This window comes from Petromyzon marinus, unplaced genomic scaffold (assembly GCF_048934315.1).
Source record: "Petromyzon marinus isolate PM22_M1 ecotype Great Lakes invasive population unplaced genomic scaffold, UKy_Petmar_22M1.pri1.0 PM_G_Scaffold_54, whole genome shotgun sequence".
Lineage (NCBI taxonomy): Eukaryota > Metazoa > Chordata > Hyperoartia > Petromyzontiformes > Petromyzontidae > Petromyzon > Petromyzon marinus.
The window spans coordinates 534872-606628 of NW_027423007.1; the positions used below are offsets into that span (position 1 = coordinate 534872).

Genomic DNA, 71757 nt, shown 5'->3' on the forward strand with positions numbered 1-71757 from the left:
TCTATCGGGCTGTCTGTCTATTGGGCTGTCTGTCTATCGGGCTGTCTAACTGTCTGGCTGTCTGTCAGGCTGTCTGTCTGTCGGGCTGTCTGTCTATCGGGCTGTCTGTCTATCGGGTTGTCTAACTGCCTGGCTGTCTGTCAGGCTGTCTGTCTGTCGGGCTGTCTGTCTATCGGGCTGTCTGTCTATCGGGCTGTCTGTCAGGCTGTCTGTCTATCGGGCTGTCTGTCTATCGGGCTGTCTAACTGTCTGGCTGTCTGTCAGGCTGTCTGTCTGTCGGGCTGTCTGTCTATCGGGCTGTCTGTCTATTGGGCTGTCTGTCTATCGGGCTGTCTAACTGTCTGGCTGTCTGTCAGGCTGTCTGTCTGCCGGGCTGTCTGTCTATCGGGCTGTCTGTCTATCGGGCTGTCTGTCTATCAGGCTGTCTGTCAGGCAGTCTGTCTATCGGGCTGTCTGTCTATCGGGCTGTCTAACTGTCTGGCTGTCTGTCAGGCTGTCTGTCTGTCGGGCTGTCTGTCTATCGGGCTGTCTGTCTATCGGGCTGTCTGTCTATCGGGCTGTTTGACTGTCTGGCTGTCTTTCCCTATGGTCTCGCAGTGCACGCAGACGCTGGATAGGAGGCCCACACCGTTCATGGTGCACACGTCCACCCCGCAGTCCACCCCGCAGTCCACCCCGCCCAGCCTGCAGGGCCGCACGGTGAGACACACGCCGCTCACCCCCACGCTCACCCTCGCCGCTCACCCCCGCGCTCACCCCCACGCTCACCCTCCCCACTCACCCTCCCCACTCACCCTCCCCGCTCACCCCCACGCTCACCCTCCCCACTTACCCTCCCCGCTCACCCCCACGCTCACCCCCACGCTCACCCTCGCCGCTCACCCTCGCCGCTCACCCCCACGCTCACCCCCGCGCTCACCCCCATGCTCACCCTCGCCGCTCACCCCCACCCTCACCCTTCCCGCTCACCCCCACGCCCCCCCACCCTTCGCAAAAGAAGTTCAACGAACATTTACCTCTTGACCTCTTGACCTTTCCTTCCGACGGCGAGTCAAACCGCTCTCGCCCCGCCCGACTGCTGCGCCACCCGGTGGCCGTCTGGTCGGTGCGTCCACGGCAATCCCGCTATCGGGGTGGACAACGCCGGTGCAATGGTAATGGGGTGGTGGCCGATGTTGCTCCGTTTGTGCGGCGATGGCGGTGTTGATAATGCTGACGCGACGACGACGATGATGATGATGATAGCAGCGACGACGGTGATGGCGGTGGTTACGCACAGCCAGAGGAGCTGACCCTGCTGCTCATCCAGCTGCAGAGAAACCAGTCACAGGTCCGGCACGGGGGGGGAGGGGTCACGAGGTCACGCGGGAGGTCACGGGGCCACCGGGGGGGTCACACGGGGGTCACACACAGTCACGGAGGGTCACAGGCGGGTCTCCAGGTCACACGATGGGGTCACAGGGTCACACGGGGGTCTTGGGGGATCGGAGGTCACGGGGGGCGTGGGGATGGGGCGCCACATCGGAACGAGGACGGCTGACACGGTAGCGGCACGCTAGCCACGTGCTCGACACGCACACGAGGTGCAAGATCGATTCACTGCCTCTGCGCTAGACACATGCTTAATACTTTATATATTATAGACACGTGCCCGATTCCCTGTACTCTAGACACACGCTTAATACTTTATATATTATAGACACGTGCCCAATTCTCTGTACTCTAAGACACATGCTTAATACGTTATATATTATAGACACGTGCCCAATTCTCTGTACTCTAGACACATGCTTAGCACTATATACTCAAGACTCACGCTACCTACACATAATACATGCCCCACTCACAACACATGCTCTACCCCTTATATCGTATTTCACACACACACACACTACCCAAAACACACACACACACCACCCTGCCATCCTCCCACACACCACCACCCACCACTCTCACCACACTCCCTGGCCACGCTCACCGCGCTCGCCATCCCGTGTCTTTGCTGTGCCACCCACGACTCCCCCGTGCCCCGCTGCCTGCTCAGTCGTTGGCACCACCACTGCACCTGCAAAGGAACCTGCGCTTGATTGAGAGCCAGGTGAGGCAGTATGGCATCATCCTCACCAGCATCCTCACCAGCATCCTCACCACCACCACCATCCTCACCACCACCACCAGCATCAACCTCACCACCATCCTCACCACCACCATCATCACCACCACCAGCATCATCCTCACCACCAGCATCATCCTCACCACCATCCTCACCACGACCATCATCCTCACCACCACCACCATCATCATCTCTCACCTGCATGGCCCCCACCGTCCCCACGGTTGCAGCCAGTACCCCCCCCAGCCCCCCATCCATCGCCCCCCAGCCCCATCGTCACCTCGTTACCCGCACGGTGCCCCCTCGTCCCGTGCCTCGTCACGGACCTCGTCACGTACCTCTTCAAGTGCCGTCACACCAACCCCCCTCCGCCCCCCCCCCCCCCCCGTTCCCCCTGCCCGTTAGCTACCCAGTAGCCCAGCGGCGTAGCTGCCGGTGGCGTGTGCGGGGCGGGCCGACCGCGGGGGGGGGGGGGGGAGCCCCAAGTGGTCACACAGCGGGAGCAAACGTCGCGAGTGCTGCAGGCGGTGCAGTCGTACCGTTGGTGAGGCCCAGGTGCCAGGCTGACGAAGGGAGGAAGAGAAGGGGTTGGTGGAGGGGGGTCCACGCCACCTGCGCCGCTACGCCACTCGGGGGCCCATCGCATGCCTGACGTCGCGTTGCTGAGGCCGCGTTATCCCTTTACCCCGTCGTTTAGTTACCCCCCCGCCCCACGTCACGAGAGGGTCACGAACGGCGGGGTCGCGCAAGCTCGATCGCGCCGCCGCCCCCCGCCGGGTCTGGCTGGGTTGGAAAATAATTTCACTGGAGGGGTAGGGGGAGAGACAAAGGCGGCCGGGCATGGTGGCGGTGGTAGTGCCGGCCACCCACCCACCCGGCTCGTGCGCCACAGTGCCGGCCTTCGCAGGCGCCGCTGCAGCGAGCAGCTGCAGCGGCGCTCGCCCCAGCGCCCTCGTTGAGGCTGCGTGCCGCCGAAATCGCGGTGTTATCGGCAAGCGCGGAAAAATATTCGGCGACAAATGAAACCTCCCCCACCAATCCCCTGGGGGATGGGAAATCCCTCAGCCATGAAAACATCGTGGCACGAAGTGGGGATGACCCTGCTGAGGCTGCGGTGCCTCAAATATTGGAAGAAGTCACCCCTTGTGAGTGGCTGGCTGAGGTGCCATCTGTTGAGGAAGTACAGAAGGCGATCCGGAGTCTGAGACCAGGAAAGACAGCGGGCAGAGATGATCTCCCAAGCGAAATGCTGAGGGAGGGTGGCGTTTGTGCACAGACGGCCCAATATGACATCATAACAACAGTCTGGACCACTGTACGGGTTCCGCAAGATTGGAAGGATGCCCTGGTGGTCCCCCTCTTTAAGAAGGGGGACCGCACAGATTGTAACAACTACAGGGGCATCTCACTCCTCAGTGTGCCAGAAAAGGTCCTGGCAAGGATTATTCAACATCGCCTTGCCAGGCACGCTGAGGAGAGGCTTGCGGAGCCCCAATGCGGTTTCAGGAAAGGGCGGTCCTGCACAGATGCCATATTTTCTGTCCGTCTGCTACATCAGAGGTGTAGGGAATTCCAACAAGACCTACATCTCTGCTTTATTGACCTGGTCAAGGCCTATGATACCATCAGTAGACCTGGGCTCTGGGTTGTTCTTCGTGCTATTGGAGTCCCTGACCCTCTGCTCACGATCATTAAGGACCTTCATGATGGTGAGCGGGCGCGGGTAAAACTACGTAGCCGGGAGTCAGAGCCATTCTCTGTACACCTTGGGGTGCGACAGGGATGTCCTCTGGCTCCCATATTATTTAACATCTATTTTGACCACGTAGTTCATGAAGCCTTCAATAGCTGTACCGGGGGAATTTCCATTTGGTACAGATATAATGGGAGGCTGATCGATGCCCGGGTGCGGTCAAGGGATGGCTCCCTATTGCTCAACCACGTTATGTATGCCGATGATTTGGTAATAGCTGCTCATTCAGAGGAGGAGTTGGAGACGCTGCTGCTGAATCTGGAGTGTGCCACTATAAGAGGTGGGGCCTTACCATCAGCCCAACCAAAACTTCCTGGGTATTTTGTACCATCGGACACTCCACCCCCACAACTCCCAATCGGTGATGGGGCAGTTGTGGAGAGAGTGGAGAGTTTCCCATACCTGGGCTGTGTGCTTATGACCGGCTCCAGTTTAACAGCAGAGGTCTCACTCCGAATCAGTGGAGCGGCAATATCTTTTCATCGGTTGCGTAATGCTGTGTGGAAGCTACCTGGTCTGTCGCTCCGCACTAAGCTTCAGGTCTTCTCGGCCACAGTCATTCCTTCCCTTCTCTATGCTTGCGAAACGTGGACCCCCCTAATGGCACATTTTCGCCGGTTAAAAACATTTAGGCTTGCCTGCCTACGATCCATCCTGGGTTTAACCAGGCTGGATTGTGTGAGGAGCTCACAAATCCTTGAAAGATCTGGACAAGGTCCCATTGGTGAGCTCCTCCAGCAGGCAAGGCTGCGTTGGCTGGGTCATGTAGCCCGCATGCCCAGCCACCGCTTGCCTAAACAGCTTTTGTTCGGCCGGATCGAGGGGGCTAAACGGGCGCGGCACGGGCTAGAGAAGACATGGAGTGATGTGGTACAGGAGGACGTGGAGCTGAGTGGACTTGCCGATTACTGGTACCAGCGGTGTCAAGATCGGCCTCTGTGGAGGAGGCTCGTGAAGGACGCTACTGGGCAGTTGGAGGCAGTCGCCCTCCAACAACAACGGAGGGCGGAGGAGCAACGCTCACAACAACGAGCGGAGCGCCGGGTGGCTAAAGCACAGCAGTTTGGCTAGTAGGGGGCACAGGTGGTGCATCAGCCAGTCATCTCAGTCATCTCAGTAAGTCGACCCATGGCCCTTGGGTGTGCCCCGTGACCTCCTGCCAGCGGGCGTTCGACACTTCACGTGGCCTCAAGGTGCACATGGCCTGGCACAAGTGTCGTGGTGACGTCACCGCCAATTAGTGGTGAATGGCGGTTGTTGTTGTGTGTCTGCGTGTGTCTGTCTGCATCTTTCTGTGTGGGTCTGTGTGTATCTGTGTGGGTCTGCGATAGCGCTAACCGCTACACTATCGCTCCCCACACACATCTTTGTCTTTGTGTGTGGGGAGCGATAGTGTAGCGGTTAGCGTGCTGCACTATGAACCTGGCGACCTGGGTTCGATTCCCGCTCACGGCCAACACCAGTGACGATTATCTGAACCGGTCCCGGGCCTCCCCTAGGCCGACTCAGCCTCAAGTGAGTACCTGGTGTGGTTTGTAAACATTGCCACTAGGGAGACAAAGGCGGTCGGGCGTGGTGCTGGCCACCCACCCCCTCGTGTACCGTTCCGGCCTTCATAGGTGCTCGCTAACAGCACTTGCCCCTACAGTCTGTTAAGGCTATATGGGGGATCTTTGTCTTTGTGTGTTTCTGTGTGTCTCTGTGGGTCTGGTTGTGTCTGTGTGTCTGTGTGTGTGCCTGTGGCTGCGAGACGCGCTTGCCCCAGCGGTCTCTTCAAGGCCTCCACTGGGCAGGGGGTGATCTTTGTCTGTTGTGGCTGCGACAGATGAAGCTGACGCGGCTGTGTGACCTCAACAAAACACTTCACGAGCAGGAGACCAGGCTGAGGCATCTGCGCAACGAGAAGGTAAGTTCACGATGGTGAGGAGGTGAGTTCACGATGGTGAAGAGGTGAGTTCACGATGGTGAAGAGGTGAGTTCACGATGGTGAGGAGGTGAGTTCACGATGGTGAGGTGAGTTCACGATGGTGAGGAGGTGAGTTCACGATGGTGAGGAGGTGAGTTCACGATGGTGAGGAGGTGAGGTCACGATGGTGAGGAGGTGAGTTCACGATGGTGAGGAGGTGAGTTCACGATGGTGAGGAGGGGAGGTCACAATGGTGAGGTCACGATAGTAAGGAGGTGAGTTCACGATTCCCGCTCACGGCCAACACTGGTGACGATTATCTGAACCGGGTACTGGGCCTCCCCTAGGTCGACTCGGCCTCAAATGAGTACCTGGTACGCTTGTGCTGGCCTTCATAGCTGCTGCTGCAACTCGCTAACAGCACTTGCCCCATCAGTCTTGTCAAGGCTATACGGGGGGTCTTTGTCTCATTCATACGCACTGCTGCTGCTACTCGCTGACAGCACTTGCCCCAACAGTCTGTTAAGGCTATATGGGGGATCTTTGTCTCATTCATAGGCACTGCTGCTGCTACTCACTGACAGCACTTGCCCCAAAAGTCTGTCAAGGCACTTTTATTTGATTTTGGAGAGCGATGGTGCAGTGATTAGGGCCACGCTTGCGCTGAAACCCCATCTACCCGAGTTCAATTCCCGCTCAAGGCCTGCATCGGTGACGGCAATTATCTGAACCAGTCCTGGTCCTCACCGAGGTCGACTCGGACTTAAATGAGTGCTCTGTGCGAAGTGGAATCATCGGCAGTGGGGGGACGTGGCGACGCTACTCGCCGTGACGGCACTTGCCCCGACAGCTTGCAAAGGCTACCCGGGTGGATGGAAGGCATCTTTATCTTTGTGCGTGTGTGTGTGCGTGTGTGCGTGCGTGCGTGTGTGTGTGCATGGGTACGTGGGTACGTGGGTGCGTGCGTGGGTGCGTGGGTGCGTGCGTGCGTGTGTATGTGGGTGCGTGCGTGTGTGGGTACGTGTGTGGGTGCATGTGTGGGTACGTGGTTGCGTACGTGTGTGGGTACGTGCGTGTGTGCGTGGCGGCGCAGGCGTGCATCGAGTCGTCCCTGGAGGTGCTGCACCTGCAGATCGCTCAGCAACGCTCGCACGAGCAGCAGCAGCAGCGGCTGCTGCTGCAGGCCGACCTTGTGCACCTCCGTGCAGACGGTGCCCGGCTCAGCTGGGTGAGAGGGACCCCCATGCCCCATCCCCTCACCCTCCCATCCCCTCAACCTCCCATCCTCCCACCCACCCATCCCCCACCCGATCACCCCCCCCCCCCCATCCCTCTCATCCCCCACCCAATCAGAGGCGACCTGGCCACAAATGTTGTGACCGTCACTCGTTGTTGTGACCGTTTGCTCGTTGTTGCGAGCGTCGCCCATTGTTTGTCACCGCCGTCGTCATCATCGTCACCATCGTCGCCGCCATCATCATCGTGGCCATCGTTTTTGTCATTGCTAGGAGCGGCCCAAGAGCGCGATGGACGCGCTGTACCCGGCGGGCGGTCCCGCGGGCGGTGCCGCCCGGGGCAAGATGACCGCGGAGGAGCAACTGGAGCGGCTCAAGCTTAATCAAAAGGCGGCGGCGGCGGCGGCCGGGAGCGGCGTCGGGGGAGACGCGGCGACGACGGTGACCCCGGGGGGATCGGGCCGACGCGACCACGCGATGACGCTCGACCGCCGGACCGTCCTGGCGGCGCGGTCGCCCACACGGCCCGCGTCCGTGGACGTCTCGCGGGTGTGTGAGTGTGTTGGGGTTGGCACGTGCCCTGTATGTGTGGGTTGAAGGTGGCACGTGCCCTGTGTGTGTGTTGGCACGACCGTGGTGCTGGCCAGCCCACCCCCTCGTGTGCTGTGCCGGCCTTCATAGGTGCTGCTACTCGCTAGCAGCGTTTGCCCCGACGGTTTGTTTGTTGGCACCAGTAGGGGGGCACAGGTGGTGCATCTGCCAGTCTATCTCAGTCAGTCAACCCATGGCACGTACAAAGTAGCACAGAGAGGACGGCCATCCCAGTCAGTCGACACGTTCCACGAGCCGTGGCTTTTCGCGCCGTTGCTACGTTGAGGTGCCGCCATTTCCGCGTCATTACCACTCGGTGGGCCTGGCGTCAACCGATGTGGCGCATTTTATCGCGGGGGAGACACCGTGGCGAGACGGTGGGCGATGCCTTGGGCCATGAGGTTTTGGGCCACGAGGCCATGGGCCATGAGGCCGTGGTGGTGTGGTGTCCGCCTGCCTTATCCAACACCGCCGCCGCGTCATTGCAGCTCACAAAGTTGAGGCAGCGCCAAGACGACCTGGACATCGCCGAGATGGAGCGCGCTGTGCAGGACGCGCCGGCGCCCGAGACGCCGGCGCAGGAGATCGCGCGGCTCCGCACTGCATGCACGGAGCTCGACGGCAGCTACGATCCGGGGTCAGAGGTGAGATGCAGCCGGGGGTTCGGGGTGAGAGACGGTGAGGGTCAGAGGTGAGACACAGCCAAATCCTGGGTGAAAGTGGGAGGTGAGATGGCAGGGTCATAGGGGTGGGACACAGCCTGGGTCAGAGTTGAGACACAGCCGGGGTCAGGAGTGAGACACACTAGGGCCAGGGGTGAGAGATGGCCAAGGTCAGAGGTGAGACACAGCCAAGGTCAGAGGTGATCCAGGGTTAGAGATCAGTGGGTAGAGATCCGGGTCTGGTTTGAGAGCTATATCCGGTTGATGAGTGAGAGGTGGGGGGGGTGTTGGGATGGTGAGAGATGTGGCGCTTGGCGGTGATGTTTCAAATGCTGCTGAGAGTTCTGGGATTTTGGGCATACGTGGCCTGGGTTCCAATCAGGAGTCGGAGGTCAGGAGCGAAAACAGCTGGACCCGGGCAGGAGGTCACGGAGAGAGAGATCCAAATCTGAGCATTGTTCTGTGTCTGTTGTTAGGTGCTGGTGATCACAGCCATAAAGGCAATGGTAGCGTTGTGATGTAGAAAATGATTTTGATTATAGCAATGCTAATTATGTATATGATGATGGCAAAGGCAGCAATGATAACCGTAGTTACGACGACGATTGTCATGACGATGACAGTGGTAAAGAGAGCCATGACGATGTCAGTATTCATGACCATGGTTACGATGTTTGCAACGGCATTTGATGGTGACGATGACAGCGAGCGATGACGACAATGTTTACCGATGATAACGGGAGCGATGATGTTGATGACGAGCCGGTCACGGTTATGCCCCCTCCCCCCGGCCCGCAGGTGCCCCCCCCTCGTCGCCACGTGACGGTGCCCGAGCGCCACGTGGACGAGGACCCCGAGGAGCCGCCGATCCCCCTGGGAATGGAGGCGTGGCAGAAGAACACGGAGCGGATCAAGGCGATGCTCGCCAAGTCCAGGTACAGCGTCGTCACGCTCGCGTCGTCACGCACGCGTCACGGTGCGTCGCGGTATTCCGTTTCGCACCGCCGCGACCGCCCGCCGTCACATTTCCCCGTCCCCTCCGCGTTGCCAGCGTGCAGAACGCGGTGCCGCCGCCGTCGCCGGCGAGCTGCGAGGCGACGCGGGGCAAGGCGGAGGTGTACGTGCAGGAGCTGGAGCGCATCGTCAGCATGTCGTGCGCCGTCGCTGCGGAGGCGTGCCAGCGCAGCAAAGCCGGTACGGCGCCACTGCCGCGGGCGGCTCGGCCGCGCGTCGGTGGCACCCGGCACGCGGTATTCCAGGGGTCCCCCTCACGGGGTTTGGCGCCTCGCCATTTGTTCACTGGGTCGCCGGTAAACTGCGGTAGGTGGCGCTCGACTCCGTGGTATACCGGACGCGGTGTGCCAGAGCGGGGATATATTTTCCGGGTGACCAACCCGGCCGAAGCGAGTCTCCGCGTTCCTCACGCCCGTCGCTCCGCTCTCTGGTTTTGTTTCCTGCCGCCCGCCCGACAGCCAAAGTCGCTTCCCCGACGAAGGAGGCGTCCCCTTCCCAGGATGCATCGGCGCCCGGCGGCGGCAGCTATTCTACGCTTGTTTAAAACGCCAAGGTTTCCGCTCAGCTCAGCGGTGAGAGACTCACTCGCTCACCCACTGGCTCATCCGCTCGCTCACCCACTGGCTCATCTGCTCGCTCACCCGCTCGTTCGCTTGCTCACTCACCCACTCGATAACCTGCTTGCACGCTCACCCAATCGCTCAACCTGCTCGCTCATGGACTTTCTCACCCACTCGCTCGCTTGCTCAGGCACTCGCTCACTCACTCGCTCACCCACTCGGAACAATCTCGGGCTCACGGCCACCGCTGTGGTTGACATCTCGGCATGAGTACTCGTGTTGCCGGTGGTACCCTCAGTTTCACCGTTGCTCTTGAAATCCCCTACCCCCCCCCCCCCCAGGTGTCATCCACCTGGCGGAAGAGGTGAAGGAAGAGGACGACGACGATTAAGGGAACAAGAAGAGGTGTCCGCGAGAACGCGGCCGCACGGGGAGGAGGGGGCGGGGGGAGAATGCAGGACGCCGCCGCGAACGGCCGTGCGTCTGTCGCCGTCGTCATCCCGACGATCGTTACAGAGCCCCAACGATGAGCGGCGTCGTTACCGGATGAAGAAGTGGCGGTGCGGGTGGTGCAGGTGGTGTGGGCGGTGCCCCTTCTCCGCTCACAAAGAGTTTCTTCAAGTGTTCGATTCTCGTAGAAGGGAGAGGCAAAGTTGTATCGGCATTCTTAGCAGATTTTATAAAAGTGTACAGTAGATTTAGCGACCCTAGGGAGCTACTGTTTGTATGCCCACGTTAAATGGTGATAACTTTATAACCACACTTGCGTTTGGAATATTAGAAACATGCTTTAATAATGAGGATGACGACGATGCTCAACCGTCAAAGACAGGATAACAACACGTGACGATTTCCAGACGCACGCATTTTGTTCAAATGCTCTCGCTGCGGGGAGAAAATGGCCTTTGATTGTATTCTTACCCCCAGGTATCCTTTTTTGCAAGAGACTTTAGCCCCCCCCAACGCCCATATCGATGTCTGGGTTTTAATGTGGAGGTCGGCGAAGGTAACTCTCTCTATGGCCGTCCTGGGTGCTCTGGGTGAGTCGACCCACGCACGCGGCACCTGGGTCTGTCCCCTTCGTCACGGCCTCAGGAGGGCCGCCACCTCGTCTGGCGCACAACGCCGTGGCGGACGTCGCCGCCACCTCGACAACGAGCAGCGGTTGTTGTTTGTTTGTTGTTTGTTTGTTGGGCCAGCGACGCGCGCCCTCTCCCAACACGCGCGTGCCGCACCCCGACCTCAAGCGCGCCCGTGTCCGTTGTGACGTGGCCCGTTGTGACGTGGTCCATTGTGATGACGAATGGCGTCAGCCAATCAAATCCATCGTCGCACGCACGCGCCTTGAGTCACCCCCCTCTCTCCCCCCCCCCAAGGTTGCGTTTTTAGACTTTGAGCGACAGCATCTCGGTGCCTATATATCGACTTGCCGCAGTTGGCAAAGCAATGCACCCCCTTTTACCCGATGGGTGGCATTTGCACCCAAAAGTTGCTGCAAAAAAAATAAAAAAACTACTAGCGGTGTAATAAAAGTTAATTTAAAAAAAACTAAGTGATGCAACAATATATAAAACACGCAAAAAAACATGACACTTCAATACAGCACGTTGATAAATTATCCCGTTACATTTGTGGTGGTTATAAATTGACGAATAAAACTTCTGATCAGGCAACACATGTATCGTCTTTTATACAAGGTCCCTAACACAAAGGGTTTATCGGTGTTGAGTGTGTGTATCGGTCCCTTAACCCGATGCCTGGGGAGGTATGGCCTCTATGAGCCCTATCACTGGGCAACTCGCTCTCTATCACTGGGCAACTCGCTCCCTATCACTGAGCACAAAGGGTTTATCGGTGTTGAGTGTGTGTATCGGTCCCTTAACCCGATGCCTGGGGAGGTATGGCCTCTATGAGCCCTATCACTGGGCAACTCGCTCTCTATCACTGGGCAACTCGCTCCCTATCACTGAGCAACTCGCTCCCTATCACTGGGCAACTCGCTCCCTATCACTGGGCAACTCGCTCCCTATCACTGGGCAACTCGCTCCCTATCACTGGGCAACTCGCTCTCTATCACTGGGCAACTCGCTCTCTATCACTGGGCAACTCGCTCCCTATCACTGGGCAACTCGCTCTCTATCACTGGGCAACTCGCTCTCTATCACTGGGCAACTCGCTCCCTATCGTCCTCCGGCTGGGACCTAGGGGAGGCTATCTGACCCCACCGTCCCGGTCCGTGGGTTCTAACCACTGGCCTCACTGAGCTCCGGCCCTTAGAAGGACATCGGAGCTTGGGGTCCAGGGTCCTCTCTTCAGCCCAGGTCTTCGTTCTTCAGCTTTCAGATGACTGAGCCAGACCTCTGAGAGGTCCGGCTTATATACTGGTTCGTGGCTTGCTCCGTCCTAGCCACGCCTTCCTTCTGGAACATTCTGGAAGGTTACGTCATCCCCCGGTTCCCCCCTCCCGGGGCCCTGGGGAATGTGTCCCAGGATCCGTTTGCTGGGTTTTGTCGTTGGTCCCTTTTTGGGCCCATGGACATTTGCCTTGTCGTGGTTTATTTCAGTTTTTTTTATTTTGGTATAGCCCTGTGAGCCATTCGGCTCTTGAATTGGGTGCAACCACAACAAACAAAAAAACATTGCTCAACCTCTATCATCTGACCTAATAATTAAGAGTAATCAAATTAATAAACAGTAAATCTATGTTTTAACGGAGCTGTGAATATAAGCGTTTTGCGCATGCGCAAATGTGTGCTGTCGCGCGCTGAGCGGTAAAATAATAAGTAAAAATCTCACTAAATCGTTAATTAAACTACCTTAAAGTTTAGAAATGGGAAAATGGAATAGCCTATGCCAAGCAGGGGGCTTAGGGCTTGCCGCCCAGCAATGTTATTTTTCTACGCGAACCCCGCGGTTAGAAAGCCAAATCCCTCGCAAGCGAGCGTCGTCGCTTCAAGACGATTCTAAAGGAATCTACAACCTTTGATTCCTTTGCGCGATTGAAATAATCGATTCTTGGCGCACTCGGATTTTATTTTAAATTAATGAGTTATCTTTTGATTTGTATGTTATGTTTTAAAGTTTTTCAGACGTTTTAAAATGTTTCCCCGCTAGTAGCAGTATATATCGACTCTATAGCACAAAGTACTCACCTGACAGATTGCCGTGACGAGGCCTAGTCCCGTGCAAAGCCTCCGGCCTCGCCTAGATTGCCCGGCCGGCCGTGGCTGTGGGTTGGGCCGCTACCCCCCCCCCCCACAATAATCCTATTTAATCGCTATATTTTTAGTATCTACGACCCTATAATAGTAAGTGCACACATTGGGGTGGAGGGGGAGAGAAGAGGACGTGACACTTTGATGAATTTACCTCAGCGTCGCGTGTAAAATTTTTGCATTTTGAATGAGAAATGGCGTCCCCCCTGCGGCGACGGCGTCTGTTTGTTGCCAGGGGCAATGGCGTTTCGCGCATGCGCAGCAGTGAGCCGGTCGGCAAAAGTAAATAAATAAAGATAAATCGCACCAAAACGTTAATTAAAACACTTTAAAGGCGACGGACGGGAAAACGAAATAGCCTATACCAAGCGGGGGGCCCGGGGCGTGCCATCTGGCAAAAAAATTTCCACGCGAACCCCGCGGTCCGAGAGCCAAATCCCTCGCAAGCGAGCGTACACAGACAGACAAACAAAAAAATGAGTTTTATAGGTTAGATAAAACAAAGTCAGTACAGTCTAAACTTGCACCTTTTAGTCCAAATCAAACTCAAGATCACCAATTTTTATACTTCCGACTGTATGTCGCTGTTAAATCCTCTAAACTTGAAGCAGTTTCTAAGACATTGCCGGGTGAATATTAGCAAATTAACACGAAGCACTGAATCATGCAGGGCGATGTACATCCTTATTCATTGGGGTGAAAGCAACTGCCTATCCAGCTGGGTGGTGCTGAAGGTTGGAGCGTTGAGCTAAGCATGGGAATGTTGCGAGTTCGAGCCTAAGCTGAGGTTCAACTCAGCCCATTAACCATCCTTCATCGGTAAAATGAGTTTGACTTCATGGGAAATCAGCAGTGGTTATGTAATAAAAATGCTTGCTCCTTCCATAAGAATGTGGAATGTGTGTACCACTTTTTCAGAGCTTCCAACATAATATGAGCTTGTTTGGGGGGGAGGAATGCTGCCATCATCATTATCGTCATTATCATCAGTTGGCAAGACTTTATTGCATTACATCTCTCAGTTCATTAAGCTTTGCTCATTGTGTGATTAGCTTTCAAAGTAAGGTGGAATATCACAACTATGAGACTTAATACATGGACATGGCCGATATATAGTAATAATAGATATATGATGGTTCTGTTGTTGGTGGCGTTTTAGACATATAATATTTGGACATGGCCCATATATAGTAATAATAGATAAATGATGGTTCTGTTGTTGGCGGCGTTTTAGACAGATATAATATATGGACATGGCCGATATATAGTAATAATAGATATATGGTTCTGTTGTTGGCGGCGTTTTAGACATATAATACAAGGACATGGCCGATATATCGTAACAATGGAGAGATGATGGTTCTGTTGTTGGCGGCGTTTTAGACAGATATAATACATGGACATGGCCGATATATAGTAAAATAGCATTATATCTGTCTAAAACGCCGCCAACAACATAACCATCATCTCTCTATTATTACTATATATCGGCCATGACCATGTATTATATCTGTCTACAACGCTGAAAACAACATATATAATACATGGACATGGCCGATATATAGTAATAATAGATATATGATGGTTCTGTTGTTGGCGGCGTTTTAGACAGATATAATATTTGGACATGGCCGACATATAGAAATAATAGATATATGATGGTTCTGTTGTTGGCGGCGTTTTTAACAGATATAATATATGGACATGGCCGATATATAGTAATAATGGAGAGATGATGGTTCTGTTGTTGGCGGCGTTTTAGACAGATATAACACATGGACATGGCCGATATATAGTAATATAGTATTATATCTGCCTAAAACACCGCCAACAACATAACCATCATCTCTCTATTATTACTATATATCGGCAATGTCCATGTATTATATCTGTCTGAAACGCCACAAACAACAGATATAATACATGGACATGGCCGATATATAGTAATAATAGATATATGATTGTTATATTGTTGGCTGCGTTTTAGACAGATATAATACATGGACATGGCCGATATATAGTAATATAGTATTATATCTGTCTAACACGCCGCCAACAACATAACCATCATCTCTCTATTATTACTATATATCAGCAATATCCATGGATTATATCTGTCTAAAACGCCGTAAACAACAGATATAATACATGGACTTGGCCGATATATAGTAATAATAGAGAGATGATGGTTCTGTTGGTGGCGGCGTTTTAGACAGATATAATATATGGACATGGCCGATATATATTATAATAGATCGATGATGGTTCTATTGTTGGCGGCGTTTTAGACAGATATAATACATGGACATGGCCGATATCTAGTAATATAGCATTATATCTGTCTAAAACGCCGTCAATAACAGAACCATCATATATCTATTATTACTATATATCGTCCATGTCCATGTATTATATCTGTCTTAAACGCCGCAAACAACAGAACCATCATCTCTCTATTATTACTATATTTCGGCCATGTCCATGTATTATATCTGTCTAAGACGCAGCAAACACCAGATATAATACATGGACTTGGCCGATATATAGTAATAATAGAGAGATGATTGTTCTGTTGTTGCCGGCGTTTTAGACAGATATAATACAAGGACATGGCCGATATATAATAATTATAATAGATATATGATGGTTCTGTTGTTGGCGGCGTTTTAGACAGATATAATTCATGGACATGGCCGATATATAGTATAGTATTCTGTCTAAAACCCCACCAACAACAGAACCATCATCTATCTATTATTACTATATATCGGCCATGTCCATGTATCTGTCTAAAACGCTGTCAACAACAGAACCATTATATATCTAATATTACTATATATCGGCCACGTCCATGCATTATATCTGCCTAAAACTCCCCCAACAACAGAACCATCATATATCTATTATTATTATATATCGGCCATGTCCATATATTATATCTGTCTAAAACGCCGCCAACAACAGAACCATCATCTATCTATTATTACTATATAATCGGCCACTTCCATGTATTATATTGTCTAAAACGCCGCCAACAACAGAACCATCATATAAGTATTATTACCATATATCGGCCACGTCCATGTATTATATTGTCTAAAACGCTGCCAACAACAGAACCATCATCTATCTATTATTACTTTATTTCGGCCATGTCCATGTATTATAGCTGTCTAAAACGCCGCCAACAACGGAACCATCATCTATATATTATAACTATATATCGACCATGTCCATGTATTATATCTGTCTAAAATGCCGCCAACAAGAGATCCATCATATATCTATTTTTACTATATATATGCGATGTCCATGTATTATGTCTTTCTAAAACGCCGCCAACAACAGAACCATCATCTATATATTATGTCTATATATCGGCCATGTACAAGTATTATATCTGTCTAAAACGCCACCAACAACACAACCATCATCTATATATTATTACTATATATCGGCCATGTCCATGTATTATATGTCTAAAACGCCGCCAACAACAGAACCATTATATATCTATTATTACTATATATCGGCCAGGTCCATGCATTATATCTGTTCAAAACGCCCCCAACAACAGAACCATCATATATCTATTATTACTATATATCGGCCATGTTCATATATTATATTTGTCAAAAACGCCGCCAACAACAGAACCATCACCTATCTATTATTACTATATATCGGCCACTTCCATGTATTATCTGTCTAAAACGCCGCCAACAACAGAACCATCATCCATATATTATGTCTATATATCGGCCATGTACAAGTATTATACATGTCAAAAACGCCGCCAACAACAGAACCATCACCTATCTATTATTACTATATATCGGCCACTTCCATGTATTATCTGTCTAAAACGCCGCCAACAACAGAACCATCATCCATATATTATGTCTATATATCGGCCATGTACAAGTATTATACATGTCAAAAACGCCGCCAACAACAGAACCATCACCTATCTATTATTACTATATATCGGCCACTTCCATGTATTATCTGTCTAAAACGCCGCCAACAACAGAACCATCATCTATATATTATGTCTATATATCGGCCATGTACAAGTATTAAATCTGTCTAAAACGCCGCCAACAACAGAACCATCATCTATCTATTAGTACTATATATCGGCCACGTCCATGTATTATATTGTCTAAAACGCCGCCACAACAGAACCATCATCTATCTATTATTACTATATTTCGGCCACTTTCATGTATTATATTGTCTAAAACACCGCCAACAACAGAACCATCATATATCTAATATTACTATATATCGACCATATCCATGTATTATATCTGTCTAAAACGCCGCCAACAACGGAACCATCATCTTTCTATTATTACTATATATCGGCCATGTCCGTGAATCATATCTGTCTAAAACGCCGCCCATCATCTGTCTATTATTACTATATTTCAGCATCCTCCATGTATTATATGTCTAAAACGCCGCCAACAACAGAACCATTATCTGTCTAAAACGCCGCCAACAACAGATACATCATATATCTATTATTACTATATATTGGCCATGTCATGTATTGTCTGTCTAAAACGCCGCCAACAACAGAACCATCATATATCTATTATTACTATATATCGGCCATGTCCATGTATTAAATTGTCTAAAACGCCGCCAACAACGGAACCATCATATATATTACTATATATCGGCCATGTCCATGTATTAAATCTGTCTAAAACGCCGCCAACAACAGAACAATCATCTATCTATTATTACTATATATCGGCTACTTCCATGTATTATATTGTCTAAAACGCCGCCAACAATAAAACCATCATATATCTATTATTACTATATATCGGCCACGTCCATGTATTATATTGTCTAAAACGCCGCCAACAACAGAACCATCATCTATATATTATGTCTATATATCGGCCATGTCCATGTATTATAGCTTTCGTGACTGCAGGAATTCATATTCTTTTGTTATTTCGGTAAAGTCACGTAGGTAGAAAAAAAACAATAGATCACGACGTTTCGATCGCAACACAAGCGACCATCTTCAGGTGTGAAACAAACACAGGAGGACTGCTGACGTAGGAGAAAGAGCCGCTGCAACAAGAGGTTATATAGGATATTGGTGGGCCCAACCCACTGATAAGTGGGTGGAGCTAGAGAAGGAATTTGTACATAAATGTAAATGTGGGAGATTAGCATGTCAATGTGAGACGGCCCAATGTCAGAGAGCCGGGCAACAGGAACAAAAACCCCTAAGAGCAAGAGGTACACATGATGAGAGACACACAGAGAGTCGGAATAACAGCTGACATAGGCTGGTAGGAGGGAAACATCACAGTCAGTTAAGAATTTACTTGGTTAATAACGTTCTTCCAATGATTGCTCAGTTTGCACCCATCTCGGTTGAAGTTGTCTGTGTTTATATATCTGGATGGCTTCATGAGCAAATCTCTGAAGGTAGCCGGTAGGTTTGCAGAGTAACTCCGTCTTGGAAAAATCAATTTCGTGAGCCCACAGCGTTAAAACAATGATCGGCAATGGCAGAGGTATTGGTCCTACCGTGTTTCAGATCTGCCTTGTGTTCACGAACACGGTCCGAGACATGTCATTTCGTTTCCCCAATGTAACTGCTGCCACAACCATGACTCCGTTTCTAGACAACAGGGTATTGCATGTCAGGAATCACATCCTTTACAGATGGGATTAAATCACACACACAAACTGACACACACTGACACACAGAGGATTCATAATGGTTCTCTATCTCTCAGGGGATTCATAATAGCTCTCTCTTTCTCAGTGGATTCATAATGGCTGTGTCTCTCTGGGGATTCGCAATGGTTAAGACGGAGACATCGAGATGCTGGGTTTCCAGCTCTGGGTCCATGTGTATCAGCATCTCCTTTGGCCGCGCGTCTCTTCAAGGAGAGTCCTGGCGGCATGGCCTCGCAGGGACAATCAGAACACCCAAGGCAACGAAATCAACAGGACGTAGCAACCAAAGACAGCCCGGTCAAGACGGGGAAACGTTTTAATGTTTGCATTCACGCTCACGAGCATCCCGGCGGAAGCGGCGAGAAGAAGCGATTCACGGACCGCCCTTAAAAGCTGGGGGCTATGATCAAGCGCTTGGAGCCAACGGAGAAAAACAAAAAACGGGGGGTCCAAATTGGTCAACGGTGGCTTCCCCTAATACAGGTTTTGTATTTATTTTGGTGTTAGATCCCTTATCAGTGACTACACTCAGACCTGTCAACCCCTTATCAGTGACTACACTCAGACCTGTCAACCCCCTATCAATGCCTACACCCAGACCGGTCAATCTCTAATCAATGGCTACACCCAGACCTGTCAACCCCTTATCAGTGCCTACACCCAGACCTGTCAATCTCTAATCAATGCCTACACCCAGACCTGTCAATCTCTAATCAATGCCTACACCCAGACCTGTCAATCTCTAATCAATGCCTACACCCAGACCTGTCAACCCCTTATCAGTGCCTACACCCAGACCTGTCAATCTATAATCAATGCCTACACCCAGACCGTCAATCTCTAATCAATGCCTACACCCAGATCTGTCAATCTCTAATCAATGCCTAAACCCAGACCTGTCAACCCCTTATCAGTGCCTACACCCAGACCTGTCAATCCCTATTCAGTGCCTACACCCAGACCTGTCAACCCCTAATCATACAAACTCCACTCACTCTCACTGTAGAATAGGGGGAGATATAACAGGGGGAGATTATACAAATTATCAGACAAGCTACTTCACGTGACTTTCAGCCACGGATTATTCAATGCGCATAACTGTAGTTTGCGGCTACATGAACCAACTGTTCGATCAATAAAACACAGACACAAGACCGTGTATTATTAGGCCCGCCCTAGACTCACTGGACGTGTGCGACCCACTCGGCCCAAACTCAGTCCGGTGGTCGTCTGGACCTTCATTGGTGTCTACGCCTTGGTAATTGAGACGTTAACTACCTTACCTAATATACAGGAGGTCGTGGTTGTAATTACTGGTAAAAGCATCTCAGTGTCTTGGGGTTCCCTCCCAGTTTCTTGCGTTTCTCTCCCGGCTTCCAGAGGGGCTCTGCGTCGTTCTGCTGGGCTCGCCCCGCATCGCCTCCTTCACCCGCGCGGGCAGCGACTCAAAGAGCTCTTCCTCCACCACCAGCCCCCCGCGCCTCAGCTCCGCGCACTCCCCCAGCTCGGCCGGCAGCTCCGTCAGCCGGTTCCCCACCAGCTCCAACCTGCGCAGCCTCCTCAGTCTCCCCACCAGGCCGCTGAGTTCGCACAGCTCGTTGTTGGCGAGCGCCAGCGTCCGCAATCCCTCGCACCGGAACAACTCATCGGGCAGACGCCGCAGGGCGTTGCCCGACAGAAGGAGGGTGCTCAGCTGAGTCAGCAGCCACACGTCGGGCGGCAGGGCAGCGATGGCGTTGCGGCTCAGGTCGAGGACGCGCAGGCCGTGCAGGCGGAGCAGCCCCGCGGGCAGCTCGCCCTCGATGAGATTCCCGTCGAGGAAGAGCGAGCGCAGGGCCGGCGACCCCGCCCCCGCCGCGAACCGTGGGACGCTCACGAGGGCGTTGTCCGAAAGGCGCAGGACGGCGAGGCGCTCCCAGGCGGCCGCCGGCAGCGACGCGTCATCGCCGTCGCCCAGCGAGCGGAGGCCGTTGCGGGACAGGTCGAGGTCGCTCAAGCGTCCCAGCGCCAGCAGGGGCCGCGGAAGCTCGGCGGGCTCCAGGCCGCAGCGCGTCAGCCGCAGCGTCTCCAAGCCGCGCAGCTTGCTCAGGGGCGCCGGCGACTCGAGGCGCACGCCGCCGTTGTCGAGGGCGAACGCGCGCAGGCCGCCGCCAGCGACGGCGGCCAGGCCGGGCGGGAGGCGGGCGACGCTTGTCGTCAGGCGCAGGCTTCGCAGGCGCCTGAGGCCGCCCAGCGGCTTAAGGAGCGCGGGCGTCAGGGGCCCCTCCAGGGACAGCTCCTCCAGGTGGCGCATTTCACGCAGCCAGCCCGGGACCTCCGCCTTGACCGCAAACTTCACCTGCAAGAGGGCGCGGAGGGGGCGGACGCCGCGAACGGCAACGGTGAATATCGGTCCACGACACTGCGACTTAAATACATTTGGTGGGGGAGGTGACTTTTTGGTGATGTCACGGCCGGGTCAGTGGAGCCGAATGGACCGCTCCGACCGACCGACCCTCGCGCCCGCCCGCCCATCCACCCACCCACGCACCTCCAACTGGTGCAGCTCCTCGCTGAGGAAGGCGAGTGCGCGATTGTCGACGCTCACGGTGCAGTTCAGCAGCCGGAGTTGGTGCAGGTTCACCAACTGCACCACCGCCGCCCCCAGCGTCACCCCGTGCATCGAGTTCAGCGTCAACACCTTCGGTGGGGGATTGGGTATGAGGGTGAGTGAGTTGGTGGGTGAGTGGGTGTGTGGGTCAGTGGATATGTGGGTGAGTTGGTTGGGCAAGTGGGTGAGTTGGTAGACGAGTGGATGTGTGGGTGAGTGAGTTGGTGGGTGAGTGGGTGTGTGAGTTGGTGGGTGTATGGGTGAGTGGGTGGGTGTGTGGGTAAGTGGGTTAGTGAGTAAGTGGGTGTGTGGGTGGGTGTGTGCGTGGGTGGGTGTGTTGGTGAGTGAGTGGGTGAGTGAGCAAGTGGGTGGGTGTGTGCGCGAGTGGTTGGGTGGGTGTGTGGGTGAGTTGGTCGGTAAGTGGGTGTCTGGGTGAGTGGGTGGGTGTGTGGGTGAGTTGGTGGGTCAGTGGGTGTGTGAGTTGGTGGGTGTATGGGTGAGTGGGTGGGTGTGTGGGTTGGTGAGTGAGTGAGTGGGTGTGTGGGTGGGTGTGTGCGTGGGTGGGTGTGTTGGCAAGCGAGTGGGTGAGTGAGCAAGTGGGTGGGTGTGTGCGAGAGTGCTTGGGTGGGTGTGTGGGCGAGTTGGTGGGTAAGTGGGTGTCTGGGTGAGTGAATTGGTGGGTGAGTGAGCAGGTGGGTGGGTGGGTGGTTGGGTGCATGGGTGTGTCCACAGGCACCTGTATCTGAGTGAGGCGGTATGTGTCCACTGGCACCGCTGCCAGCTTGCAGAGGCGTAGCTCGCTCTCGCCCTGCGCGTTGATCTCCAGCAGCCCCGTCAGATGCGACAGGGTCCACGCTTGATCCACGTTGACCTGCCTCAGCTTATTTTCGCTCACCTGCAGCAGCAGCAGCAGCAACAGCACCAGCAGCCAAGCGTGGATGGATTTTATTTGTTTCAGCAGCGAGGGCCCAATGAGCCGTACCGCGCCATGTCATACATATGTAGTGAGCAACTTCCGAGACACATCGCCTTCTTATTTATTCTCACACTGGACAATACGTATATGTAAACGTCTCTACGTGGCTACACAACCCCATCGTCGGCGTCCAACTACACAGTTACTTGACTTAGCGCAGCGACGGCGACGATGAGAGCCCTGCAGAAGATCGACCACGTGGCAGGACGGCAAAGAGAGATGACGGCGAGCGGCGACGCAGCCAGGACTCAGGACCCCCTCATGTACACCCCGGTGCGGCCAAGCCCCGCCTCCGGCCACGCCCCCTTCCAGAATCTTCAAGCAGGTTCCCGGTGCTTGCGGTCTGACTCAGCCTTTGACCTTTACTACCGATATGCCCCCCCCACCTTATAATTAGTCATTACATAACTTGCCTATAACTGCGATTACCCCTCCAGGCCGACAGGTGACACCCTGTAATTACACATAGACTAACACGACTCAGACAGAGACCCAAAGACTCAACATCCCCCCTATAGCCTCGATGGACTGTTGGGGCAAGTGCTGTTAGCGAGCACTGATGCAGGCCAGGCCAGAACGGCACACGAGGGGGTGGGTGGCCAGCACCACGCTCACCACACAGAGACCCACAGTTTGTTGTCCTAACACCGCATCTCTGATCAGCGCGGTCGGCTCCGTCCAGTGTACGGCGTGCGTGCAGCGCACAGCGTGCTCTGCGAGCGGCTTCTCCTCACCTCGGACAGGAAGACGGAGAACTTGGATGCGTAGCAAGGGTCGTACTTGTCCACTAGGTGCAGGAGGAAGGCGAAGTCGTTGCGCACGTCCGGAATGTCGTCCACCCCCGTCTCCTGGCGCGTCTCCGCGAAGCTGTACTCCTTGAGCCTGCAGTGTCAGCGCCCCCCCCCACCCCCCAGCACAGAGAACTCAGCGCCCGTCGACCCTCGTCCTGACGCGGAAGATCTCCCACGAAGCCACTAGTAAAACGTTACGTTTAGATCTTCGTAGCAGTGTCGCCGTCCGCGCTAACCGCGTCTCCACGATCGCCGAAAAGCCCGTAGGCCAAAGCCAGAAGGCTGCCGGACGGCAATCCGGTGCCACACAACCGCTCTGCGGCAGCACCGCCGCCCCCCCCCTCTCACCTGCAGGTCACCACCCAGTAGACGACGTAGGCACAGGTGAGCGCGTAAACGCACATCGTGGTCGCGTAGGCCATCCACATCATGCGGAAGATGCGCCACAGCCCGTGGACGCAGTAGAAGTTCCCGTAGCCCGTGATGTACTCGCCTTCCACGCAGTGGATGTGGTAGCGCATATTGGGGCAGGCGTAGCCGGTGTACGCGAGCACCACCAGCGCCTGCAGCAAGCGGGCCGCCGTCTGCAACACGTATATCCTGTGGAGCCCACCGCCCGCCTCCGTGTGAGCGCGGAGTTTCTTCACCTTCTCGAAGAGAGCCTTAGCCTGCTCGCCCTCCTTCTTGTCCAGGATGCGATCATCCGATGGCGTCCGCCGGTCCTCGCTCTGCCCCGGGGGGGACCGGTCGGGTGGTGCGGCCTCGCCGGGGTCGACAAACTGGACGGAGGGCCGGGGTGGTCCCGGCGGAGACTCAGGAGGCAGCTTCTCCATGGGGATTTCGCCGGATCTCGGGTCGCTGCGTACGTGGGATTGCGTGGACATCGGGCAACGCGTCATGACGCAGAGAAGCACAGAGACCCATAGAGACTCACAGAGACCCTTAGAGACTCAGAGACCCATAGAGACTCACAGAGACCCGCAGAGACCCACAGAGACCCATAGAGACTCACAGAGACCCATGGAGACTCACCGAGATCCTTAGAGACTCAGAGACCCATAGAGACTCACAGAGACCCACAGAGACCCACAGAGACCCATAGAGACCCACAGAGACCCATAGAGACTCACAGATACCCGCAGAGACCCATCGAGACTCACAGAGACCCGTAGAGACCCACAAAGACCCATACAGACTCACAGACACCCACATCATTACACACATACACACGCACACAAAGATCCCCTGTATAGCCTTAACAGACTGTAGGGGCAAGTGCTGTTAGCGAGCACTTATGAAGGCTGGAATTGTACAAGAGGGGGTGGGTGGCCAGCACCACGCCTGGTCGCCTTTGTCTCCCCAGTGGCGATGTTTACCAGGTACTCATTTGAGACCGAGTCGACCTAGGGGAGGCCCAGAACTGGTTCATATAATCGTCGCTGGTCTTGGCCGTGAGCGGGAATCGAACCTGTGTCGCCGGGTTCATAGCGCAGGTCGCTAACCGCTTCACTACCGCTCCCCACAAAAACAAAACAAAGATCCCCCGTATAGCCTTAACAGACTGTAGGGGCAAGTGCTGTTAGCGAGCACCTATGAAGGCTGGAACGGTATACGAGGGGGTGGGCAGCCAGCACGACGCCCGACCGCCTTTGTCTCCGCAGTGGCAATGTTTTTATTCACCACACCAGGTACTCATTTGAGGCTGAGTCGACCTAGGGGAGGCCCAGGACCGGTTCAGATAATCGTCACTGGTGTTAGCCGTGAGCGGGAATCGAACCCGGGTCGCCAGGTTCATACCACAGCAGCGCGCTAACCGCTATACTACCGCTCCCCACACACACGTCACACACACATACACACACACGCACACCGCCAACCGTAAGCCAAACCGGTTATGAAAAGCAGGGGGATAGAGATATGTGTGAATGGGCTCGCTGCCCCAAACCCACGTGGGGTCCCCCTGCAGGGAGAAAGGGGAACTTTTTAGGTTTTTTTTACTTAAGGGGGGAAGGAATGACAAAGGCAAGAGAGGGGATAATAATAACCAGGAAGGAGCCGTGGGCCGTCTCTCCGTCAGCCCCCTTCTGACCTGCAGCTCCCCGCCGTGGCGGGCAGCGACGGCCGCAACGCCGCCGCCGTTGTTGCCACCCCATCAAGCGCGGCCTCGTGGACGGCGTGCGTGGTCCACTGCGAATCCATGCACTTGCCCAGCACGGACACAAAGTGCTCAATCTTGGAGCTCGTCTCCGGGAACCTGAACCAGAAGTTTCTGGTGGCCGTCAGGACGAGCGTGTGCAGCACCACGAGGTGCGGGAAGTACTTGCTGATCCACAGCACCGCGTTGTCGTAGCAGAACTGGTTGATCAACCGGTACTGGTACTGGTCGAAGCCGGTCTGGGCGAGTGTGGGAACGCACGCAGAAGGGCAAAGTGAACTGGCGTGGCGGTGATATCGCATGCCCCTCCCTTGCAGGGTGACAGAGCTGGCTCAAATCTGGCTTTCGCCTGATGATGCCGGTTGTAATTACTGGCAAAACGTCACCGTACTCAAGATCGTCAATGTTGTGGCTTTGCTCTCCAACACACTGGTGTGCTGTACTAGGATATTACACTATACACTACACTATACACTACACTATATATTACACTATACATTACACTATCACATACATTACAATATACACTACACTATAAATTACACTATACACTACACTACTATACACTACACTATACATTACACTATACACTACACACCACACGTTATACTATACACTACACTATACATTACACTATACACTACACTATATATTACACTACACTATACATTACACTATACACTACACACCACATTATAGTATTCACTACACTATACATTACACTATACATTACACTACACTATACACTACACTATACATTACACTATACATTACACCACACGTTATACATTACACTACACTATACATTACACTATAATGTACATTACAATATACACTGCACTATACATTACACTATACACTACACTACTATAGACACTATACATTACAGTTTAACACGTAGGCTTTCGCGACCAATATTATTCTTAATAAAGGTTTTTGGGTTAGATCGCGTTTATTTTAATGTGTCGTAACCCTCCACCACCCGACACGGCCAATCAGCAAAAAAAAGTGTCACGTTGACAAAAGACAAATAATTCACTACTTTAGCCCACCGGTGTGTTGAAGAGTGAATCCACATTTACAGATTGAGTACGACGTTTCACTGGTAAATACATCCAGCATCATCGGGCAATTCGCCAGAATGGTAAAGCCCTCGCTTGCTCCCGGTTTTATATAGAGCAGCAGGATGACGTCATCACTTAACTCATATCAGGTGCAGTGATTAGAGGCGGAGGGGGGGTATTGTAATTATATAATCGATTAGTAATCAGTCATTGGTTATGATTAGTAATGAGTTGTAGATTAGTAATTCTTTAAATCAAAATGTAATGTGTATTATTTAATAACACGCTTCCAGGCCGCACTAAGCCGGTAGCTGTCAGAGCGATTAAAGTTATTCTTGTTCCTCTCAATTTCAATGGATTCTCTAATTAGTCTTTGCCAGTAATAATTAGTTTTACACACCACTGCAACATTGTCAAAATCAATTGAGTGTCCTTGTTGACAAGCATGTTCTGCCACTGCCGACAGTTGTGTTTGAGATAATTTAATATTTCTCTGATGTTCTTTTAGTCTTACGCTGATGTTACGTCCCGTCTGCCCAATGTAGCAGCTGCCACATGAACAATTAATCCGATATACACCTTCTGTTGATAGTTTAGGTAATGCGTCTTTAGTGCAAGATACTAGTTTTTGAATATTGTGTACTGTACCAAATCTTACTGTAATGTTTTGCTTTTGCAAAACACGGGCTAATTTGTCAGTTACTCCTGAGATATATGGAATTTTTATTGTTTTAACAATCTGGTCGCTTTCAGCAGTATTGCTTTGCGATCGTGATTTGGCATTCAATGCTCTGTTAATTTGAGCATTATTGTAGCCATTCTGTCGTAGTGCGTCTTTAACGTGTTTAATCTCTCTCACTAGACTCTCACCATCTGACACTGTTTTAGCCCGATGTATGAGCGTCTTGATAAGAGAGGATTTCTGAGCTGGATGATGATGTGATTCTGCATTCAGATAGGCATCAGTGTGCGTTTGCTTTCTGTAAACGCTGTGTGTTATTTTACCGTTTAGGCCATGTCCAAGCAAAATATCTAGGAATGGGAGTGTGTTATTCACCTCCATTTCCATGGTGAACTGGATGGCCGGGTTTTGTGCATTGAGATGATTTAGAAAATCATTAAGTGTATCTTTACCATGTGGCCAGACAACCAAAGTGTCATCCACATATCTAAACCAAAAGGATGGTTTTAATGTGCTCGAGGCAAGTGCTCTTATTTCAAAGTTTTCCATGTACAAATTTGCTATAGCAGGGGATAAAGGAGAACCCATTACTGCTCCTTTTTGTTTAAAGAAATCCCCTCTCCATAAGAAGTAAGTGTTATTTAAACAATGGCCAGCAAGTTTCGGAATATCTTTTGGTAAACCGGTTTTCTTTACTAGTGTATCAAGTAATTTAAGCGATTCGTCCACTGGAACCTTAGTGAATAGAGAAATCACATCAAAACTTACCAGAATATCATCAGGAGTAAGTTTAATATCTTTAATCACATTCACAAGATGTTCTGAATTTTTTATGAATGAAGATGTCTTACCGATGTAGGGCTGTATTTGTTTGGTTATATATTTTGCTAATTGATATGTGGCAGAGCCAATTGTACTGACTATGGGTCGTAATGGGATGCCGATTTTATGAATCTTTGGTAGCCCATAGAGTCTAGGTGGTTTTGAGGCCCTTGGCTTAATTAGGTATTGCTCATTTTTAGGGATTAATGAATTTGCAATTATTGCAGTGGTCTTACGTTCTAAAGTATTAGTTGGATCTCGTTTAATTTTAATGTAAGTACTTTCCTCTAGTAAATTTCTAATTTTATTATCATAATCGGCTCGTGACATCACTACAGTAGTGCGGCCTTTATCAGCTGCTAGGATTTGGATATCCTTATTTACACGCAGCTCTCTTAAGGCTTTTGCCGTTACCCCACGCACAATTCCAGTGGATGAGATAATTGCTGAGGTAGAATCAGCAGTTAGACTCCTTCCACATAATGAGGCAGAGATAACTAGACATGAGGTTGCTAAAATAATTGAGAATAGCAAAGTTCCAAAAGTAAATATTAGCTCTACCAGCGAAACGTCACAGTACTCAAACTGTAAATGTGGATTCACTCTTCAACACACCGGTGGGCTAAAGTAGTGAATTATTTGTCTTTTGTCAACGTGACACTTTTTTTTGCTGATTGGCCGTGTCGGGTGGTGGAGGGTTACGACACATTTATAAATAAACGCGATCTAACCCAAAAACCTTTATTATGAACTATACATTACACTATACACTACACTATACATGACACTATTCCTCGGGCAACTGTCGGTGGCGCAGCCGGCCTTTCCGCTGGCAACCAGCGGTTCCCCCCCTGCACGGTGGTGCCGAGCCGGCCCGAGGGGGACCCTCACTCACCCTGTGGGCCCTGGGGTTGGCCACGAGGTCCCTCAGCACGGTCTCGTTCCACTCCTTCAGATCCACGTCGAAGCCGCTCGGCACCGGCACACACAGGATGCGCTCGTTCATGTTCTGGGCAGAGGCGGGGGAAGTGGGTACCGCGTGACCATGACGAGCGGTCGTCATGGTCACGTGACGGCGTGTGGTCTCCTGGAGGACGCCGCTCCACGCAGGTGGTTCACTTTGCGCGATTTCCGGTGTGTACGGGGGGGGGGGGGGGGCAACCCATATCGACCCAAGATTCGCTCTCTTTGAGTTAGCTCGCACGCAGAGTTGGAACCCACGACCTCCTGCGTGCCAGCCGAGGTAGTAAACATCTCGCGGCCACCGTGCTGATGAGACATACGCAGAGTCCGAATATGCAGCAGGGGTCGGGGATGGAACCTGTGACCTCCTACATACCAGGCGAGGTCGTCAATATCTCCCGGCCACCGTGGCGCGATGTTATACAATATCCATGAGCAAGGCGGCGACATTTATGAATGTGCGTGGGGGGGCTCTCTGGAGCGTTGTTGGAACGACGCACCTGCAGCATCACGGCAAAGATGCCGATCATGAACATGGGCACGGAGAGCATGTCGCACAACACGTCCCACCAGGGCTGAAGGATCTTGAGGTCCTGGTGACCCTCCAATGAGAAGGAGGAGGTCAGGGCTCCGATGGGAATCATGACTCGGGCCGAGACTGCACACAAGTATACATCAGGCGCGCAGAAACACGCACAGAGAGACACTCGCACAGAGACGCGCACATAGAGACGCACACAGAGACACACACACAGAGACACACACACACAGACACACAGAGACACACACACAGAGACACACACACAGACACACACACACGTACACACAGACACAACACAAATGTCTCCCCGTGTAGTCTCCCTGACGGGCTGCGTGATGCTGACAGACACAGAGACACACAGACACACACATACACACACACAGACACACACAGACACACAGAGACAGAGACACACACAGAGACATACCCACACACAGAGACACACACAGACACACCCACACACATAGACACACACACAGAGACACACACACACAGACTCACACAGATACACACAGACACAGAGACATACACACACAGAGACACACACACAGAGACACACACAGAGACACACACAGAGACAACACAAATGTCTCCCCGTGTAGTCTCCCTGACGGGCTGCGTGAGGCTAACAGACACACACAGAGACACGCACACACAGAGACACACACACAGAGACACACACACACAGAGACACACACACACAGACACACACACAGAGACACAGAGACAGACACAACACAAATGTCTCCCCGTGTAGTCTCCCTAACGGGCTGCATGAGGCTTACAGACACACACACAGAGACACACACACACAGAGACAGACACACACAGACACACACACACAGAGACACACATACACAGATACACACACACAGAGACACACACACAGACACACACACAGAGACACGCACACACACAGACACACACACAGAGACACACACACACAGAGACACACACACAGAGACACACACACACACACAGAAACACACACACACACAGACACACACACAGAGACACACACACAGAGACACACACACACAGAGACACACACACAGAGACACACACACACAGAGACACACACACAGAGACACACACACACAGAGACAGACACACACAGACACACACACACAGAGACACACATACACACACACACAGACACACACACAGAGACACGCACACACACAGACACACACACAGAGACACACACACACAGAGACACACACACAGAGACACACACACAGAGACACACACACACAGAGACACACACACACAGAGACACACACACACAGAGACACACACACAGAGACACACACACACAGAGACACACACACAGACACACACAGACACAACACAAATGTCTCCCCGTGTAGTCTCCCTGACGGGCTGCGTGAGGCTTACACACACACACAGAGACACACACACAGAGACACACACACACAGAGACACACACACAGAGACACACAGAGACACACACACAGAGACACACACACAGAGACACACACAGAGACACACACACACAGACACACAGACACAGAGACACACACAGACACACACACAGACACAACACAAATGTCTCCCCGTGTAGTCTCCCTGACGGGCTGCGTGAGGCTGACAGAGCCCGCGCGTCTTTGTGGGCCTCAGGCTGTGAGGGCGAGAGGTCGGCTCCACTCTCTCACTCACCGCCCTCTTGTTGTGTCGCTCGCTCTCGTTCACGTTTTTGTTTTATTATAGTCGTAGTAGTTGTTGATGTTACAGTATTAGTTATTATAGCAGTTCATGTTTTTATTACTATTGTAATTGTTTATATTATTGCTGTTGTAAGTTGTTGATGTTATTATTAGTGTTATAGTTACGATTGTAGATGTTATTGTTATTATAGTAGTAGTTATACTTATGATTATAGATGTTGTGGTGGTGGTTGTTAGTCTCCTCAGAACACACAGCCGCCTTCTCCCGCCAAAACGCGACACTTTGGTGGTGGAGGGAGAGGGTCGTGGGCGAAACCAACACGGGCAGCGGGCGAGGGAGGGGTGAATGCCACCGGCAAACTTAAATTGTTTTAATTTAGGGGGGTACACAGCAAACCCCACCGTTCACTAACGCCAGCGAGCCCCTCTTGCTTCTTTTCGCTATGGATGAAATAATTAAACATCAAACAAATTCGCTACATTTATTCAGCGCGTCTTGAGTTTTGATGCTTTTCATACCCCTCCCCCTCTTCCGGGCTATGCTTGGTATAGTCTGAAACGCAGCAGCGCCTTATCTAGTCTATGCTATTTACCATGGGCCTTAATCGGGCTATGAAATAAAGTTCAATGTCACGTGCAATGGAGCTGACCAATTAAAAAAAACACCCACAAAATATCAACACCACGTGACTCGTGGTGGGAGGGGGGTTGCCATCTTGGTAAGGGAGAAGCCACCACACACCCCCCTACCCAAGATGACCGCCCAAACGTTGTTTGACTGGTTGTTGGGGAGAACCTCTGATAGCCAATAGCGACTATTAGGCGACTATTCACACTCGACTATTGCGGAGCTGTAGAAGCCCATCACGCTTTTACCCCGTCGTGGTCTTTGCGCAGGCAAAGTGAGTTCTCAGGCCCGTACGGGCGTACAGCCGTTTCAATACGGGCAAACAACAATACAAATCCGTGTCGATTTGTTTGTGTTTCTTCCTTGTGATGGGACTTGGTAGGATTAACGTTGAGATTTATAAGGGGCACGGGGTGATCAGTAAGGTCTGAATTGGTCTGTAATAAGGTAGGACACTGATAAAGGGTTGACAGCTGTGTAGTGTATAGTGTAGTATAATGTATAGGATGAACGTTGAGATTTATAAGGGGCACGGGGTGATCGACAAGGTCTGAATTGGTCTGTAATAAGGCAGAGCGCCGATAAGGGGTTGACAGCTGTGTAGTGTATAGTGTAGTATAATGTATAGGATGAACGTTGAGATTTATAAGGGCCACGGGGTGATCAGTAAGGTCTGAGTTGGTCTGTAATAAGGTAGGGCACTGATAAGTGGTTGAGAGTTATGCTACTGACACTAACGGTGTGACTATGCATACGTAGTCGTTCAGAGTGTTCAACGTCGGCCTGGGTGCTGCGGTCGTCCAGGCGGGCACCGTTCTGGACCACGCAGTGGCCGCGTGTCGCGGGAAGGCCGGCGAGGCGACCACAGATGTCTCGTGGCCACGGTGAAGCGGAGGAGCGAGCCGGGCGAATCATGGATGGACGCGCTGCGTTGCAAGAATTCCGATTTTATCCGGCGAGCGGCGGGGCGAATTTTCAAAACATTTTCAGTCAGGGTAAATATGACACTTTGGCCGCACGTCCCTGATGGCAGCACCGCATTGACACGGGCAACGCCGCTTCCGTACGCCAGAATTCACACGGGCTCAGTCGTCAGGAGGAGGACCACGTTCGCCACTGCGGTCGACGAGGGGAGCTCACGTTGGTCCCGTTAAGAAACACGATGGGAGTCTGCGGCTTCGCGCGGATTTACGCCAATTGAACAAGGTCTCCGTGGCAGATGCACACCCGCTCCCACGGTTGGACAATTCATTGGATGCCCTGTCGGCCGTGTGGGTTTTCTACCACACTTGACTTGTCGTCGGGGTGTTGGCAGTTGCCTCTTGATGAGAGCTCTAAACCAAATCCTGTGTTCTGAACACCTCGGGCTCTAAATTTTGATTTAAAGCTTTCGTGACTGCAGTGATTCATATTCTTAGCTCTTTCGGTAAAGTCACGTTGAAGGGAAACAATAAAATAATATAAAATATATATAAAAATAAAAATTCTCACGGCGTTTCGACCATAACGCACACGGTCATCATCAGTTTGTGTTATGGTCGAAACGTCGTGAGAATTTGTATTGTTTTATATATATTTTATTATTTTATTGTTTGCCTTCAACGTGGTGACTTTACCGAAAGAGCTAAGAACACCTCGGGCTCTGTTCCAGTTTAATTGTCTCCCGATGGGACTCCACTCGGCTCCTGTCACGTTCCAGCGACTCACGCAGCTGGTCCTAGCAGGCCTCCAATGGGACTCGCGCCTCGTTTATTTGGACGACGTGATCGTCTTCGGACGCACGTTCCAGGAGCAGCTGCAGCGGCCGCGATCGGTGTTTGTTCAAAGTTCGGGCGGCCAATCTTACGTTTAAACCACAGTCAAGTGTCACCTCCTGCAGACATCGGTTCGCTACTTGGGGCGCGTCGTCAGCGAGTCCGGGGATAGCCACGGACCCCAACAAAACTGCGTGCGTGCGCAACATGGCCAACCCCCACGTCGGTGGGTGACGTTTGCAGATTTGTCGTATTACCGCCGCTTTGTGCCCAAATTTTGCAAAAATTGCAAACCGCTCCACGCTCTCACCGCGAAAAGGCCAAAGATTTCGGTGGGGGGGGGGGGGTGGAGGAGGAGGAAACCTCGTTTGTCGCGCCGGGGGACGGCCTCGTGACTGCTTTGTGATGTCATACACCAACGTGCATTGAGGCCCTTGTAAGGACTGCTTTGTGACGTCATACACCAACGTGCATTGAGGCCCTTGTAAGGACTGCTTTGTGACGTCATACACCAACGTGCATTGAGGCCCTTGTAAGGACTGCTTTGTGACGTCATAAACCAACGTGCATTGAGGCCCTTATAAGGACTGCTTTGTGACGTCATACACCAACGTGCATTGAGGCCCTTGTAAGGACTGCTTTGTGACGTCATACACCAACGTGCATTGAGGCCCTTGTAAGGACTGCTTTGTGACGTCATACACCAACGTGCATTGAGGCCCTTGTAAGGACTGCTTTGTGACGTCATACACCAACGTGCATTGAGGCCCTTATAAGGACTGCTTTGTGACATCATACACAAACACACCACATCCGGGGGCTCGCTCTAATGAGTTGAAAAACATTCCAAGGGGCAATTCAGTGGCCCTGTATTTACACAAGTTTTTTGGGACGACCTCCGGAGGGAGAATACTAGCGGGGAGGGGGGGGGGGGTTGATGACATTAAACGCCAGGAGGTCCGTGGAGCCAGAAGCAAAGATGACCCAAGGCTGGCCCCATGAATCCTCAGGAGGCGTGAAAGTGGCAGGAGCTTTGAGCTTTTGATGCGTCTAAGAGAATTAATGAAGCAAGGTAGAAATTCCTACATAACAGGTACCGTGTACAAACTTCACATTCGTCAGTCCTGCACAGATTCCGAGTAGTACTCGCAATCAGCCTTAAGTTGAGATTTGCAGAAGCAAAAGCTCTGATCAATTAAGAGTTCAGTTATTGCTCAAGCAGATGAAGTATCACTGAAAGTTTTATTTTATTTTTTTTCTTAATATTTCGAGTCACTTGCAGAGTCAAAGACCTCAAGAAGGTGTACTGCACTAAGCTAAGAGTTTGTGATAAAGTTAAGACTCGTGACAAATGGAGACTTGAGTCGCACACCGATAACAAGTGCGCATTAACTTATTGTCCAAGGGATAGGCTGACCGGGTGTTCAACTCCCCCCACTCGCCTCGGCACTCTCGCAGGCCAATGGCAATTTCTGGTTCGGACTGCAGAAGGTTGGAATCGCACCACCAGGAGCAGGCAACAAGCAGCAGTGGTAGTGGTGGATGGATGAATTTTTATTATGAACGGGTGTTGATTTACCTTGCATCAACACCATCATCAACATCACTAACAACATTCAAAACATCATCAACATCAAAATCATTAACACCATCTTCAACATCATCAACATCGTCTCTCTCTCTGTCTCTTTGTGTCTCTCTGTGTATTTCTCCCCGTCTCTTTCCCCATGCCTCTCCCTATCCGTCTCTCTGTGTGGCCATGTATCTCTCTGTCTCTCTGTGTCTCTGCTGTCACTGTGTCTCTCTCTCTATTTCTCCCCATCTCTTTCCCCATGTCTCTCCGTCTCCAACTCTCTCTCTCTCTGTCTCTCCATGTCTCTCTCTGTCTCCCTGTCTGTGTCTATCTCGCTTTCGGTTTGAGCGGTCGATGTCCCGCAGAGGGCGGTGGAAATGATAAAACATTTTTTTTTTTACAATGAACATTAAGTAAATACAATTAAACATCCCGGCATCGAGTTGCAGTTTGTAAAATTAACTCTCAAATTACGATTCTCGCTACGCATCATCACACGGCGGATATACGCACAATCGTCGTGTTCGGCAAAGGAATGACAAATCCTCTTCAAGTCAAAATATTAAAATATGATCGCCCGTGAAGAACCAACGGTGAACGAGCAGTTAACAATGAACACCGGCAAAGTGGCTCAGTGGAAAAGGGGGCCAGATTCAATCCCTGGTTGACTCAGCCCATCATCATCACAACTAAAGTGAGCACCACTCTGCAGGGAAGTGAACCTGCAGTGTGCCACAGCTACCGCGCTCCTTTCCTCTCGCACATCCAGCCCTCTCACTATCTCCTTCATTTCTACCCCACACCTCTCCCTCCCTCCCCCCCGCTCACCCTCTCCTTACAGCACCCCGTGTCCCTCTCACTCTCTCCCTCCCTCCCTCTCCTGGCCTCCCTCAGGGCTCCTAATCGGAACGAATCTCCCCAACAATCTCAACAGACCCCTCTGCCTCTCTCCCTCTCCACCTCCTCTCCCGCCCTCCCTCTCTCCACCTCCTCTCCCACCCTCCCTCTCTCCACCTCCTCTCCCGCCCTCCCTCTCTCCACCTCCTCTCCCACCCTCCCTCTCTCCACCTCCTCTCCCGCCCTCCCTCTCTCCACCTCCTCTCCCGCCCTCCCTCCCGCTCTCTCCCTGTCGGTTCCTAATCGGCACGACCCTTCCCGGCAGTCCCACGGCGCCCACGGCCGCGGCGATCTGCCGCAGCGTCCGTCTCTGCTCCGCCGCCGCCCCCGTCTGCGGCCGCCCCCCCTCCACGTCCCGGCGGCCTCCCTCTCTCGCTCTCCCCACCTCTCGCCTCGTCGCCTCCACCGCCCTCTCCACCAGTCTGTCGACCGTCCTCTCGTTCGCCCTCGCGGCAATATCAAACCGAGCTTGCTGCGCCTCGGTCCTTGGCCGCGAGTCGCCGACCCTCTGATCCACTCGCCTCCTCGCGTCTGCCTGTCTGTCCCACGCAGCCCTCTCCGCCTCCAGCCTCTCTCTCCCCGCCTCCTCCCTGTTGAGCGCCCTCTCTTCGCCAATGGCTCGTCTCACCCACGCCGTCAGCAGCCTGGCTCTCTCCGCGTTGGGCATCGCCATCTCCACGTCCTCCCCGCGGGGCACCGACCGGTTCACCAGCCTCCTCACGGGCATCTCTCTCCGCCACTGGTCCCTGTCTGCGATGAGCCCCTGTCGGGCCCGCACGCCCGCAGCAGCCGGCTCTCTCCTCGGCTCCCTCTCGACCCCCCTCTCTCCCCCTCGCCTCGCTTCCTCCTCCCTGCCGCGTCCTCTCCTCGCTCCCCCTCCCCTCTCCATGGCGCTCCTCTGGATGCCGCTTCGGCCCACACACGCTTCCCGTACCGTCACAAACATCGCCATCATCGTCAAAACACACGTACACACACAGATACACACGCAGATACATACACACACACACAGACACACACACAGATACACACGCAGACAAACACATATAACAATAACCGCCATTCACCACTAAGTGGCGGTGATGTCACCACGACGCTTGTGCCAGGCAATGTACACCCTGAGGCCACGTGAAGTGTCGAACGCCCGCTGGCAGGAGGTCACGGGGCAGACCCAGGTGCCACGGGTCGACTGACTGAGATGACTGGCTGATGCACCACCTGTGCCCCCTACTGTGTCAACCCGCTGTGCTTTAGCCACCCGGCGCTCCGCTCGTTGTTGTGAGCGTCGCTCCTCCGCCCTCCGTTGTTGTTGGAGGGCGACTGCCTCCAACTGCCCAGTAGCGTCCTTCACGAGCCTCCTCCACAGAGGCCGATCTTGACACCGCTGGTACCGGTCATCGGCAAGTCCACTCAGCTCCACGTCCTCCTGTACCACATCACTCCATCTCTTCTCTAGCCCGTGCCGCGCCCGCTTAGCCCCCTCAATCCGGCCGAACAGAAGCTGTTTCGGCATGCAGTGGCTGGGCATGCGGGCTACATGACCCAGCCATCGCAGCCTTGCCCGCCGGAGGAGCTCACCGATGGGACCTTGCCCAGATCTTTCAAGGATTTGTGAGCTCCTCACACAATCCAGTCTGGTTAAACCCAGGATGGATCGCAGGCAGGCCAGCCTAAATGTTTCTAACCGGCGAAGGTGTTCCATTAGGGGGGTCCACGTTTCGCAAGCGTAGAGAAGGGAGGGAATGACCGTGGCCGAGAAGACCTGAAGCTTAGTGCGGAGCGACAGACCAGGTAGCTTCCACACAGTGTTACGCAACCGATGAAAAGATATTGCCGCGCGACTGATTCGGAGTGAGACCTCTGCTGTTAAACTGGAACCAGTCATAAGCACACTGCCCAGGTATGGGAAACTCTCCACTCTCTCCACAACTGCCCCATCACCGATTGGGAGTTGTGGGGGTGATAGTGTCCGATGGTACAAAATACCCAGGCAGGTGCTTAGTTTTGGTGGGGCTGATGGTAAGGCCCCACCTCTTAGTGGCACGCTCCAGTCCCAGCAGCAGCGTCTCCAACTCCTCCTCTGACTGAGCAGCTATTACCAAATCATCAGCATACATAACGTGGTTGAGCAATAGGGAGCCATCCCTTGACCGCACCCGGGCATCGATCAGCCTTCCATTATATCTGTACCATATGGAGATTCCCCCGGTACAGCTATTGAAGGCTTCACGAACTACGTGGTCAAAATAGATGTTAAATAATGTGGGAGCCAGAGGACACCCCTGTCGCACCCCAAGGTGTACAAAGAATGGCTCTGACTCCCGGCCACGTAGTTTTACCCGGGCCCGCTCACCATCATGAAGGTCCTTAATGATCGTGAGCAGAGGGTCAGGTACTCCAAAAGCACGAAGCACAACCCAGAGCCCAGGCCTACTGATGGTATCATAGGCCTTGACCAGGTCAATAAAGCAGAGATGTAGGTCTTGTTGGAATTCTCTACACCTCTGCTGTAGCAGACGGACAGAAAATATGGCATCTGTGCAGGACCGCCCTATCCTGAAACCGCATTGGGGCTCCGCAAGCCTCTCCTCAGCGTGCCTGGCAAGGCGATGCTGAATAATCCTTGCCAGGACCTTTCCCGGCACACAGACACACACACACAGACACACACTCACAGACACACACACAGACACACACACAGACAACGCAAACCGCTACACTGCAATGAGTTACGCTTCCACGTGCAAGGACCACGTGACAAATTTGACGTCACAGCACCAACTTACCCGCTTGAGGCTGAGTCGACCTAGGGAAGGGCCCAGGAGTGCTGCTGCTGCTGCTGGTGGCCGTGAGCGGGAGTCGAACTCGGCTCGCGCGCTCAACGACTGCGCGTGTTGGGGAAAGGGCGCACCTCTGGTTGGCTGTCCCGGTCACGTGACACACTTTTAACCAATCCGTGCAACCTACATTTGTGAGGTGCGCACCTCTGGTTGGCTGTCCCGGTCACGTGACACACTTTTAACCAATCCGTGCAACCTACATTTGTGAGGGGCGCACCTCTGGTTGGCTGTCCCGGTCACGTGATGCGCTTTAACCAATCCGTGCAACGTACACGTTTGGTGAGGGGCGCACCCTCTGGGTTGGCTGTCCCTATCACGTGGCACACTTTAACCAATCCGTACAACGTACAATTTTGGTGAAAACGTACCTCTGGTTGGCTGCTTCGTTCCGGTCACGTGACGCACTTCAACCAATCCGTGCCGCGTTAGCAGCACTAACGACAGAGCTGGGTGATTGTATTTATTATGGCTGTTACACATTTCACTCTTGTAGAGTGGCAATGTCGTTAGTGCAAGGCAGAGTTGGTAGTTAATTGTAGTGTAATTATTTTTTACAATTTTGTACAAGTAACATGATAAAGCGTTATCTTTCAGCTAACCAGAGTTTTGATGAGCGTTAAGAGATTCACATTTGTATGCAGCCTCTGGCAAAGAGGCATCTGTGGGGGGCTAATGCCCCCCTCCCCACTACGTGGGGGGGGGCTGATCTCCCCCTCTCCCCTCCCCATTACTTGAGGGGGGGCTGATCTCCCCCTCCCCACTACGTGTGGGGGGGGCGGGCTGATCTCCCCCCTCCCCACTACGAGGAGGGGGGGGCTGATCTCCCCCTCCCCACTACGTGTGGGGGGGGGGGCTGATCTCCCCCTCCCCGCGAGCGGGTGGGGTGTGACGTCAGTGCCCCCCACTCACGGCTGTTTAAGAGTTAATGATTTATACTAAGCCGTCGTGTCAACAAGGCTGTGCCACAACACGTATTGAGTACAATTCTTAAAGATTGTGTGTCTTGTGTGTGTGCGTTGTTCCTCAAGGCTGGGATTTAGAATGAAACCGTGCGAATTTTCACCGTGTTCATAGTGTCATCTTCATTGGAAGCTTCCTTCATTAACAGAACTTCCCAGCTTGTTGAGAGAAACATCAAATAGTCCACTCAACACAAATACAGTTGTGTAACTTTAATAACGCACGTTGATATTTAGCGCCTGCTAATGATGCCAGGGCTGGGCACACAGGAAGGAGTTTGTGCAACAGCGTTGTGTAACAGTCTGAATGTGTACATCATAGCCTGTCAAAGACTTGGTGGTGGTGATGGTGGTGAGGGTGGTGGTGGTGAGGGTGGTGGTGGTGATGGTGGTGTAGGTGATGATGGTGGTGGTGATGATGATGGTGGTGAGGGTGGTGGTGGTGGTGAGGGTGATGGTGGTGAGGGTGGTGGTGATCGTGGTGAGGGTGGTGGTGGTGAGGGTGGTGGTGGTGATGGTGGTGAGGGTGATGGTGAGGGTGGTGGTGATGGTGGTGGTGGTGATGGTGGTGAGGGTGGTGGTGGTGAGGGTGGTGGTGGTGAGGGTGGTGGTGGTGGTGATGGTGGTGATGGTGGTGAGGGTGATGGTGATGGTGGTGGTGATGGTGGTGGTGGTGAGGGTGGTGGTGATGGTGGTGAGGGTGGTGGTGATGGTGGTGATGGTGGTGGTGAGGGTGGTGGTGATGGTGGTGGTGAGGGTGGTGGTAGTGATGGTGGTGAGGGTGGTGGTGATGGTGATGGTGGTGATGGTGGTGGTGAGGGTGATGGTGAGGGTGATGGTGGTGATGGTGGTGGTGGTGATGGTGGTGGTGGTGATGGTGGTGGTGAGGGTGGTGGTAGTGATGGTGGTGGTGATGGTGGTGGTGGTGGTGATGGTGGTGGTGAGGGTGGTAGTAGTGATGGTGGTGGTGATGGTGGTGGTGGTGATGGTGGTGGTGATGGTGGTGGTGAGGGTGGTGGTGGTGATGGTGGTGAGGGTGGTGAGGATGGTGGTGATGGTGGTGGTGGTGAGGGTGGTGGTGATGGTGATGATGATGGTGGTGATGGTGGTGATGGTGATGATGATGGTGGTGGTGGTGATGGTGGTGAGGGTGATGGTGGTGGTGATGATGGTGGTGGTGATGATGGTGGTGATGGTGGTGATGATGATGGTGATGATGGTGGTGGTGGTGATGGTGGTGATGGTGGTGCTGGCAAGGGGGTTGACAGGCCTCATCAACATCTGGGTCTATGCAGGAGGACCATAAACCCCTCACGCAGACTCTGGGTCATCCTCGCCGCGGCTACAGTCAAAACCACCCAACACAAAGGTGATCACTGCATCATCATCATAATTACAACAATAATAATAACAATAATAATAACAATAATAGGGGTGGGGGGGTTCCCCTTTTTTTCTGGCAACAAAACTGAAACCTTTTTACAAGGATTCATGTCGCTACATTAACCACAATACCTGCAGTCAAAATGTAAACAAAACACAAACACTATGATAATATTTACGTGGCATTGTCCTTCAAACTGATTGGTCCACACCTGATGATGATTGCTTCTTGTGTTGCAGTCGAAACGTCGTGAGAATTGTATTGTTTTATATTTTTATTATTTTATTGTTTCCCTTCTACGTGGTGTACACAAACAGTGTGATTAACATGGTGTACACACACAGTGTGATTAACATGGTGTACACACACAGTGTGATTAACATAGGTGTACACACACAGTGTGATTAACATGGTGTACACACAGTGTGATTAACATAGGTGTACACACACACAGTGTGATTAACATAGGTGTACACACACAGTGTGATTAACATAGTGTATACACACAGTGTGATTAACATAGGTGTACACACACAGTGTGATTAACATAGGTGTACACAGACACACAGTGTTACTATTATGATAGGCTCATCTTGCCTTAGCAGTAGCGTGACATCAGACGCTGAGTTTGTATTGTATTTTTCTCAAGCAGCTTTGATTTAGCCCAGCTAATTGACCCCGCGGTGTGAAAGTGGTAACTCTACATGTGTGGCTTGCCAGAGGCAGTCTTCACTGCAGTGAGCATTGGTGATGATACCACACTGATGAGTCTGATCAATGACTAAATGGGCATAGAGTTACCCATCTCTGTATTGGTGATGATACCACACTGATGAGTCTGATCAATGACTACATGGGCCTAGTTACCCATCTCTGTATTGGTGATGATACCACACTGATGAGTCTGATCAATCACTAAATGGGCTTAGAGTTAACCATCTCTGTATTGGTGATAATACCACACTGATGAGTCTGATCAATGACTACATGGGCCTAGAGTTACCCATCTCTGTATTGGTGATGATACCACACTGATGAGTCTGATCAATGACTAAATGGGCCTAGAGTTACCCATCTCTGTATTGGTGATGATACCACACTGATGAGTCTGATCAATGACTACATGGGCCTAGAGTTACCCATCTCTGTATTGGTGATGATACCACACTGATGAGTCTGATCAATGACTACATGGGCCTAGTTACCCATCTCTGTATTGGTGATGATACCACACTGATGAGTCTGATTAATCACTAAATGGGCTTAGAGTTACCCATCTCTGTATTGGTGATAATACCACACTGATGAGTCTGATCAATGACTAAATGGGCCTAGAGTTACCCATCTCTGTATTGGTGATGATACCACACTGATGAGTCTGATCAATGACTAAATGGACCTAGAGTTACCCATCTCTGTATTGGTGATGATACCACACTGATGAGTCTGATCAATGACTACATGGGCCTAGAGTTACCCATCTCTGTATTGGTGATGATACCACACTGATGAGTCTGATCAATGACTAAATGGGCCTAGTTACCCATCTCTGTATTGGTGATGATACCACACTGATGAGTCTGATCAATCACTAAATGGGCTTAGAGTTACCCATCTCTGTATTGGTGATAATACCACACTGATGAGTCTGATCAATGACTACATGGGCCTAGAGTTACCCATCTCTGTATTGGTGATGATACCACACTGATGAATCTGATCAATCACTAAATGGGCTTAGAGTTACCCATCTCTGTATTGGTGATGATACCATACTGATGAGTCTGATCAATGACTACATGGGCCTAGAGTTACCCATCTCTGTATTGGTGATGATACCACACTGATGAGTCTGATCAATGACTACATGGGCCTAGTTACCCATCTCTGTATTGGTGATGATACCACACTGATGAGTCTGATCAATCACTAAATGGGCTTAGAGTTAACCATCTCTGTATTGGTGATAATACCACACTGATGAGTCTGATCAATGACTACATGGGCCTAGAGTTACCCATCTCTGTATTGGTGATGATACCACACTGATGAGTCTGATCAATGACTAAATGGGCCTAGAGTTACCCATCTCTGTATTGGTGATGATACCACACTGATGAGTCTGATCAATGACTACATGGGCCTAGAGTTACCCATCTCTGTATTGGTGATGATACCACACTGATGAGTCTGATCAATGACTACATGGGCCTAGTTACCCATCTCTGTATTGGTGATGATACCACACTGATGAGTCTGATCAATCACTAAATGGGCTTAGAGTTACCCATCTCTGTATTGGTGATAATACCACACTGATGAGTCTGATCAATGACTAAATGGGCCTAGAGTTACCCATCTCTGTATTGGTGATGATACCACACTGATGAGTCTGATCAATGACTAAATGGACCTAGAGTTACCCATCTCTGTATTGGTGATGATACCACACTGATGAGTCTGATCAATGACTACATGGGCCTAGAGTTACCCACCTCTGTATTGGTGATGATACCACACTGATGAGTCTGATCAATCACTAAATGGGCTTAGAGTTACCCATCTCTGTATTGGTGATAATACCACACTGATGAGTCTGATCAATGACTACATGGGCCTAGAGTTACCCATCTCTGTATTGGTGATACCACACTGATGAATCTGATCAATCACTAAATGGGCTTAGAGTTACCCATCTCTGTATTGGTGATGATACCATACTGATGAGTCTGATCAATGACTACATGGGCCTAGAGTTACCCATCTCTGTATTGGTGATGATACCATACTGATGAGTCTGATCAATGACTACTTGGGCCTAGTTACCCATCTCTGTATTGGTGATGATACCACACTGATGAGTCTGATCAATCACTAAATGGGCTTAGAGTTACCCATCTCTGTATTGGTGATAATACCACACTGATGAGTCTGATCAATGACTACATGGGCCTAGAATTACCCATCTCTGTATTGGTGATACCACACTGATGAATCTGATCAATCACTAAATGGGCTTAGAGTTACCCATCTCTGTATTGGTGATGATACCATACTGATGAGTCTGATCAATGACTACATGGGCCTAGAGTTACCCATCTCTGTATTGGTGATGATACCATACTGATGAGTCTGATCAATGACTACTTGGGCCTAGTTACCCATCTCTGTATTGGTGATGATACCACACTGATGAGTCTGATCAATCACTAAATGGGCTTAGAGTTAACCATCTCTGTATTGGTGATAATACCACACTGATGAGTCTGATCAATGACTACATGGGCCTAGAGTTACCCATCTCTGTATTGGTGATGATACCACACTGATGAGTCTGATCAATGACTAAATGGGCCTAGAGTTACCCATCTCTGTATTGGTGATGATACCACACTGATGAGTCTGATCAATGACTAAATGGGCCTAGAGTTACCCATCTCTGTATTGGTGATGATACCACACTGATGAGTCTGATCAATGACTAAATGGGCCTAGAGTTACCCATCTCTGTATTGGTGCTACCTGACAGTCGGTCAGATTTGCTCAGATTTATTTTGACAGTGACCAAAGGTAAGAGAACCACAATGCACTGCTTAAGAAGAAACCGTTGGTGTTTATTCGCAAGTAAAACATGATTTTACAACCTGCGCTGTTATGATTGGATTTTTTCGTCAATTGCAGGTTTAACTCGTCTTTGATGGTGATATTAAAGGAATTACCAACACTGGATCAGGACCACAAATACGAATATCATGCCATGATCGTTTGAGCAGGAAGACAGTTTTATCAGTAACACAATTTTCTCTAGATTAATAGTCTAAAACAATGAATGATTCCCTTGTCTCACATGCAAGAGATAATTCTGAATCTAAATGCTGTCACCCAGTCACACACAGGATTAAATGTGCCCATTTAAAGTGTACATAATTATCCACAATGAAATTACAGCATTACACCTGTCCGTAGCAGCATCTTTCACATGTCGATGCAGAAAACTGCGAACCTGACTTTGCCATCCCTACAATTTCACGTAATTTCATTAATACATTCTTTCTGAGAGATGCATAAGTGACAAGGTCGCAATATATAAAAACAAGTAGCAGAGAGTTCGCACTGTTTAATGGAAGTGTCTGGGTGGCTTTGGGCTAACACTATGCCCCGCAACAGAGACATGAGATTGGTACAAATTCCACGCATGGTTATTTTTTTCTCCTCAATTCTTTTAACGGCTAAACAGATGGCACATTATGTTCAGTGTATTTGGTAATGTTGTTCAGTGTAGCGCAGTGATAAAAGTGTCCAACCTATAACCAGATAGTCGCCAGTTCAATTCGCACACAGAGGTGGATTCTACAATTATTCCAGTTTAACACGTAGGCTTTCGCGACCAATTATTCCTCCGGGATTGACGCAGTAAGTACCGCTTTGTGGAACGGCAACGATCGCTTCACAGACATGTCCTTAAAAAATACCTTCATTGGCTGAGAAACTCCCGTGAAAATAAGCATCAACCAATGCTCACTTAGGCTTGAAGACAATTCTTACTATGTCTCTTTGGCCATTTGAATTCATGGCCAAACATAAAATGGCCAGAGCGGAGCCGGGCCCCAACAGCGTGGCTTTTAACTGCAGGCCGACCCACTATTTGTCGGCGTTCGGCTGGCCTCTTGACCAGCGGAAGTCGGTTTGCGATATTCGCGGTATTGCGTGCGGCACGACACCTCATTAATTGAAATTTGCAACCGTCACGAAGATTCTGCGACGCTTTCGTTGCCGGTAATCTACAGCCCCCTTGAACACCCCCCACCCCCCCAGCTTGCCGACCAAAGCTCTGACGAGCTGAGCTTTGACCGACAACTCGCTCCGCGTTCTGCATTCCTGAAATCAGTGCCCTGCCGAAAACGCAACATCAAGCGCCGCACAGCCCGCCGATATATCTGTTGTGCGGCTCGATGGCCAGGTTCCTGCTGACATGCGGCTTGCGCGGCCAAATCGTGGTCATCCCAAATGTTGCCAAGGGTCTCTTTGCTGAACGGCGGCGGCAGCGGCGGCGACGACGACTCCATCTCCTGACCCACCTCCACAGGTGGCGTCTGCACCGACTTGGGCACCAGATGCTTGGCCGGCACGAGGCAGCGTGGGGGGGGGGGGCACGGCGTGGGGGGCACGGCGTGGGGGGCACGGCGTGGGGGGCACGGCGTGGGCACTCAGTGCTTCTGCTCCTCCTGCTGCTGTGGCTGCTGCTGATGCTGCTGCATCATTTGTTGCTGCTGTTGCTGCTGCTGTGACTGCTGCTGCTGCTGTGGCTGCTGCTGCTGCTGTTGCTGTTGTTGCTGTTGCTGTTGTTGCTGTTGCTGTTGTTGCTGTTGTTGCTACTGTTGCTGCTGCTGCTGTTGCTGCTGTTGCTGCTGTTGCTGCTGCTGTTGCTGCTGCTGTTGCTGCTGTTGCTGTGGCTGCTGTAGTGGCTGTGGCTGCTGCTGCTGCTGTTGAGTTGACTGGTGACGAGGCACACGTGGTATGGCTGAGGCTGAGTGGGAGGGCTGCTCAGAGTGGACAGCAGGATTTTCCTGAAGCTCCATGACCTGCTTCCTGTTGAAGTTGTATTTACTGAAGAGTTCGAACACAGGGGGAGGACGTAGAGTTAGAACAGACACACAGGTCCATGCCTGTGGGTCTCATCATGTTAGGTTCAAGCCCATCTTGACACACACAGGTCCATGCCTGTGTTTCTAATCATGTTAGGTTCAAGCCCATCTTGACACACACAGGTCCATGCCTGTGTGTCTAATCATGTTAGGTTCAAGCCCATCTTGACACACACAGGTCCATGCCTGTGGGTCTAATCATGTTAGGTTCAAGCCCATCTTGACACACACAGGTCCATGCCTGTGGGTCTAATCATGTTAGGTTCAAGCCCATCTTGACACACACAGGTCCATGCCTGTGTGTCTAATCATGTTAGGTTCAAGCCCATCTTGACACACACAGGTCCATGCCTGTGGGTCTAATCATGTTAGGTTCAAGCCCATCTTGACACACACAGGTCCATGCCTGTGTGTCTAATCATGTTAGGTTCAAGCCCATCTTGACACACACAGGTCCATGCCTGTGTGTCTAATCATGTTAGGTTCAAGCCCATCTTGACGCACACAGGTCCATGCCTGTGGGTCTAATCATGTTAGGTTCAAGCCCATCTTGACACACACAGGTCCATGCCTGTGTGTCTAATCATATTAGGTTCAAGCCCATCTTGACACACACAGGTCCATGCCTGTGTGTCTAATCATGTTGGGTTCAAGCCATCTTGTAATCCTTGAACCCAATATCACACCGTGCCCTTGACAGCAATATAATAATTTGACATCAATAAAAACACATGGGATGTACTGCAGTAATTAACACCACTGCATAGTACTGTCGTTTGTAGTAGTTTGTCCTCAATATAGCATAAGTGGAAAAAACCCTGGGGCAAAATCTGAAAAGCATACTTCCCAATCTCGAAAAATTAAGAGTGTGCAACTTAATGTTGTTAAGTTTAAATAACGGTCGCTAAGCACAGGCCCACAATGCTAAGAAGCCAGCAACAGCACCATAAGAATGTCTACTCGTTTAGCGTTCATCTGCTTATTTAATTCAGCAAGGTGATGAGAAACCTCAACCATAAGGGCCCATCTACCAATGAGTCACAAGGCACCATGGGTAATGCTGGGGCCACTCACCGAGTCTCAGGGCATCCGTGATGGACTAGGACGTGAAATTAGCACGCACAGGAATCCACATATCAGCTTCATTTAGTCGTCATGGATATTGTTTAAAATATTTGCCATCTGTTGCACAATGGCATACTCGTTGGTTTTTTTAGTAGTCTCTCGTCATGCCAACTTGACAACAGTATTTGTCCTCTGGAGATACTGGCCTCCACCGTGTGAATGTTGAATCGACATGACTACCTTGGTCCCACCGACATTGCTCAGTTGATCTGGGAGACACTTTCACCTTCCTGTGACTAACAGTTAATCTTAAAGCCGTGATGGTTTGGGCAGCAGTGATGGTTTGGGCAGCGATGCATAACCTGTATTCAATTTCCCTTGGGTAAATTCGGCTTTAACGGGTAACCGGTATGGTTTGTAAACATAAATTGTGGAGAGAAAAGAGCACGTTGCTGCCTCGTGAGCCACAACTCAGCCTTAATAGGTCTCTTAAACGGTCACTGAGAGCTTTGTGTTGTTTGTCGTGCAAATCACCAAATCAGCTGCTCCGCGCATGGCAGGATCATCTCCCAGGCAAGGCCAGTGAAGTGTTGCATGTACAGAGTCCACGCAGAGGGCAGCTTCACTTCTATACGGGCCAATGCTATGCTTGCAGCCGCCACCACGGATGGACGGAAACTCAGGAATACGTGGTCTGCATACACACAAACAAAGACAATAACCCTCCGTTTAGCCTTAACAGACTGTTGGGGCAAGTGCTGCTAGCGAGTAGCAGCACCTATGAAGGTCGGCACGACACACGAGGGGGTGGGCGGTCAGCACCACGCCCGGCCGCCTTTGTCTCCCCATTGCTGGCGATGTTTACACACCGCATTGAGTTACCCATTTGAGGCCGAGTCGACCTAGGGGAGGCCCAGGACCGGTTCAGATAATCGTCACCGGTGATAGCCGTGAGCGGGCGTTGGACCAGGGTGTCCAGGGTCGTAGCTGCAGCGTAGCGCTAACCGCTACGCCACCTCTACCCTGCACACAGGAATGACAGGCAGGCACACAGACGCTTAAACGCACAAGCACCCAGTGAATGAGGAACGTTGGGCCAACGGCACCCTGAACATTTGAACAAACATTCCGACGTTGGACAAAAATATATATATTCGGTGACGTTTCAGGCACTGCCCCTTCTGTCGCCGGTCACCTTAGCGCTGCAAGGCCGGTGCCTACGAAGCGCTCCTCTACAGCTCTGCGAGCACCTTGCAGGGCGAGCTGAAGGAAGTGGGCCGTGTACTTGATGGTGTACGCGTGCCGGTAGGACGAGCCTCCAGCCGGGGCGTCCTCACGCCGCGACAGCCACAGGAAGTGGTCCACGAAGTGCGCCGCTGTGGGCGTGCACAGGTTCCAGTCGAGTGTACGCAGCAGCAGGAACTGTGCAGGGGGGAGGCAGACGGGAGAGTGGGCTGGCACGGCACAGCTGCCACCACTCCGTGAAGCATTCAGTCCGCCACGCTGCTGCGTGTTGCCTGGAGGGTTTATTTGGTGCATGGCTCGCAAAACAGTTCAAATGTCTGGTCAAGGAGTCAACTCGGCCCTTCGTCTGCACGGGTAAATGCAATGACCATCATATTAAATTTCGATTTGAAGCTTTCGTGACTTGCAAGGATTCATCTTCTTTGGTTCTTTTGGTAAAGTCACGTAGAATGAGAATAAAATAATAAATTGATAAAATAACACAATAATATTCTCATTATTGTGTTATTTTATTTTATCAAGTTATTATTTTATTCTCATTCTACGTGACTTTACCGAAAGAACCAAAGAAGACCATCATATTCTTTTGGGTCTGTCGGTAAAGCCACGTAGATTTGAAAAATTAATAAAAAATATCACGACGTTTCCATCGCATCGCAAGCAAATCGTCACGGGGTGATTGTTTTATGGAGAGACTGAGCCCCACCATAGGATGGGAGAATTTCCTGCACTTGTTCCAGTGCCATACAAATAAATGAGCACCACTCCACGTTCATTCGTCAGGTCTGCTGTGGTAATGTTATTCTGCAGCTTTTGCCTTCCTGTTATCTAGTAAGAAGACACGCTTCTATATTCAAATTCGGGCTGTACATTCAAATTGTCTACAGAATAATTAGTTGGCATGAAACAGAGATGATGTGTTCATATTCTTTGGGTCTTTGACGTTTCGATCGCAACAAAAGCAATCACCTGAAGACGACTGCTTGTGTTGCCATCGAAACGTCGAGATTTTTAAAATTATTTTTCTATCTACGTGACTTTACCGACAGACCCAAAGAGTAAGATTGTAAAGTAACAAGACAAAACAATTGGTTTCTTGAATCAAATCGCGACCTTGAATCATGACAATGCACGGAACGGTTCTGGGGTGAAACATTGCATGCCAAATTAATATGGGCATGCAGCTACCTCCGTCTGCTGCAATTCCTCCTTGGACAGACTCAGCCCTTGCTTGGTCATCACCTCCAGCCGGTTCACCCAGTCCAGTCGCGGCACCTCCTCACCCATCTCCTCGAACTTGGCTGCGCAGGGTGTCAGGGACACGCATGCCGACGGTGAACAAGCGACCAAGCGTGCGAGCGAGAGATGAGCGAGTGATCGGGTGGGTGGGTGGGTGGGTCACGTGAGCGATTGACCGACCTGCTATAATGAGGTAGCAGATTGAGCAGGTGTAGAGGCAGCGGACGGTGATGTTGTGGCGGTCCATGAACACGTCTAACATCGGGATGGCCAGGTGGTGCGTGGCCACACCCAGCTGCAGCTGCTCGCTCAGAGTTGCCAGGAGGTCGACGAAGTGGCGACGGAGGTGCAGCTGGGGCGAGCGTGCGCAAAACCGAGGCAGCGACAGCTCCTGCGAGGGGGAAAAAACAGAGGACACGGGGTTGGGAGAGCAGTTGGGACGCTGTAGAGTTGGGTCAAGAGGTCAAGAGGTGTTTTTAAACGATAATAGATTATTCTGGGGGTCTAAGGAGGCGACGTGCCCGGTTACGGTGGGCCACAGCAGTTAATTTTCGCCGTCACGCAAACCAAGAGTGACAAAAGCCACGGGCCAAATTGTCTCCCTGTTCAAGCGAGTGAAAGATGGCGAAGAACTCATTTGGTAGTCCTCAGCCTATGATGAAAAAAAAACATAAGGTGTGGAGATCCGTACCTCCAAAGCACAGCCACTTTTATTCTTCCACAAGGTACCATATCGCTCGTGTTATAGTCCCCGGAGAGATAGGGGGCCGGGTCGACCCGCTGGCCAGGATTGAACTTGCAACTTTCCCACTGCGAGTCGAGCACTCAAACGTACGTGCCGTGTAAATCAGTTCGTGGGATTTGCGTCTGCGTGTAGGAGGCCTATTAATGAGAGAGGCGGATACCTTCTCTCGAAGGACGCGGTAGACGTCGTCTGCCAACTCGCCTTGCCACCACTCGCTTCTGTCCATGTCTTGGTTAGTCGCTCGCGCCTCGTGCTCAGGAGTTTATTACTTGGGCAGGCACGTGCTGGGTACACACAAGTGTTCACGTGTGGAGTTTATTACTTGGACAGGCACGTGCTGGGTACACACAAGTGGAGTTTATTACTCGGACAGGCACGTGCTGGGTACACACAAGTGTTCACGAGTGGAGTGTATTACTTGGACAGGCACGTGCTGGGTACACACAAGTGGAGTTTATTACTCGGACAGGCACGTGCTGGGTACACACAAGTGTTCACGAGTGGAGTTTATTACTCGGACAGGCACGTGCTGGGTACACACAAGTGTTCACGAGTGGAGTTTATTACTCAGACAGGCACGTGCTGGGTTCACACAAGTGTTCACGAGTGGAGTTTATTACTCGGACAGGCACGTGCTGGGTACACACAAGTGTTAACGAGTGGAGTTTATTACTCGGACAGGCACGTGCTGGGTTCACACAAGTGTTCACGAGTGGAGTTTATTACTTGGACAGGCACGTGCTGGGCGCACACAAGTGTTAACGAGTGGAGTTTATTACTCGGACAGGCACGTGCTGGGTACACACACAAGTGTTCACGTGTGGAGTTTATTACTTGGGCAGGCACGTGCTGGGTACACACAAGTGTTCACGTGTGGAGTTTATTACTCGGGCAGGCACGTGCTGGGTACACACAAGTGGAGTTTATTACTTGGGCAGGCACGTGCTGGGTACACACAAGTGTTCACAAGTGGAGTTTATTACTCGGACAGGCACGTGCTGGGTGCACACAAGTGGTCACGTGACAGATTTGACGTCACAGCTCACTTGCCGTGCAAAAAATAAATACATTATTGAGCCCCCCCCCCTAAAAAAATATACAAAAGTGTATTTTCATAATTTGTGCATGGTGTAGTCTGGAAAGTACCCACATGGCAAATTTCCAGTTTGTTGCATGTGGAGAAGTACAGACAACACACACAATCACAACTTTGCCTTTCATATATATGGAGATTACCACAGGTTACGCCACGGGCACTTCGTGCTCAACAGAGCATTAAGAATAAAGGCAGAATTTTCACAACACTTGGAAAAGAAACTACATTTGCAATTTTCTGCAAAAAAAAATGAACACATTTTCCCATGTGTAAAAAATAAATGCAATTTGTTATTGACACGTGTGCAAACTTCATAATGCATTTGCTTGAGCAACACCGATTACATTATTGACGAAATCTTAAAAGTGCTCATGCTAAACCGGCTTCCAAACGTCTCAAGCTCACACCCTACCCCCCGCTATGCATGTGGAATAATGTAAAAAATGTGTCCCGTTATGATGAAAAATAAAACAAAGTCTTACCAAACACTGTCCATTATTACACGGCGGGAAGGGAAATCGTTCAAGTAACAAACCGTGATTGTTTAAACGCCTCAATATGTCACGATATAGTCTAAATACAGCAAGTCTCAAGTCTTTCACGGTAACTACGGACGGAGCGGGCAGCACGCAGCCACGTGGGAGTCGTCACGTGACGCAGCCGCCGACACCCAGGACTCTCCACGCCCCCGGAAGTGCTGCTGAGCGCCGGAAGCCGGAGGTGACGCGTCATCCGTGAGCCAGAGACTCCTGATTGGATGAGGTGTGGGCGTGGCCGCACCCGAGGGGGAGGCGACGGCCAGGGGATAAAGGGGGGGGAGGGAAAGACCCACACAGACCCATAGAGACCCACAGAGACCCATACTCACAGAGACCCATACTCATAGAGACCCACACAGACCCATAGAGACTCATAGAGACCCACAGAGACCCACAGAGACCCACACAGACTCACAGACTCATAGAGACCCATACTCACAGAGACCCACAGAGACTCATAGAGACCCATACTCATAGAGACCCATACTCATAGAGACCCACACAGACTCACAGAGACCCACACAGACCAACAGAGACACCCACAGAGACTCATAGAGACCCACAGAGACACCCACAGAGACTCATAGAGACGCACAGACACCCAAAGAGACTCATAGAGACCCACATAGACTCACAGAGACCCACAGACACCCACACTCACATAGACCCACAGACCCATACTCATAGAGACCCACACAGACCCACAGAGACACCCACAGAGACCCATACTCATAGAGACCCACACAGACACCCACAGAGACCCATACTCATAGAGACCCACATAGACCCACAGAGACCCATAGAGACCCACACAGACTCACAGAGACCCATACTCATAGAGACCCACACAGACTCACAGAGACCCACATAGACTCACAGAGACCCACATAGACTCACAGAGACCCACACTCATAGAGACCCACACAGGCCCACAGAGACCCATACTCATAGAGACCCACACAGACCCACAGAGACCCATACCCACAGAGACCCACAGAGACCCATACTCATAGAGACCCACAGAGACCCACAGAGACCCATAGAGACCCACACAGATACCCACAGAGACCCACACCAACAGAGACCCAAGTAAAACTAAACTAAGTGTATTGCCACCAGGGTGTAAGGGGGCCCCCCACTGAGCTGCTGTGCCAATCTTGGTCCACGCGAGCGGCCTGCCCTGCACCAAGTGAAAGCAGCTCCGTCAGGTCGCTCGTCACGTGGCAACGGCGTTAGAGCGGCCAGGAGAATAATCCTCGCACTCTTAAGACGCACCGCTCAGATCGCTAGGGATGGGTTAGCGCGTCTCCCTCGTGCGTGTGAACATTCACAGAGGGTGAACGTGGATGTAAGATAATTTTGTCGTGACGGTGCTCGCAGCTGCTGCGAGCTGCTAAGAGACACTTGCCCCTACAGTCTGTTAGAGGCCACACGGGGGGCCTTCACTGGAGGGGTTTGCTTTGCCGCACCAACGCTCCCCACACACACAGTGCACACACGGTGAACTCGTAAAGTGATGACAGGAAACGATGAGGTAAAATGTGCAAAAGTTTAATATATTAAACGGCAATAAACGCATTCAAGAGTGCGAGTGAGGTAAAAAAATAGAATTTCTACATTGAGGTAAACATTTTTTTTTATATTCTGAGGTAAAAGCAAATCTTTTTTACATTGAGGTAAAAAAAATAACATTCTGAGGTTAATTTTTTTATAAACATTCTGAGGTAGACAAAAAAATATTTTGAACATTACGAGGAACATTTTTTTTACATTCTGAGGTAAAAACATGAACATTAAATTGTCCTTAAGGAGACATAAATTAACAAACGCTCTCTGTGTATCTATCTGTCTCTCTCTCTCTCTCTGTGTATCTGTGTCTATGTGTGTCTGTGTGTCTGTGTGTATCTGTGTCTGTGTATCTGTCTCTCTGTGTGTCTCTGTGTGTGTATCTTATCTCAGTCAGTCGACCCGTGGCACCTGGGTCTGCCCTGTGACCTCCTGCCAGCGGTCGTTCGACACTTCACGTGGCCTCAAGGGGCACATGTCCTGGCACAAGCGTCGTGGTGACGCGATTCGCCACTTAGTGGCGAATGGCAGTTGTTGTTATTGTTGTGCATGTCTGTGTGTGTCTGTGTGTGTATGTCTGTGTATTTTGTACCATCGGACACTCCACCCCCACAACTCCCAATCGGTGATGGGGCAGTTGTGGAGAGAGTGGAGAGTTTCCCATACCTGGAAAGTGTGCTTATGATTGGCTCCAGTTTAACAGCAGAGGTCTCACTCCGAATCAGTCGAGCGGCAATATCTTTTCATCGGTTGCGTCACGCTGTGTGGAAGCTACCTGGTTTGTCGCTCCGCACTAAGCTTCAGGTCCTCTCGGCCACGGTCATTCCCTCCCTTCTCTACGCTTGCGAAACGTGGACCCCCCTAATGGAACATCTTCGCCGGTTAGAAACATTTAGGCTGGCCTGCCTACGATCCATCCTGGGTTTAACCAGACTGGATTGTGTGAGGAGCTCACAAATCCTTGAAAGATCTGGGCAAGGTCCCATCGGTGAGCTCCTCCAGCGGGCAAGGCTGCGATGGCTGGGTCATGTAGCCCGCATGCCCTGCCACCGCATGCCGAAACAGCTTTTGTTCGGCCGGATTGAGGGGGCTAAGCGGGTACGGCACGGGTTAGAGAAGAGATGGAGTGATGTGGTACAGGAGGACGTGGAGCTGAGTGGACTTGCCGATGACTGGTACCAGCGGTGTCAAGATCGGCCTCTGTGGAGGAGGCTCGTGAAGGATGCTACTGGGCAGTTGGAGGTAGTCGCACTCCAACAACAATGGAGGGCGGAGGAGCGATGCTCAGAACGAGCGGAGCGCCGGGTGGCTAAAGCACAGCAGGTTGGCACAGTAGGGGGCACAGGTGGTGCATCAGCCAGTCATCTCAGTCAGTCGACCCGTGGCACCTGGGTCTGCCCTGTGACCTGCCAGCGGACGTTCTGCACTTCACGTTGCCTCAGGGTACACATAGCCTGGCACAAGCGTCGTGGTGACGTCACCGCCACTTAGTGGCGAATGGCGGTTGTTGTTGTGTCTGTGTGTGTGTCTGTGTGTGTCTGTGTGTGTGTCGTGTCAGGACAGGAACGTGTGCACCACAGAGTGGATCTCCGTGCGGCAGAGTGGGCAGGCCATGCCACGCCGCTGCAGCTCCAAGGCGCAGCGGCGGCACGTGGCAAGGTGACCGCTGTCGCCGTGAACTAACGTGCAGCTACGCGGCTCACTCCGGCACACCACGCACTCACCCACGACAACACCACCAGCACCACCCACACCACCAGCACCACCCACACCACCAGCACCACCCACACCACCAACCACACCAACAACACCAACACTACCACCCACACCAACACCACCACCCACACCACCACCATCACCCACACCAACACCACCACCCACACCACCGCCACCACCACTGCCACCACCACCCACACCAACACCACCACCCACACCAACACCAACAACCACACCAACACCACCACCACCCACACCACCACCATCACAACCACCACCCACACCACCGCCACCACCACCCACACCACTACCACCACCACAACCACCCACACCACCACCCACACCACCACCACCACCACCCACACCAACAGCACCACCACCGGTTGGAGCGCAAGATGGAGAGGAAGTGGTGGAGGTGGTGGTGACGTTGACACCGGCTGAAGGGAAAGAAAAAGAAGAGAGTGAGTGAGTGAATGTGTGAGTGTGTGAGTGAGTGTGTGACTGTATATGGGTAGCGGTAGTGTAGTAGTAGTTAGTGCTACGTCGTGCTATGAACCCGGGGAGGGAGTGAGAAGGAGGGAGGGAGTGAGGAGGAGGGAGGGGAACTTCACCTCGCCTGCTGTCAGCCGTCACTATGGAGAATGACTTCACAAACAGCGCTGCCACCGAGTGTCTGGAAGAGAGAGACAGGGAGATCCAGGCTGGGTTTGGATGCAGGCTCTATCTCCCGCCCCTCTCTCTCTCTCTCCACCCCTCTCTCTCTTGTGCTTGTTTATTTTTATTTCACTTTTTTATTATAATTTTTCTATCTACGTGACTTTAGTGAAAGAACCAAAGAATATTCACCCACTCAATCACTCGCCCACTCACTAAACAGCTCACCCATCCACTCAATAATTCACTCCCCCACTAGCCTTCCCACTCACTCACTCACTAAATAACTCATCCGCTCACCCACACTCACTCACCCACCCACTCTCTCTCCACCCTCTTTGTATCTCCCTCACCTGGGATCTCTGAGTGAGAATCCCTCCACACCAAACACCTCCCCCAGGGGGTCCCCGCCACACCTCACCAGGTACGGCCTCTCTACATCGTAAAGTTGTCTCCGCTTGATGTATTGTCCCACGTAGTGGTGCGCCTACATGGGACGCACACACACACATACACACACACACGCATGCATGCACACACACGAGTGGGTGACTGAGTGGGTGAGTAGTTGGGTGGGTGAGTGAGTGGGTGAGTGAGTGGATGAGTTAGTGAGTGGGTGGTTGAGTGATTGAGTGGGTGAGTGGGTGGGTAGGTGAGTGAGTGGGTGGTTGAGTGATTGAGTGGGTGAGTGGGTGGGTAGGTGAGTGAGTAGGTCAGTGAGTGGGTGTGTGGATCAGTGAGAGAATCAGTGAGTGGGTGGGTGGATCAGTGATTTAGTGGCATGGGCGGAAGAGATGGACTAGTCAGTGAGTGGATGGGTTAGAGGGTGAGTGGATGGGTTAGAGGGTGAGTAGAGTGAGTGGTTGGGTGAGTGAGTGGATGAGTGAGTGGTTGGATGAGTGAGTGTTAGTGTGTGGGTAAATGGAGTGGGTGAGTGGTTGGGTGAGTGGGTGGCTGAGTGAGTAGGTCAGTGAATGAGTGGGTGGACGAGTGGTTGGGTGAGTGGGTGGGTGAGTGTAACGTCTGTACTATGTTGAACTTCTTTCGCACCGCACGTAGCCATGTGTGATAATCCTGCAAATCCAAATTATACAGCAGGTGTCAGGGTCGCGATGGAATCCACGACCTCCTGTATACCAGGCGAGGTAGTCAACATCTCCTAGCCACCCTGATAATGATGGTGGGTCCCACGACCTCCTGTACACCAGGCGAGGTAGTCAACATCTCCTAGCCACGCAGATGATGATGGTGTTGGTGGCCGTGATGGGACCCACCTGCTCCCACGTGAATGTGTCGCCCTCGACACCGACCGACTGCAGCAGACGAAGCATCGCAGGCACCGGCTTCAGCTGCATCCCAGCGGACAGAGGCATCACGGAGCCACATGTCATCACTCACACAGACACAAAGGTCCCCCGTGTAGCCACAGCAGGCTATAGGGGCAAGTGCTGTTAGCGAAGAGAAGCACCTATCAAGGCTGCCGGCACTGTGGCACATGAGGGGGTGGGTAGCCAGCACCACGCCGAACCGCCTTTGTCTCCCCAGTGGCTTTGTTTACTACGACACACCGCTACACCAGCTACTCTTTTGAGTCAACCTAGGGGAGGCCCAGGACCGATTGTAGTGTATAGTAGTGTATATTACATTGTAGTGTATAGTAGTGCATAGTGTATAGTAGCGTATAGTACTGTAGTTTATAGTAGTGTAGGGTATAGTGAGTGTATAGTAGTGTAGTGTATAGTAATGTAGTGCATAGTAGTGTAGTGTATAGTAATTGTAGTGTATATTTGTGTATAGTGTACAGTGTATAGTTGTGTAGTGTATAGTAATGTAGTGTATAGTTGTGTATAGTGTACAGTGTATAGTTGTGAAGTGTATAGTAATGTAGTGTATAGTTGTGTATAGTATAGTGTACAGTGTATAGTGTACAGTGTATAGTATAGCGTACAGTGTATAGTATAGTGTACAGTGTATAGTATAGTGTACAGTGTATAGTGTGCAGTGTACAGTGTATAGTATAGCGTACAGTGTATAGTAGTGTACAGTGTATAGTAGTACACAGAGCACCGGTGAGCCCCCCTAAAAGCGACTCACCAGAATGTTCCTGTGAGCTCCAGCAGCGGCCAGAGACAACCTGGAGTCACCGGCACTCATCACGGCAGCTGTGAGACAGCAGGAAGACAGCGACACTCGTCACGGCAGCTGTAGAGACAGCAGGAAGACAGCGACACTCGTCACCGCAGCTGTAGAGACAGCAGGAAGGCAGCGACACTCGTCACGGCAGCTGTAGAGACAGCAGGAAGACAGCGACACTCGTCACGGCAGCTGTGGAGACAGCAGGAAGACAGTGACACTCGTCACGGTAGCTGTGGAGACAGCAGGAAGACAGCGACACTCGTCACCGCAGCTGTGAGACAGCAGGAAGACAGCGACACTCGTCACGGCAGCTGTGAGACAGCAGAAAGACAGCGACACTCGTCACGGCAGCTGTGAGACAGCAAGAAGACAGCGACACTCGTCACGGCTGCTGTGGAGACAGCAGGAAGACAGCGACACTCGTCACTGTGTGTGTACACTATGTGTGTACATTGTGTGTGTAAACTGTGTGTACACTGTGTGTGTCTACACTGTGTATGTGTACACTGTGTGTGTGTACATTGTGTGTGTGTGTACACTGTGTATACACTGTGTGTGTGTAGTGTGTGAACACTGTGTATGTACAGTGTGTGTACACTGTGTGTGTGTACACTGTGTGTACACTGTATGTGTACATTGTGTGTGTACACTGTATGTGTAAACTGTGTGTGTGTACATTGTGTGTGTGTACACTGTGTATACACTGTATGTACACTGTGTGTACACTGTGTGTGTGTAGACTGTGTATACCCTGTGTGTACACTGTTTGTGTACACTGTGTACCCACTGTGTGTGTGTACACTGTGTGTGTGTACACTGTGTACACTGTGTATACACTGTGTGTACACTGTGTGGGTACACTGTGTATACGCACTGTGTGTGTACACTGTGTGTGTACACTGTGTGTGTGTACACTGTGTGTACACTGTGTGTGTGTACACTGTGTGTGTGTACACTGTGTATACACTGTGTGTACACTGTGTATACAGTGTGTGTACACTCTGTGTACACTTATGTGTGTACACTGTGTGTGTACACTGTCTCTGTACACTGTGTGTACATATTGTGTGTGTGTACAATGTGTGTACATTGTGTGTGTACATTGTGTGTACACTGTGTGTGTACATTGTGTATAGTGTGTGTGTACACTGTGTGTGTACACAGTGTGTGTACACTGTGTGTGTACACTGTGTATGTGTACACTATGTGTACACTGTGTGTGTGTACACTGTGTGTGTCCGCATTGAACCGAACCCCCGGCAAGGCCATCTACTTAATGACGAGAGAAAATTCACACGAAATGTCCTTTGCAATGAAGTCTTCCAGATGTAAATTGATACAAGCTTTTAATGAGGAAATAAAATCATCTAATTCAAAACACAACACAATTATGTTTCATTTTAAAACTTCAAAACGGAGCATGGGGTACTTGCGTGAATGCGTCCTTCGTGTGCAAATGTTGTGACTTTACTGGCCTGAAAGCCGTCAATGTGTTGGACCATTATTGGTGCACAGCGTCTCAACAACAGCAGTGGGGTTTGCTTCAACCGATGGTTATGAACATCCAGACGTGAATCAGCAAGGAGCATTTGTAGTCCCAGTTAGACAAAACCTAAGTCAACACGTAAGACAAAACTACAATTCGTGTTGTAGAGAATGTACCTCCTCCTATACGTGTAACTTTCAAGTGGTATGCCTTGTAACTGATGAATGATCCGAGCGTGCTCCCTATTTCAAAGACAATGAGTTGCTCCAGAGGCAGACGCTTCGTGAAACACAAAAGTACCCTTTGACCTGTATCACAAGAACAACGGGTCTCACCTGAGTTCTCTGTACAGGTTACTTCCAAACACACACACACACTTTGTCCTAACATCACTTATTCAATGTTTGACCCTCAGACAAAATGTTACATGCACGCGCACAATCAGACAAGTATTAATTCTAAATCATTGACGGGCATATTAACATTGAATTACTGCAGCGAAATTGACTGCATCACGTTACATCGTATTAACAAGACGTTATTTTACAAATACCGTCTGCTTCACAGTGTATGTAAAACATACTATTGCGTCATTCAAAACGAGTAGGCCGTTGCATGCTGGCGCCTGGGTCAAAATGTAGCAAATTCTAAACATTACACTACAAATAATAGATGAGGGCGCTTCGATGGCAACACAAGCAATCGTCATCAGGTGGGACAAGCACAGCTGCAATAAGAAACTGCTGGAGTAGGCGACTACTACTTCAGCAGTTTCTCTTGCTGTGGTTGTCCCACCTGATGACGATTGCTTGTGTTGCGATCTAAACGCCGTGATCTGTTATGTTTCTACCCACGTGGTGACTTTACCGAAAGAACTCAAGAGTGTGGATTCCTGCAGTCACGAAAGCTTCGAATCAAGATTACCTACAAACTACACAACTGAGATGACGCATCAATCATCGCCCCCTACTGACAGGCTCTTGTCCACATGCAGGCTGGTGCAGGGCCACCACCTTGTGCCACACAGGGGCAGCTGCTACTTGGGGATGCTCTTCGAGTGTTTCAGACGAGGTACGACACAAATCTCCGTGTTGCTGAGGCGGTTAAGCAAGCACCATGTAAATGCAAATATTATAACATAGTGAATGCTTGGGAGCTTATTGTCTCTCGCTCCTGGTGAGAGATTGACCCAACCCACAGGTCCACAAAGACTGGCCGCTCTTACTCTGCAGGATGAACCAAGGAGCTGAGTGTTCAACTTCACATTCTTGTCATTAAAGGCCTATCACAAAGGTGCATCTATTGTATCGACATTGTCTCTGGCTTACACATCTACCGGGTCTCCACTTGACTTTGTATTGTCTAGGAAGTCCACCCACACCTCCACTTCCACAAACTGCTGGGAGTTGCCTCGCTCTGCCTCACAGTCAGAATTCTCCTCCTGCTTCACGTTGCCTCCATCGATGTCAAGGTCCCATTTTGGAGTTTCATCTTCATCTTCACATTTCACCTTCACTTCTTCACTCTTCACCATCACCTCTTCCCTCTTCACCATCACTTCTTCCCTCTTCACCATCACTTCTTCCCTCTTCACCATCACCTCTTCATATTTCACCTCGATACCTTTAAAAGTGTCCAAGCTGGGATTTTCGTCTGGTTCTTGTTTCATGAGGGATGGGCTCATTGCGGCACTTTGACTTTCACAAGCTGATTTCAGACTCCACTCCTTGTGGATCTTGTGATGCTTCTGTGTTCTCTGGTGTACTTGAAGATTTAATGAATGTGCAAATGCCTTCCCACACACAGTGCACTTGAAGGGTTTCTCGCCCGTGTGTGTTCTCTGGTGTTTTTTAAGAGCAGATGACTGTGCAAATGCCTTCCCACACACAGTGCACTTGAAGGGTTTCTCTCCTGTGTGTGTTCTCTGGTGTGTTTTAAGAGCAGATGAATTTGAAAATGCCTTTCCACACACACTGCACTTGAAGGGTTTCTCTCCTGTGTGTGTTCTCTGGTGTGTTTGAAGATGAGATGAATCTGAAAATGCCTTTCCACACACACTGCACTTGAAGGGTTTCTCTCCTGTGTGTGTTCTCTGGTGTGTTTTAAGAGCAAATGAACCTGAAAATGTCTTCCGACACACACTGCACCTGAAGGGTTTCTCTCCCGTGTGTGTTCTCTGGTGTTTTACAAGATCAGATGACTGTGCAAATGCCTTCACGCACACACTGCACTTGAAGGGTTTCTCTCCCGTGTGTGTTCTCTGGTGTTTTTTAAGAGTAGATAAATCTGAAAATGTCTTCCCACACACACTGCACTTGAAGGGTTTCTCTCCTGTGTGTGTTCTCTCGTGTTTTTTAAGAGTAGATAAATGTGAAAATGCCTTTCCACACACACTGCACTTGAAGGGTTTCTCTCCTGTGTGTGTTCTCTGGTGTGTTTTAAGAGCAAATGAATCTGCAAATGTCTTCCCACACACACTGCACTTGAAGGGTTTCTCTCCCGTGTGTGTTCTATGGTGTCTTTGAAGATGAGATGAATATGAAAATGTCTTCCCACACACAGTGCAATTGAAGGGTTTCTCTCCTGTGTGTGTTCTCTGGTGTGTTACAAGATTACATGACTGTGCAAATGCCTTCCCACACACAGTGCACTTGAAGGGTTTCTCGCCCGTGTGTGTTCTCTGGTGTTTTTTAAGAGCAGATGACTGTGCAAATGCCTTCCCACACACAGTGCACTTGAAGGGTTTCTCTCCCGTGTGTGTTCTCTGGTGTGTTTTAAGAGCAGATGAATTTGAAAATGCCTTTCCACACACACTGCACTTGAAGGGTTTCTCTCCTGTGTGTGTTCTCTGGTGTGTTTTAAGAGCAAATGAATCTGAAAATGTCTTCCCACACACACTGCACTTGAAGGGTTTCTCTCCCGTGCGTGTTCTCTGGTGTCTTTGAAGATGAGATGAATTTGAAAATGCCTTTCCACACACACTGCACTTGAAGGGTTTCTCTCCTGTGTGTGTTCTCTGGTGCTTTTTAAGAGCAGATGACCATGAAAATGCCTTCCCACACACACTGCACTTGAAGGGTTTCTCTCCCGTGTGTGTTCTCTGGTGTGTTTTAAGAACAAATGAACCAGAAAATGTCTTCCCACAAACACTGCACTTGAAGGGTTTCTCTCCCATGTGTGTTCTCTGGTGTGTTACAAGATTACATGACTGTGTAAACGCCATCCCGCACATCGTGCACATGAAGGGTTTCTCTCCCGTGTGTGTTCTCTGGTGGTTCTGAAAAACTGATGGCCATGCAAATGCCTTGTTACACACAGTACATTTGAAGGGTTTCTCTCCCGTGTGAGTTCTCTGGTGCCGTGTCAAATTTCCAGTCCGGTCCATGCTGTATGCACGCTGGTCGCATTGTTGACTTGTCGTACCGAGCTGCGCTGAGTGCCTTTGCTCCATCAGACCAATTCTGCAGAGGAAGCGTCAGCTGCAGACATAAAAAAAGAATATCCACACCATCTACACGTCAGGTACAGAGGAATGCACACGTGACTTACACGTCTATACTTATTAATATATTAATATATGATGTGAAAAAGTTTCCCAAATTCATCAGATTTGATGAACGTGCAAATGCCTTCACGCACACACTGCAACTTGAAGGGTTTATCTCCCGTGTGTGTTCTCTGGTGTACTTTAAGATGTGGTGACTGTGCAAACGCCTTCACGTACAGAGTGCACCTGAAGGGTTTCTCTCCACGGGCTGTTATGGCACACAATGAGAGGGAAAATGTCATTAATATGCCTGAGAGCCTTCATATCTTCAAGATGAATGTTAACTCAAAACTCTAAGCACACAATTTCGGCTGTCTGACTACAAAAGGAATATTTATGAAAGCTCAATTCGGCTGACATAGCAAAGGGTGTTGAAAACAATACCATTTGTGTTATGCAGAAATTAATGTTCAATCGCAACTTAGAGGTGTGAATCCAGGCTCAGATGTCCTTAAATGCTGGGATGAACAGTTCCGACTTCAGCTGAATGTGTGTGCTGTGTTCACCTCCAGTTTCCATTCTTATAAAGAGTTCCAGAGGAAAACAAAAATAAACTATTGCTTTGATATAACCTTCGTGTTCAACAGAGTTAATAGACTTTACTGCAAACACAAACTGTATGCTGTCACTGGGTAAACAGGCGGTGGCGTGTCTAGAATCATGCCTGACCACCTTCATCTGCTTGGCATGAATGCTTTCTCACTCCACCAAGTAATTAATTGAGGATCAACGAACATATCCGAGGCTAACTGGAGTTTGCGTGCCTCTCTCCGTGGTGAGATGTTAACTACCTCACCTGGTGTACAGGAAATCGTGGGTTCGATCCCGACCCTGACGCCTGCTGTATATTTGGAGTTTGCGCGTCTCTCCGTTTAGCGTCTTTGACCGATAGACATTGACACACGTATTCTTGTTTCTTTAACAATACCAGATAATACAATTACATTAAATAAAGACCACTTGTGTTGCGATCAAAACGTGAGTTTTTTTGCTTTATTTACAATTATTTTTATTAGCTGTTATTTTCATTAAATTTTCTATCTACGTGACTTTACCGAATAAACCAAGAATATTAATTCCTGCAGTCACCAAAGTTTTAAGTCAAAACATTCACACACGTTGACAAAGCCTCACCTTGTGTTGTTGTGGGCAGGTCGCTTCTGATAACAAGAGCGGTATAGCAGCTCAAGCGGGCTTGGCCTGCTAACAAAAGAACGAAAGTAAAAACTGCGTGAATATTTACAATAAAACAAAGTTACAAAGTGGCGAGCCGGGTGAAGACAAATTAAACTTAAGCGAGATAATTAAAGTGAATGTAATCAGGCGAGGGCAGGAGGCAAGGCCCCGCGTGGCTAGGCCCCGCGTTGTAAAGTTCCAACCTGGACATCGATTCCCATGCTCGCTGCTACTCAACTGACATCCCTACGAGAGAGAGGCTCTACCTTGGTAAACAACAACAACAACCACCACCACAACAACCACAATCGCAATGAGAATTTCTCACCTCGGATTTTAGTGCAGGAAGCGATAGCTTCCTGTTACGTCGTGACGTCACGCGGCAGAAGGTGACATGACGTCCATCCGGGGTACGAGTCACGCCCCTCCCACAATGAGCGGCTCCGTAACTGAATAAATTAAATAATTAATAATTTGTGATAATGTTACCTCCCGTTATGTCGTGGGTGCTGAACCCGTCGCAATAAACTCGCGACGGCTTTAACGAATACATTATGTTAATGAGCCACCAGTCACTGGGCGTAGCTTTGCCCAAATAAGGATTGGCAATTGAAACGCAATCGGCAGTAATCCAAGCGGAGGTGACGTCACGCTCAAGAGCGCGGTGGAATACCTTGGTGACATGACGTCACTATCGAGGTACACCTCCCCCTGGCGTTTCACGCCAATGAAGTAATGCTGAGTGGTGACGTCACAGAGCGGGATTGGAGTTTAAGTTGATTTAGATTCATTTTCATTGCTCCCTCCCTTGGGTGCGTGGGCTCAGCTACAACAACGTGGACATTATTGTGTGTACACTGTGTGTGTGTGTACACAATGTGTGTACACACACACACACAATGTGTGTGTGTGTGTACACTGTGTGTGTACACTGTGTGTATACACTGTGTGTGTGTACACTGTGTGTATACACTGTGTATGTGTACACTGTGTGTGTGTACACTGTGTGTGTGTGTACACTGTGTGTATACACTGTGTGTGTGTGTACACTGTGTGTGTGTACACTGTGTGTGTATACAGTTTGTGTGTGTACACTGTGTGTGTACACTGTGTTTGTACACTGTGTGTGTGTGTACACTGTGTGTGTACACTGTGTGTGTACACTGTGTGTGTGTACACTGTGTGTGTTTACACTGTGTGTTTGTACACTGTGTGTGTACACTGTGTGTACACTGTGTGTATACACTGTGTGTGTACACTGTGTGTGTGTACACTGTGTGTGTGTGTGTGTACACTGTGTGTGTGTACACTGTGTGTGTACACTGTGTGTTTGTACACTGTGTGTGTATACACTGTGTGTGTACACTGTGTGTGTGTGTACACTGTGTATACACTGTGTGTGTGTACACTGTGTGTGTACAATGTGTGTATACACTGTGTGTGTGTACACTGTGTGTATACACTGTGTGTGTGTACACTGTGTGTATACACTGTGTATGTGTACACGGTGTGTGTGTACACTGTGTGTGTGTGTACACTGTGTGTATACACTGTGTGTGTACACTGTGTGTGTACACTGTGTGTGTGTGTGTACACTGTGTGTGTTTACACTGTGTGTTTGTACACTGTGTGTGTGTGTACACTGTGTGTGTACACTGTGTATACACTGTGTGTGTACACTGTGTGTGTGTACACTGTGTGTGTGTGTGTACACTGTGTGTGTGTACATTGTGTGTGTACATTGTGTGTATACACTGTGTGTGTGTACACTGTGTCTGTGTGTACACTGTGTGTGTGTACACTGTGTGTGTGTACACTCTGTGTGTACACTGTGTGTGTGTGTGTACACTGTGTGTGTGTACACTGTGTTTACACTGTGTGTGTGTGCACTGTGTGTTTTTACACTGTGTGTACACTGTGTGCACACTGTGTGTGTGTGTACACTGTGTGTATACATTGTGTGTGTACTGTGTGTGTGTACACTGTGCGTGTGTGTACACTGTGTGTGTGTACGCTGTGTGTGTATACACTGTGTGTGTGTACACTGTGTTTACACTGTGTGTGTGTGTACACTGTGTGTGTACACTGTGTGTGTATACACTGTGTGTGTACTGTGTGTGTGTACACTGTGTTTACACTGTGTGTGTGTACACTGTGTGTGTTTACACTGTGTGTACACTGTGTGTGTGTACACTGTGTGTGTGTGTACACTGTGTGTGTGTACACTGTGTATACACTGTGTGTGTGTATACTGTGTGTGTACAATGTGTGTATACACTGTGTGTGTACACTGTGTGTGTGTGTGTACACTGTGTGTATACACTGTGTGTGTGTACACTGTGTGTGTACAATGTGTGTATACACTGTGTGTGTGTGTACACTGTGTGTATACACTGTGTGTGTGTACACTGTGTGTATACACTGTGTATGTGTACACTGTGTGTGTGTACACTGTGTGTGTGTGTACACTGTGTGTATACACTGTGTGTGTACACTGTGTGTACACTGTGTGTGTGTACACTGTGTGTGTTTACACTGTGTGTTTGTACACTGTGTGTGTGTACACTGTGTGTGTACACTGTGTGTATACACTGTGTGTGTACACTGTGTGTGTGTACACTGTGTGTGTGTGTACACTGTGTGTGTGTACATTGTGTGTGTACATTGTGTGTATACACTGTGTGTGTACACTGTGTGTGTGTACACTGTGTGTGTGTGTGTGTACACTGTGTGTACATTGTGTGTGTACATTGTGTGTATACACTGTGTGTGTGTACACTGTGTGTGTGTACACTGTGTGTGTGTGTGTGTACACTGTGTGTGTGTACACTGTGTTTACACTGTGTGTGTGTGCACTGTGTGTTTTTACACTGTGTGTACACTGTGTGTGTGTACACTGTGTGTGTGTGTACACTGTGTGTATACATTGTGTGTGTACTGTGTGTGTGTACACTGTGCGTGTGTGTACACTTTGTGTACGCTGTGTGTGTGTATACACTGTGTGTGTATACACTGTGTGTGTGTACACTGTGTTTACACTGTGTGTGTGTACACTGTGTGTGTACACTGTGTGTGTATACACTGTGTGTGTACTGTGTGTGTGTACACTGTGTTTACACTGTGTGTGTGTACACTGTGTGTGTTTACACTGTGTGTACACTGTGTGTGTGTACACTGTGTGTGTGTACACTGTGTGTGTACTGTGTGTGTGTACACTGTGCGTGTGTACACTGTGTGTATACACTGTGTGTGTACTGTGTGTGTGTACACTGTGTGTTTGCACTGTGTGTGTGTGTACACTGTGTTTACACTCTGTGTGTGTACACTGTGTGTGTCGTTAGTGTTATGGTCGAAACGTCGTGAGAATTTGTATTGTTTTACATATATTTTATTATTTTATTGTTTCCCTTCAACGTGACTTTACCGAAAGAGCTAAGAATATGAATTACTGCAGTCACGAAAGCTTTAAATCAAAATTTCGTTTTTTTACGTCGCTTTCGAGATTTTTCCGCATTCACTTTTTGAACGTTAAAAAACGCGGATCCGTGAGTCGACATAAAGCGACAGACGCCGTCAGCAAACGCGCATCTTCGCCGTGAAGCCACGAGGCTTTCCGAGGGTCAGGCCCCGCTCAGAGTGGCTGGAGCCCCCCGCCGTTGGCGAAGTGGGCCATGCGGCCCGTGAAATGACGAGCCGAAAATTACTCGGGCAGAGCTCGCGGACTTTCGTGGGAATTTGTGATATGCGACTGCGCGTTCGTGTCTGAACTGGCCCGTATTACCACCAGCTGTGGTCTCAACAGGGGTTTCCCCCCGGTGTGTAATAAAGTAACCTGTCAATTCTAGATACCAAGGTTCTTTGCAAACCCACAGATTTGTTCACGAGGAAATTCAGATCTACAAACACAGACACAATTTCAACCGAGAAGATGGTTTCAAATTAAGCAACCATTGGAAAGTTGTTCTAAATCGAACCAAACATTAAACTAATTTTCAATGGTACAGTATATTTCTCAAGTAGTGGTACCCCAAACTTTCGCAGCCCTTAAAAATTCCCTTTTCACACCATCAATAGGTAAACTCCCCCTCCCGCGCCAAACGGCAAGTCCACCCGCACGTACACCACCTCTATGCTGTCGGCCAATCAAATGCTAATTTTTATGCTAATTCCTTTGTCAAGGCACCTTGTTTCCTCGCACACAGCTTAAAGGTCGCGGTCTGAGCGTGGCTGTGTTTCACTCCAGCGCTGTCCTCGAGACAGCCTGATCCCTTCACCTGATGAAGGCCGCTTGTGTTGTGGCCGAAACGTCGTGATTTTTGTTGTTTTATTTTTTACCTACGTGACTTTACCGAATAGAACCAAAGAGGATTGTTGTGTTCTTTGTTTGTATGCGTGGCTCTGGTTCTGTGTCTTTTGATGTCCTTGTCTGTGAGTGCAGAAATTGTGGCACTGTCGGATGTCATCGGTACCATAACGACCTCCCACAATGAGCAAACAGCAGCGATGGGGGAAACGTCGTGAACCAACCGCACTGCATCATCATACCTCGTGACGTTATGCCCTGTGGCAGCTTGTCATTACACTTTGGCTGGGGCCTATACTTTGACTCAGCATTGACAGAAATTATTTACAATGCGTATTTTTATTCTTGGTTCTTTCGGTAAAGTGACCACGTAGAAGGGAAACAATAAAATAATAAAAATATAAAACAATAAAATGTATCACGACGTTTAGACTGCAACACGAGCAATCATCAGGTGTGAAAACTACAGCAAGAACATTTGAAAACCACAGCAAGAAAATTTCAAATTGTTCTTGCTGTGGTTTTCACACCTGATGATGATTGCTGCTTTGTGTTGCAGACAAAACGTCGTGAGAATTTTATTATTTTATATTTTTATTATTTTATTGTTTCCCTTCTACGTGCAGGTGACTTTGCCGAAAGAATCAAGAATATGAATCCCTGCAGTCACGAAAGTTTTAAATCATAATTTAATGCATATTGTTTTTCTGAACAAAAATACGAGCGTGTTGTGCGTTGAATCCTAGGGTCAGAGTCTATGCCACACGTGCAGTCTCAAGTTACCTATTGACAACTTTTACTCAGCCTACCCTGTCAAATCCCATCCATGTTCACTTTACTGGACTTCACCCAAGCTCGACTGCCAAGGTCTTCACAAGTCTCACAATTTATCGATTTAAAGCTTTCGTGACTGCAGGGCTTCATCTTCTTGGATTATTTCGGTAAAGTCACCACGTAGAAGGGAAACAATAAAATAATAAAAATTAAATAACATTTTATTATGTTTTATTTGTAATACTTACGTAGAAGTTAAATAATAAAAATAAAATAACATTTTATTATGTTTAAATTGTATTACTTACGTAGAAGGGAAATAATAAAAATAAAACAAAATAAAAGAATCTTTTATTATGTTTTATTTGTATTTCTTACATAGAAGGGAAATAATAAAATAATAATATTTTATTAGATTTTATTTGTATTACTTATGTAGAGGGGAAATAATAAAATAATAAATAAAATACTCTTTTCTTGTGTTTTATAAATTAATAAAAATTAAACAAAATAAAATATTATTTAATTTTTTATTTTTTACTTAGAAGGGAAATAATAAAATTAAAACGAAATAAAAAAATATTTTTATTTTATAAAAAAATAAAATAATAAAACTAAATAAAATAATATTTTATTACGTTTTATAAAGTAATAAAATAACATTTTATTAAGTTGTATTTTTATTATTGTATTATTTCCCTTCAAGGTGACTGAAAGAATCAGAGTATTAAGGTGCTTGGGGTGAGCATTTACATTATGAGACCTCATTTGCCAGTAACAAGATATAGGAAGAGGTTTTACCCTTTTAACTGGTTAATTCTTTTTCGTCTTCGCTTTAACTTTAATATACATTTGTTTGGTATTTGTGTTCTCTATTGTAGTTTTTGTTGCGCTGTGACAAGCGATATAGGTGTGTACTTTACTGGTAGTAACGAAGTTGTAAACTGAGTGTACCAGCCTGCAATAGATTAATGTGTCCGTCCGTCCGTCCCCTTTCAATACTTTAACGAAGTGAAATCTCGTGCTGTTGGGGTGTAAAATCAGCAATAGACAGCGCAGAGACTGGTCCTACCAGCCCACCCTGCAGGGACCTGTTTTTAGGTTAGGAGTAGAGTTGGAGTGGCCGTCCGAAACGCATCCCGAAAATTAAATGAAAGTGGGAAAATCGTTAAATTTACGCAGTTTCGCTTTCCGCGTGTTTTAAGTCCTTATTTTGTTTAAGAACGGCATCCCTTTTGTAAATCGAGGGACCTGGAATAATGTGCAAGTACAAAATAACAAAGAAACTGACATTTGTCAAACACATTGCCCTAAAGAGGATGAACTTGAGTTTCAGGAATTGGCTCATTGCTAAACTGCCATAGAATGGCTTTGCATTTTAGTGGCAATGCTATACAGCCAGAAATATTCCCACTTCCTCCGATTGTGGCCGATGTTAATGACCAAATATTACATTGAAATCATTGTGATAGCTATTTTTATAGGCAAGGTTATTTCATGAATTTGTGATTAACTGTTTTTTTCCCGTTTTGCACAAGTGAAAATAATTTATGAAAATTAATGGTTCACATCTTTACACGCAATACGCTTACATAATAATGTTGCCGTGTATAGTGTGCTATAAAATGTCACACGCATGCTTGTAAATCATCTCAGATTTAATTAAACGATTGTTTTGCAGTATAGCATATCCGCCCTCATCACTGAACCGCCAACAAAGAGTTTTGTCAGTTTAACACGTGGGCTTTCGC

The 71757-nt window shown here is 49.9% G+C and overlaps 4 protein-coding genes across 5 annotated transcripts; all 4 read right to left on the bottom strand.

The window, feature by feature from the left end:
• Nucleotides 1–19065: 19065 nt before the first annotated feature.
• Nucleotides 19066–31337, bottom strand: LOC116937922 (volume-regulated anion channel subunit LRRC8E-like). The gene is made up of 9 exons (XM_076062205.1): nt 31032–31337; nt 29311–29468; nt 28743–28856; nt 25214–25518; nt 23473–23982; nt 23068–23215; nt 22094–22252; nt 21298–21447; nt 19066–21105 (listed from the first exon to the last, which is right to left on the bottom strand). The coding sequence occupies exons 2-9, from the start codon at nt 29452–29454 to the stop codon at nt 20095–20097; spliced, it is 2541 nt and encodes an 846-aa protein (XP_075918320.1). The 5' UTR covers nt 29455–29468; nt 31032–31337; the 3' UTR covers nt 19066–20094.
• Nucleotides 31338–34756: 3419 nt separating this feature from the next.
• LOC142917893 (uncharacterized) lies at nt 34757–38768 on the bottom strand. The gene is made up of 3 exons (XM_076062236.1): nt 38678–38768; nt 36090–36815; nt 34757–34779 (listed from the first exon to the last, which is right to left on the bottom strand). Exons 2-3 carry the CDS (start codon nt 36778–36780, stop codon nt 34757–34759), a joined length of 714 nt encoding a protein of 237 aa, XP_075918351.1. The 5' UTR covers nt 36781–36815; nt 38678–38768.
• Nucleotides 38769–44667: 5899 nt separating this feature from the next.
• Nucleotides 44668–52771, bottom strand: LOC142917873 (cyclin-J-like). 2 transcript variants are annotated; one of them, XM_076062206.1, is made up of 7 exons: nt 52592–52771; nt 51174–51297; nt 50449–50659; nt 50218–50330; nt 49035–49206; nt 48319–48478; nt 44668–46681 (listed from the first exon to the last, which is right to left on the bottom strand). In XM_076062206.1, the coding sequence occupies exons 2-7, from the start codon at nt 51237–51239 to the stop codon at nt 46447–46449; spliced, it is 957 nt and encodes a 318-aa protein (XP_075918321.1). In that variant the 5' UTR covers nt 51240–51297; nt 52592–52771; the 3' UTR covers nt 44668–46446. The 2 variants fall into 2 exon arrangements, with proteins under 2 accessions (XP_075918321.1, XP_075918322.1); XM_076062207.1 differs by having other exon boundaries at nt 46596–46681; nt 48980–49206.
• Nucleotides 52717–58741, bottom strand: LOC142917894 (protein Mdm4-like). The gene is made up of 5 exons (XM_076062237.1): nt 58679–58741; nt 57859–57933; nt 56938–57071; nt 56547–56603; nt 52717–52858 (listed from the first exon to the last, which is right to left on the bottom strand). Exons 1-5 carry the CDS (start codon nt 58736–58738, stop codon nt 52717–52719), a joined length of 468 nt encoding a protein of 155 aa, XP_075918352.1. The 5' UTR covers nt 58739–58741.
• Nucleotides 58742–71757: the final 13016 nt, after the last annotated feature.

Coding starts and splice junctions, on each gene's coding strand:
- LOC116937922 (XM_076062205.1), bottom strand. CDS start 29,454: ATGATTCCCATCGGAGCCCTGACCTCCTCCTTCTCATTGGAGGGTCAC. Junction 23,983..25,213: donor GCCACGGCGGGGAGCTGCAG/GTCAGAAGGGGG, acceptor CCACGTACGCAG/CGACCCGAGATCCGGCGAAA. Junction 21,448..22,093: donor ACCGCCTCACTCAGATACAG/GTGCCTGTGGAC, acceptor CCCCCACCGAAG/GTGTTGACGCTGAACTCGAT.
- LOC142917873 (XM_076062206.1), bottom strand. CDS start 51,239: ATGGACAGAAGCGAGTGGTGGCAAGGCGAGTTGGCAGACGACGTCTAC. Junction 49,207..50,217: donor AGGAATTGCAGCAGACGGAG/GTAGCTGCATGC, acceptor CCCCCTGCACAG/TTCCTGCTGCTGCGTACACT. Junction 46,682..48,318: donor TGCGCGGAGCAGCTGATTTG/GTGATTTGCACG, acceptor CGAACTCTTCAG/TAAATACAACTTCAACAGGA.
- LOC142917894 (XM_076062237.1), bottom strand. CDS start 58,738: ATGAGTGCCGGTGACTCCAGGTTGTCTCTGGCCGCTGCTGGAGCTCAC. Junction 57,934..58,678: donor GAGCTCACAGGAACATTCTG/GTGAGTCGCTTT, acceptor GCTGGGATGCAG/CTGAAGCCGGTGCCTGCGAT. Junction 57,072..57,858: donor ACACATTCACGTGGGAGCAG/GTGGGTCCCATC, acceptor CGTCCCATGTAG/GCGCACCACTACGTGGGACA.
- LOC142917893 (XM_076062236.1), bottom strand. CDS start 36,780: ATGGAGAGGGGAGGGGGAGCGAGGAGAGGACGCGGCAGGGAGGAGGAA. Junction 34,780..36,089: donor GAGGGAGGGCGGGAGAGGAG/GTGGAGAGAGGG, acceptor GTGCGACTCAAG/TCTCCATTTGTCACGAGTCT.